The sequence below is a fragment of the Nicotiana tomentosiformis genome, chromosome 3 (genome assembly GCF_000390325.3).
Source record: "Nicotiana tomentosiformis chromosome 3, ASM39032v3, whole genome shotgun sequence".
In the NCBI taxonomy this organism is placed as follows: Eukaryota; Viridiplantae; Streptophyta; class Magnoliopsida; order Solanales; family Solanaceae; genus Nicotiana; species Nicotiana tomentosiformis.
The window spans coordinates 150,966,781-151,038,869 of NC_090814.1; the positions used below are offsets into that span (position 1 = coordinate 150,966,781).

General features: G+C 38.2%; 2 protein-coding genes and 1 non-coding gene across 4 annotated transcripts; 2 read left to right on the plus strand and 1 right to left on the minus strand.

Annotated features, from left to right (window-relative positions):
• Positions 1-6,541: 6,541 nt before the first annotated feature.
• On the plus strand, positions 6,542-9,679 carry LOC104109356 (uncharacterized). 2 transcript variants are annotated; one of them, XM_009618619.4, is made up of 6 exons: positions 6,542-7,178; positions 7,663-7,756; positions 7,890-7,963; positions 8,519-8,575; positions 8,907-9,146; positions 9,254-9,679. In XM_009618619.4, exons 1-6 carry the CDS (start codon positions 7,077-7,079, stop codon positions 9,371-9,373), a joined length of 687 nt encoding a protein of 228 aa, XP_009616914.1. In that variant the 5' UTR covers positions 6,542-7,076; the 3' UTR covers positions 9,374-9,679. The 2 variants fall into 2 exon arrangements, with proteins under 2 accessions (XP_009616914.1, XP_009616915.1); XM_009618620.4 differs by having other exon boundaries at positions 6,543-7,178; positions 9,250-9,679.
• Positions 9,680-17,159: 7,480 nt separating this feature from the next.
• On the plus strand, positions 17,160-17,232 carry TRNAA-UGC (transfer RNA alanine (anticodon UGC)). The gene has a single exon. It is a non-coding gene; the product is annotated as a tRNA-Ala (tRNA).
• A 1,426-nt stretch (positions 17,233-18,658) lies between these two features.
• Positions 18,659-22,595, minus strand: LOC104103653 (uncharacterized). Its single transcript, XM_009611572.4, has 5 exons — positions 21,991-22,595; positions 20,167-20,319; positions 19,922-20,063; positions 19,183-19,424; positions 18,659-18,990 (listed from the first exon to the last, which is right to left on the minus strand). Exons 1-5 carry the CDS (start codon positions 22,429-22,431, stop codon positions 18,784-18,786), a joined length of 1,185 nt encoding a protein of 394 aa, XP_009609867.1. The 5' UTR covers positions 22,432-22,595; the 3' UTR covers positions 18,659-18,783.
• Positions 22,596-72,089: the final 49,494 nt, after the last annotated feature.

The window sequence follows — 72,089 nt, forward strand, 5'->3', positions numbered from 1 at the left end:
TGCTGTGAGGAGAGAAAGAGAGTACCACTATCTGCGATCGGCACTATCTGCGATGGAACCACCTACATCCATTCAAAGATGTAGCGCCCCCGGCAAAAGAGACGTTAGTACAGTCGAATAGTACTAGTATGTAAGGCAAACACTAATCTTAGTAGAATGAACAGTGAAACAAAGAGAAGGCAATCATAATAATCAATAATTACTTCATAGAAATACAAAGAAAACACCAAGTAAGGATCACATAGTTTCCAATTTAATCTTTCCATCTTTTTAGATTAATAATCTTTAGTGCCAAGCCACAACTCACAATGCCACCGTGTTTTTACACGGAGTCAGGTCTCGGCCCGACCGGCAAAGCCATCTCAAGTAAGACATATCCATATCTCCAATGTAATTCAATAATTCCAATACAAATGCCACCATGTGTACAGCATGGCATCAGATCTCGGCCCGATCGGCTAAGCCATCTCACTTGCGACATAACCTCTTTCAATTGTCCACTCAATTCACATTTTTTTCCCATCTTCATTACATGGCACAAACAACCTCATTTATTCAAGTCTTTCCCTTTTTATTTGTTCAAGTAACGTCATCATTCATGTCGATAAGTACCATCACATAAGGCATTTCACACATAAGAGAAGGAGCTTGAAAAATCATAGTCACGTTCTCAAATAGCATGATGACATGGTAAAGATCTAAAACAATTAGGGAACATGAATCTTCCAACCCAACACACTAAGACAAACAATTCTAGTATGATCAAGTCGGAACTTACACCAAATATTCGGACACCAGGAGTTCGATTCTAGAAAGAAGAGAGTTAGCCATACATACCTCAATTGCACTTCTTTAGACTCTACAATTATCCGGAATCCTTAGCAACCTCAATCTATTTTAGCAATATACAAATTGAACCCAAAATTATAAAAACATTTATGGTTCTAGTTCCCTTTTCCACACTCCTTTTACCACACATGCATGCAAGATAAACAACCCTCATACCCATGGACCATCTTATTAATTACTCATTTTCAGTATAAGTTTCAAAAATTTAGGGCTAGGGTATAGATTCTTACCTCTAGGATGGAGGCCTAGATTGCTTTCCTTGATAATCTTCAAAGTTTCAAGCAAGAATTGAAGAATAATTGATGAGGATTACTTTCTCACTCTATAGTATCAGAAAATGAGCTCAAAATAGACTAAAGGGGGTGTTTTAACGGAATGGGGGTCGGGTTTTAAATTAAGAAAATGGGTGCCCCGACACAGGTCTGCGGTCGCATATGCGACCGCATAATGGTTATGCGGTCCGCAAAATGACCGCAGAAATGGCCCTCAGGGGCCTAAACTTTCGGCTCAGGTGTGCGACCAGTATGCGGTCTGCATACTTATTCTGCGGTCACATAATGCACCACAGAACTCCCTCCGCAGAAACCTAAGAGGAATTATGTGATCGATATGCGGTCTGCATATCGATTATGCGGTGGCATAATCGACCGCAAAACTGACCTCAAATTGGCCAAACTTACTGCTTCACTCTGCGACCATTATGCGGTCCGCAGAGTGATTATGCGGCCGTATAATGGGCCGCAAAAATGCGTTCTTCTGCGAAATATTTTCCTCTCAGTCCGTAGGGGTACTGTTCAATCCAAAAAGTCCGAACCGCTGCGAGCTTGCTCGCCGCGAAGAATTTCTACTATAATAACGCAGGAATCTAACTTGGCACCACAAAACCCCGAGTTTTTGGTTAAAATTTTTACGGGTCCTTACAAACATCGGATTGCGACTAACTGCAATAATAAATAAAAGCAAGTACAACCTCTCAAGGCAGCAGTAACTCAACTCATCTCAACAGCTCATACTCTCGGTTCTCAGCCCTCAATACACACTCTCAATAGGTACCTGTGCTTACTGGGGGTGTACAGACTCCGGAGGGGCTCCTTCAGCCCAAGCGCTATATTGCTGCGGCGCGCAACCCGATCCAATATTATTGCGGCATGCAACCCGATCCAATATTGTTGCGGCGTGAAACCCGTATATATATATATATATATATATATATATATATATATATATATATATATATATATATATATATCCCGAAGGCTTGTTTCGGCGTGCAACCTGATCCATATACCTCACAGCTCGCAGCTCGGCACTCAGGCCCTACCTCAGTCACTAACCTCTCCAACCCCTCGGGCTCACAGAATATCATAATAACCAGCCCAAGCAGAAAATACAACAAGTGTCAATAAGAAATGAGAGGAAACAGAGATATAACACACAAGTAAGACTGTGACTGAGTAAAAGACAACAAGTAGCAGTCAATTCAATAAGTATATGACCGCTGTGGGTCCCAACAGTAATATCATATGGCCTAAGCATGGTTTCTAACATGAAAGGTAGTCAATTGCTCAAAGACGAGGAAAACAAGTAACAACAATGGCTATTCGACTTTACAGTCTCACGGGACGGACCAAGTCACAATCCCTCACGGTGCACGCCCGTCACCTAGCATGTGCGTCACCTCCAATTATTCACATCATACAAATTCTCAGGGTTTTATACCCTCAAAACCAGATTTAAGACTGTTACTTACCTCAAACCGAGCAAATCTCTATTCCGAAATGCCTTTGCCTTTCAAACCGGTCTCCAAACATCCCGAATCTAGCCACAAGTAGAACAATACAATCACTATAGGCTAAAGGGATCAATTCCACAAGAAAAGTACTAAATTATAGTCAAAAATCCGAAATTGGCCTGAACTCGGCCCCCGAGCCCACGTCTCGAAATCCGGCAAAAGTCAGTTAACCCGAAAGCTCATTCACTCACGAGTCTAACCATACCAAATTTACTCAAATTCGATTATAAAATCCCATTCAAAACCTCAAAATCCCAACTCAAGAGTTCTTTTCTCTTTTTTCCTAATTTCACACCCCAAATCACAAATTAGAGGATAAAATTAAAGATGAAATCATGGAATTTCACCAAAATCAAGTAAGAATCACTTTCCCAATCAACTCCACGAAAATCCCTTCAAGAATCGCCCAATTTCGTGTTCTCTAGCTCAAAATATGCAAAATGGGTTCAAACCCTCGTTGTTGAAATTAATACTACCTGCCCAGATATCCTTCATCGCGATCGCGGAACATTCCTCGCGATCGCGAAGCACAACTATGCTGCCCCACATTTTTACCCTACGTGAACGCGGAATCACCCACGCGATCGCGGATCACTGCCTCTCATACCTACGCAATCGCATCCTGCCTCACACGATCGCATAGAGCATTGGCCACACCTCCCCTCCTGCTCAAATCCTTCTACGCGAACGCGACCTTAGCCACGCGTTCGCGAAGCACATCTTCGCACACATACGCGATCGCGTTTCTAACTCTGCGATTGCATAGAAAAAACTCACCTCTGCCCCAAATAAGCTTACGCAATCGCGAATGATTCCCTGTGATCGCGTACAAGGAAACCAGAACCTGCTGAAACCAGAACTTCAGCTGTCAAGCCAAGTCCAAAATGATCCGTTAAGCATCCGAAACTCACCCGAGGTCCCCGGGACCTCAATCAAATATACCAACCAATCCTAAAATACCATACGAACTTAGTCGAGCCTTCGAATCACTCAAAACAACATCAAAACACCAATTACACCCGGACTCAAGCCTAAAGAACTTCTAAACTTTTAAATTCCACAAACGACGCCGAAACCTACCAAACCACGTTCGATTGACCTCAAATTTTGCACACAAGTCATATTCAATATTACGGACCTATTTTAACTTCCGAAATCGGAATCCGACCCCGATATCAAAAAGTCAACCCCTCGATCAAACTTCTCAAAATTCAACTTTCGCCATTTCAAGCCTAAATTAACTACAGACCTCAAATTCATAGTCTGGACACGCTCCTAAGTCCAAAATCACCCAACGAAGCTAACGGAACTGACGGAGCTCCATTGCGGAGTCGTCTTCACACACTTCCGACTACAGTCAAAATCCTGAGACTTAAGCTTCCGTTTTAGGGACTAAGTGTTCCGAAACACTCCGAAACCAAAAACAAGACCTCCCAGCAAGTCACTTAAGCAAAAACAGATACGGGAGAACTAGTAAATAGGGGATCAGGGCTAATACACTTAAAACGACCGATTGGGTCGTTACAAATTCCCAATTGTTTGCAGCAACACTCAATTCAAACAAATAATATTTTTTGAAAACCCAAATTCAAATTCAAAACTTCAAAGCTTTTTAATGACTGTCAATGGTGAAATTGTTGCTCTCTTTTTCTTTGCTTTACATTACTGGAATTAGGGATTGTGAGAGAGAGAGAGAGAGAGAGAGAGAGAGAGAGAGAGAGAGAGAGAGAGAGAGAGAGAGAGCAGGAAGGAGAGAGAATAAGGATGAGAAATAATTGATTCCTAATATAAAGGGATACTCATTTAATTCCTAAAGTGTATATAATTGGTAAATTTGTATATAGGATGTAATTAAATTGAAATTTGAGTAGGGAGGGTAATAAAGTTTCAAATAGTATATAAGAATGTAAAAATTCCAATATTTTACGTAGTACATTATTTTGGTAGTAAGGAAGATAAGCCTTGTGATTGATTATGAGCTGTTATCAGAGGGTCCAAACAAGGCCCAAGAATATTTGAAATCCATATTCATTTCTTTCAATTACAAGACATGTTACCACGGGCTTAAAGAAGTCCAAGTCAACTCTCTGTACTGGTGTAAGCCCATATTCATTTTAAATAACAAAATGAACTAAAAATTCCATCTAAAGAGCACATTTTAGCTGCCACATAAGGATATATAGTTGTAAGCGCCAATAAAAAACAACAATAACTATGTCTAAGATCCAAACAAGTTAGAAAAAAAAAATCTTACAATGGAAACTTATATAGTTGTAAACGCTGCTCCAATTAGTTGGAAAATTAGAGAAAATATCGACATTATATTGTAGTTGTTAGTAATGAGATTTATGATTCATTTAGAGTGTTTTGCAGAGAGTTCCAGTGCATTGTGTCTGAAACTGAAAAGCACGTCAATCTTTTTCAGAGAAAGCATTTGGACCTCGCGTGGAAACAAAAATTAAAACGTCATAGTCTATGTCATAGCATGTATCATAATAATGTAAGGGTAGCTGACTCCTCAGAAACCAACAGTTCACTTTATTTGGCAAAGTTAGAAGCTATTTTTGTAATGATACATAATTCATGAAGCTAGGCCCACGTAACGCACAACAGAGATGAGGATTATGTGATTGACAACCATGTTATATCCTAAACTGAGCACGAAGAAGAAGAAGAAGCTAGAACATCACTCTGATTTCCAAAATATATATACCACTACTACTATATTTATAAATAAAAAAACATACTTATATATGGGGATAGGGAGCCTTTTGATATGTTAATTGGTAGGGGTTTCATAATTAATACTCCTCCTCCATTTCAATTAAAGAAAATATCGGATTTTTATATCTAATTATAAGTTTGTAATTTAAACATTTTCATTTTACTTATTGTTATATATACATGATATACTTAAAATTACAAATTGAAAGGATAGTGTTTTAATATTATACTCACCTCTAGTTAAGGTTGCATGATTTAATAAGCTTTGAGTAGGGAAATGTGGGTCATGCCAGGAGACTGGAGACTACAAATTGCGTTACACATGCAATTGGTGGGTTAGGAATAAATTTATTTTGGAGAATAGTGAATTAGGAGAGTGCTATGAATCCAAAACAGTAGCTTCTAGTCTTCTCCTCCTACAGCTTCTGCTGTCTTTCGGTTGTTTCCTCTATCTCTTATTCGGTAGCGGATTCAAAATTTAAATTTAATAGGTTTAGTTTTTAAGATTTTTAGTATTAAACTCGTCGTATTATAAAATTATATATTCAAATCTAATATTTCTTAAGATTTAGTAATTTTTACATATAAATCTATATTTCGTGTCAAAAATTATAGATTCGGTTGACCCCGTAACTATATCCTAAGCTTTATGTGGTCTCTCAGAATAAAACAATTTTACAAATCAACATTAAACTTCAAAAGTTCTCTAAAGAGGATTTCGAAGGCGAATTTACTCAATCATCAAGAGGTGTGGTTAATAGATGAGATTAATTTATTTTTAATCAGAAATTCTAAGTTCAAACTTTGAAAACATAAAAATTTTAATAGTAAACGTTTGCTACAAAATTTTAAAGAAGAAAAGGAAAGAATTTACCGATTCAAAGGCATACTGCTTACCACAACGAAATGCAACTGTTTTCCTACTTGCAATTTCTTTTACTTTGAATTATTTGGATTTTGTAATTCCTAGTTGCAACTTTATTGCCAAAAGATACATGCAACTAGCAAGGGCTAGATGGTAAATATTCCGAATACCGCTTCCCATTTGCAATGGTGGGCCCAGCCCGAACCTTTTGGTGTTAAACTCAAGGTAGGCCCCACCTTTACAGCCCACAATATAAATAAAGTAGAAGCGACTCTTTCTCATTCTCATCCTTAAAAACAGTTTATTATACAAAAAGCGAGGAACAGAAGATCACAGAAGCTTCTGGAGACAACACTGGGCAAAATATCTCGCTCCACCATTTCATCCAAGCCGTTCACCCCCTAATTAAATCTTATCTAAGCCGCTCATTTTCTAGAAGAGAAAATTGAGAATATTTATTATTATGTTTAATTCATAGGAAAGCCCAAGCGTATTTAATGGAAAGCCCGTTTCTGGAGACTTCTTTCTTCAACCTTAGCGTTAAGAGAGAGTTGCTCATCTCTTCTCGGACTCCTCCTTCTCTCTCTCCGCCCCAATAATGCTAAGGTTCCTTGTCCCGACGAAACAGTGCTCTTCTTTTCTTTTGAAGAAACATATCTTTTTCATATTTTCTTACTTTGAACATAAATCTAATACTACCCTTTTGTATTAAAGGGGTTTGGTTTTGGATTTTTGGTACAAGGCTGAGCTTTGTATTTAATTCGTCGACAAAGACAGAAAATTTTCTGGAGTTCGGTTTTTCTTGATCGGTTTTGCACATATAAGGTGCAAGTGTTGAATTTCAGAATGGCAGGTGAAGAGAAAAGCAATGATTTTTATGCAGTTTTGGGGTTGAAGAAGGAATGCACTGCAACAGAGCTTAAGAACGCTTACAAGAAACTTGCACTGGTCAGATTTTGAACCGAAAAAAAAAATCCACTTCTTTTGTGTTGCTCCTTTATCTTTTCAACAATCAGTAGGGTCTCTAGACTCTCTCTCCTCTTTTTTATTTCCCTTTTAATTAGTCCTGGAAAAAAAAATTGAATCTTGATCATGAAACAGAGTCAATCGACATTACAAAAATGTGATTTTTATTTTCTGCATGCTATAACTATTAGTCCTGCAATGTACCGTTACATGTCGTTTTACAAAATGTCCAAATTGTCGTGGCCTATTTGTTATCAATTAAAGGAGCTGGTTTGGCCGAGATTATTCATTATGATTTATGGGAGATTATATATGAGTAGAATGTATTTTACCAGCCAATTTTCCCAGTAGTCGAAGTCATTATTCTTTTATCAAGCCATTGATACTTATTTGACTAGTAATACGCAGTTAGTCTGTTTCGAAATTTTTCTTTCTAACAGGTAAAATTGTATTCTTGTTTTTATAGAAATGGCACCCAGATCGATACTCAGCATCAGGGAATTTGAAGTTCGTGGATGAGGCTAAGAAGAAATTTCAGGCCATTCAAGAAGCCTATTCTGGTAATTGCAATGCATTTTTTAGTTGCGCCGTACATTTTTGTACTTTGTTCATCAAAATGTTTTGTCCTGCTAGTGCTAGCTAATAGTAAATGACCTCTGAGAATTGGAGTTACTAAAATTCAATTATTTGCAGTGCTATCGGATGCCAACAAAAGGTTTCTGTACGATGTAGGAGTTTATGACTCTGGTGATGATGACGACCAAAATGTAATCACTCTTTCTTTTATTATTATCTCGTGTTTAAGGTTCAAGTCATGTTGCCTGTTACTTGATAAAATTGGGGGGCGGGGTTATTTATTTTTTTCCAATTTTTTCTCATGCTTGTAACAGGCATTTTCATGTCGACTCTGGTCATTTTCATGTTCCGTTTGTTTTTACATTTGAGAGGGTTACATGTGATGTTCATGTTGTATCTCAAGAAATGGGCTCACATTAGATTATTTAACATATTATTGGTGTTAATCAAGTCAGGGCTATTAGGACGAAGAAGAAAAAGGTGCTTTTTTAGTGTTCTTTTTGTGTTACCGTGCAAAAGTATCTTGAGTTTCATAAAAAAGGTCATAGACAGCCATTATTCCAGGGGAAAGGAGATAATTCTACTTTGAGGGCTGAACATGAAAAAATTAGTTTCTTCTAATCATGTGTCGTTGATTCAATTGATGATAGATTCTGATCTTTATCCCAAAATATTTAGTTTAACTTATATGATATTGGATCAAGCAGGTTCTGCATGCTCAATTTTAAGTGGATATTGTTGTGCAGGGAATGGGTGATTTTCTGAATGAAATGGCAGCTATGATGAACCAAAATAAGTCTAATGTGAGTTCCATTTTCCCTTTTCTTCTTCATTATATTTACATTGAGAAACTCCCTCAAAAGATAAAGAAAATGGGGAGTACGAATTTTTGTTGCTATAATCTAGTAAGAGACTGTGTGCACTCTTCTATTCATAAAATTTAAGATGTTTGTTGAACAAATCGCGACATCATTTTCACATTGCTGGCTGTTAAAACTGAAGTCTAGGTGGGGAACCTAATACTTGGGCTTGTTGGCTCAGATTTGTTTGTATAGTAGTACTATCTTCTTTTTAACATAAACAAGTGGCTAAGAGGTGGCAATGGTGTTCAAATGTAGTTGTGTGAATTGACAGGAAAATCAGGGAGAAACCTTCGAGGAATTGCAGGATCTGTTTGAGGAAATGTTCCAAAGCGATGTTGGGACATTTTCTTCTTCTTCTTGTCGGAGTGAAACTCCTTCTATGTGTTCAACTTCATCATCTACATCATTCAGTGAGCCTTTTTTAAGCTTCTCCAACAAAAGGAGTTCTTCTGAGATGAGCTCGGGTAGTGTAAAGGATGATTCTTGCCAGTTCCAAGGATTTTGTGTAGGGGTTGGTTCCTTTTCCTTTCTGCTGAAATATAGTCTATCTTTCTACCGTTTATTTTCTCGTCGGTTGTGTTTTCAATTTGTGTGTTTGTTTTTTATACTTGAAGACAGGTAGTACAGGCGGAAAATGCCAGGAAAGAGAAAGGAGCCGGAGGAAAAATACCGGGAATGGCCGGAGGTAATACGAGGGACGCCAAAAGGCAAAGGGTTGTATCAAGGGAGAGCTTTTGATTCAATGATTGTTTCTAATCCTAAGAAATAGATTACGTAGCACAACCTAATTAATTGGTTTGCATCTTAGCCCTGAATTAAAATCTAAGTATTTGGAAGCTTTTGTAGTTATTTAAGTGGGCGCTAGATAAATATTTGGTTGGTGAAGGTGGCTTTTACGGAATTTAGGGCCTTAGCTAAGTGGTTCCAGTGGCTATTGCCAGTAAGTTACATCCTTAAAATTTTGGATGCATCCTGTAACAAGCTTTTTTTTATGCTTTGGCTTTTGACCCTTTTGCTAATTTATGGGATGCTGTTGTTGGCAAATTAGTTTTACGGCAACAGAAAACATTGCAAAATTGTGTTGGAGGCGAACGATGTCATACTGTAACGAAATATGCAAAAATTGGTCATGTGAACAAGTGTGTCTGCAGAGTATTGAATTCGAGTATTGAACTTCTAGTAATGAAACTCAAAAAACGAAGACGCAACAAATAATAGTATGTGCTGTTATAAGAAAAATTAAATTATGGTGGATGTTTACTCTTTCTCCATGATCTTCTCAAATGATTAATTACATATGCAATGACATATTTTTTTGTTTAATGACATATTCAATGACATATTTTTTTTTATTTTTTATGTCTATATAAAGGTTTTGTAATAGATAGGAAAATACACACGAAAATCTCTTTCTTCTCTCTATCTCCATTTTTTGTTCGTGTTTTACTAAACACGAATTGCTCATTTCATGATCTTCTACGTCAAGACTATGTAAATTATAAGCAGACAATGAGATCAAGTACAATGAAAAATGTCTTGGATGATAATACAAAGATAAGTTTTACATCCATCTAAACTCATTTATACTTTCATATCTTTGCATTAACTTTATGTGCAGTGTTTAGTAAAAATATTTTTTTCAATTGTATCCAGTGAAATAAATAACTGAAAAGGTATGTCTTTATTTGCTACATCTCTTATAGGATAAAGATAATATTACGACGTATATATATGTTCTAACCTTTTACATACTATGATAGATAATTATTAAAGTAATTTAGTAATAATATTTTTACCATAACATGATGTATTTCATTGAAAGCAAAATTGGCATATATCCTAACTAGCATTTTTGTTGCAGAGGAACTGTTTCAAGATTGAAATAGTTATATATGTCTTCTTGAAAGTTAATTTACTTATGCCTATAATTATGAAGTAATAATATTTTAAAGGCTCGAGTGCGAGTCCTAGTAAATTTTGGCCTATTATGCCAAAGATTGAGGGTAAGACGATGGGTTCATGTCCCAACGCACTATGTTGATGAAAAGACATTGGATTCAAGTTCCAACGCATTATGGCCTAGCATGCCTTTATATGGGTAAGGCATTGGGTTTGAGTCTTAATGCACCATATTGATAATAATAATAATAACTAAAGAAAAATAATGTTATTTTCATGAAAAAGCATGAAGCTTGTCCCACTTGATTTGCTCCATTCTTGAAGTGAATGTGATAGCAGTGCATGATAAGTCTAAATAAGGACAAGTGGTTGACCAATGAATGTGGGCGTGCGAAAGGCCAAAATAATAATAGTTATCACTATGGTAATTATAAAAAGAGAGAAATTCTTTGAAGAGAATGTGACTTGTGATAAACATTGAGATTGCATACTCATTCCTGAAAGTGAATGTGAAAATATATATATGATAAAGATTATGCATAATAATGTACTTGTGCATGGTTGGATAAATACTACAACTCACCTCTAAGGGAGGTTTGAGACAAAGAAAGATAATGAATATTATTGTGTAGTTACATGAATATATCATTGGTCGCATGCATGTGATACGCCAAAAATATTTTGTCATGCCTTATGAAAGTTATTAAAAGCAAAATTAAAGCAAGAAATTATTTTGCTTGTGATGATTTTGAACATGACAATTATTATGATATGATTCTCTTTGTGAAGGAGACATTCATTATATGGATGGTGTGACAAAAGATCTTGTAGTACAAAAGCAGTTAAGAACTCTGAAAGAACTAATTTGTTACTACCTGGATAAATGAAATTGTTCATGACATTAATATTGTAGTAAGTCTCAAAAGAAATATTTTGATTTACAAATATATTAGCCAAAGTGGTTGGCATATTGAGACTACAAATGAAAAGAAGATTGAATATCTTTATATTACTATAATCATACCGGGTAAATATGAAAGGTTACCTACTTTTCTTCTATTTGTACTACACAAGTATAAGCATGATGATGCAATCACAAGCCACAAGTAAACTAGAGGTTTACTGAAATAAATATTAGTTGGCATGACCGGTTGACCATCTCGGTTCAATTATGATGCGAAAAAATTAATTGAGAATTAAATTGGCATATATTGAAGAAATATAAGATTCTTCAAGAATTCTCTTGTGCTGCTTATTCTCATGATATACCAGCTAAGGTTGGGATTGAATCCCTTAATTTCTGAACGAATAAAAGGTGATAAATATATGGGCCCAGTCACCTTCCATGTGGACCGTTACTATTATATGATTTTAATAGATGTATCTATTCTATGGTCACATGTGCATTTGTTATCAACTTGTAGTTTGGCTTTTGCAAGATTGATTGCTCAAATTATTAGAGCACAGTTCGAGAATATAAATTATGATGATTTATCTTGATAATACTGGTTTAAATCCAAGTTGGTTTAGCAGAAATTGTATGCCTCCAATTATATCTAAACCATTGGTTATGAGAACAAAATTGTCAAAATAAAATTTGGTATGTGATGTATTATTTAATATACAACAACACTTGTACGCATCTAACCAAGTTATGATAAGTTCTCCCTATCACAATCGGTTCAGGGTCAGGAACCAAATAATTTCCATCTACAAATATGAATGTGCTATATGATTTAATTGTTCTACCACAATGCACAAAGATGGATCCTCAAATAAGACTAGAGATATGTGTTGGTGATCCCAACAATATGGGGAGAAAATGGGCAGCTGAAAAAGTAATGTATGTAATTAATTATTATGAGTACATCGAGATCCTCGTACGAGAAAATGTGAACTTGAAGTTCAAGTGATAATTCATTTGCAAAATATTGCCAGGCGTATTTGCTGACCCAAAGCTAAATGTCATATTCAACTGCTAATACTCCAAATAAAATAAAGTTCATAATGAATAGAGTCTGTGGCATGCATAAAACATAATAGACTAATCGGTTCCAAAGATAAAACTCTTTGAAGAAAGAGATGAGCAAATATTCAATATGATCATAATAAGGAGGCAAGTGCTCTAGAAGAGCACCACGACATAACACTTCATAAGACCTCATGGGAGAGGCTCAGGTACCTGAAAATAATAAGATAAAGAGATCTCAATAAGTTATGTCTTTATTGGGTAATAGTAGAACCGATATAAAATGATCGTCGACGATATTGTTAATATAATGTAGCGCTCAATATTATTAATATTGACGAGGATCTTGAGCTCAAATCTATCATAAAATTTGGACAGATAAATGATTAGCCAAATAAAAAATATGCAATGAAAATTGATTTCACATGAAAAATATGAAGTTGGACGGATAGTCCCAACACCTGAAAGTATAAAGCCAGTGGAGGTATAAATTTGTTCTTGTGCGGAAAAAAAAAGGTCAAACCGATAGACATAAAGACGACTTGTGTCACAAGAAGATTTGTAAATATCCTGGCATTGATTATATAGAGACACGTTCTCCTGTGGTGGATGTCGTCATTTCAGGTTTTAATCTGGCAATACAAGAAAAATGTGATAATGAAAATCATTGAAGGATTTAAATTGTTCTGAAGCATATTAAGGTTTCCAAGAAATTTATTAAATAAAGCTTCAAAAATTCTTATACGGATTGAAACAATCATGACGCATGTGGTATAATCGCCTGAGTGAGTACCTGTTGAAAGAAGGGTAGAAGAATGATTCAATTTGTCCTTGTGTCTTTATAAAAAGATCTGGATCTAAATTTGTTATAATCACCGTGTATGTTAATGATTTAAATATCATTGGAACTCCTAGGGAGCTTCCTAAAGCAGTAGAGCTTCCTAAAGTAGTAGACTATTTAAAGAAAGAATTTGAAATGAAAGATCTTGGAAAGACAAAAATTTATCTTGGTTTACAAATTGAGTATATGAAAGATAAAATTTTTGTCCATCAATCAGCATACACTAAAATGATTTTAAAGCTAATTTATATGGATAAAGCACATCCATTCCGACCTCATGAAAATAATGAAGAACTTCTTGTTCCCGACGTACTATATCTTAGTGCAATTGGTGCATTAATGTATCTTTCTAACATTACAAGGTCTGACATAACTTTTTCAGTTAATGTCTTAACAAGATATAGCTCTGCTTCTACAAGGAAACATTAAAATGGAATCAAACATATATTGCGGTATCTAAAAGGGACTACCGATATGGTATTATTTTATGGCAATGATTGCAGTCCTGATCTTGTTGGTTATGCCGATGCTGGGTATTTATATGACTCACAAAAGGTTCGATCTCAAACAGGCTATGTGTTTACATATGGAGGCACTGCCATATCTTGGCAACCGACTAAGCAATCAATCGTGGCTACTTCATCTAATCATGTTGAGATAATTGCTATTCATGAAGCAAGTCGAGAATGTGTATGGTTGAGGTCTATAATACACCTTATTTGAGACAAATATGGTTTGAAGTGTGATAAACTACCCACAATTTTGTATGAAGACAATGCAGCATGCATAGCCCAGTTGAAGGGAGGATTCATAAAGGGGGATAGGACAAAGCACATTTCACCAAAGTTATTTTTCACACATGATCTTCAAAAGAATGGTGATATCAATGTGCAACAGATCCGTTCAAGTGATAATATGGTTGATTTGTTTACCAAATCTCTACCGACGTCAACCTTCAAGAAACTAGTATACAAGATTGAGATGCGAAGGCTCAAGGGTGTGAATTGATGCTCTCATCAGGGGGAGTTAATACGCGTTGTACTCTTTTTTCCTTACAAGGTTTTGTCCCATTGGGTTTTCCTTGCAAGGTTTTTAACAAGGCAACCAAAAGGCGTATTTCTAAACATGTGTACTTTTTTTCCTTCACTAGGATTTTTTTTCCCATAGAATTTTTTCCTAATAAGGTTTTAACGAGGCACATTATCTATGGACATCCAAGGGGGAGTGTTATAAGAAAAATTAAATTATGGTGGGTGTCTACTCTTCCTCCATGATCTTCTCAAATGCTTAATGACATATTCAATGACATATTTCTTTGCTTAATGACATATTCAATGACATATTTTTCTTCACTTTTCATGCCTATATAAAGGCCTTGTAATAGATAGGAAAATACACACAATTGAAGAAGAAAATCTCTTTCTTCTCTATCTCCATTTCTTGTTCATGTTTTACTAAATTGCTTTTATTTTATAACAACATGTCTTGTTCATGTTTTACTAAGTTGCTTTTATTTTATAACATGTGCAATAAAGTTGCCTCTTCTTGCTTAAACTTGAGAATGTATGTTCAACTCTCTTTCACCCTCTTTATATCATGTAATGTTGATGATGGAATATATATTATTCACTAACAAATATTAGAGAGTAGACCAATATGGTTATCATACGTTGGTTATCCGTACGTTTTTTGCATTGTTTCTAAACCCTACATATCTGTTTCGACCCGACTGTTTGCCACACTTACAAACTCTAAACGTGGATTTCAACATACACACACTGATGTATTGGTGTAAGTCTCCTTAAAAGTTTCTCCTCTTCTTTCCTTTTCTATATTTACATACTAAGGAAACGACAATATAAGAGGGCCAACAAGTGGCCACTCAAATCAACTTGGGTATTGATTAGTTAAAAGATGAGAGTTGAAAGTAAAAAAGGTGGTAGTTCCCTAAAAACCATCCAAATCAGCTTGTCAAAAAGTTGAATGAACTTTGATTCCGTCCCACGCCATGCCCTTAATCAGCAACTTGTTCAACTTATGCCAATAAAAGAACTGTGCTTCTACTCAACTTGCTCGTTTCCTAAATCAACTTTCTTCTTTGTGGACCCAATATTTATTCTATTGGCGAAGAAATAAATTCCCAGCTTTTTATGTATTTAGATGGATATTATTATGTAATTTAACATTCAACTAGCATATGATGGATCCCACTCGGACAGCACTCATTTATTATCTCATACTTATAATAATTCGACCAAGATGCGTTTGTTTACTGTAAAGAGTCATTGATTTTTCGTTTGACTGGTTTGCAACTTGTAAATATCATTTTCCATCAACGACGATCGAACATCACTATCAATAATTGAGGAACGAAGCAGCTTTACTCATGTAACATGTCATATAGATTTACGCACTCATAGATTAAATATATTTTGCACAAAGTTTAATTTTTATAGTAGGTTAATTACCTTATTATCAATACCAACAAGTTAAGCGTATTATAAATGCTTTTCTATTGTTCTAAGTCAACCTAATCTACTAGTGGAAAAAAATTTATACAATGTTAATGCACACAATTAAGTTAAACTCTTTAGTTATAGCTCTCACACTATTGTGTCACATAAATTCAATTTTTGATCATCTATTTCATCTCATCTAAATTGAGTACTTTAAAAAATATTATCCAATGAGCATATTTAACTTTTTTTTTTTTTACTGTAAAATGATCATTGTAACTGTTGAGATTACCACCGTAGAACTCAGTAGTTGTATTTTCTTATTTGAATGTAGTATCATATGTAACTATGTGGTTTGGTAAAAGCTGTTTAAGTAGCACAAAGTCCAGGAATAAAAACATTTAGGGGGAACATGAATGAGTAATGACTAAACCAAGTTGAGTACTAATTGAGAATGAGAATTTAGAGGTGGACAATTTGAGGCATTGAAGGCGTGTCTAGTACATACAGAAAAGAGTAACTAAGTTGAGATTTTCTAATTATTAATTAAAGTTGAACCTTCTCATTCTCCAATTTGATTTCTAGAACCTATTATCCTTTATGTAGATTGTAAGGGAACAAAATTTCACAAATTTTAAATACCCAATTTGCACGACTATTAGTTCCACATTGCATATTTTGGAGATTTAAAAAAAAAGTACTCTTGTTTTCGGAACATTAATTTATAACCCTAAATTGGAAATATGTAGAAAGAAACTCGAACAATTAAGAAAGTACAATAACACTTTAAATGATCATATTTCCGAAATAGTTAAAACAATCATATAACTAAAAAAAATTGTAATAACCTTATTCTTAAAGATATATTGAATGTGTTGAACACCTAATTTTAACTTAAACAAGCCGACCCAACTTACTAGGACTTGAGGCGTAGTTATTATTGCTATAATAATTTGTATTAATTTGGTAGAAGTAAATTGTGTTATTTTTGTTGGTTTCAGTTTGTAACATATAGTTTAGTGAGCTTGTAAAGCTAAATTAAGCATGCTACCCAGCTCAATACTCTAGTGTCTAGCATAAGATTTCACGTCTAAGGAAAATATATACTCCCTCCGTTTCCATTTATGTGAATCTATTTCCTTTTTAGTCTGTGCCAAAAAGAATAATCAATTTTCTTATTTGGAAATAATTTACCTTTATGCAATGATTTATAGCCACACAAAATATATATGTCTCATTTTACACCACAAATTCAAAAGTCTTCTATATTTTCTTAAACTTCAAACCCTGACAAATAGGTTCACATAAATTGAAACGGAAGGAGTACATAATTTGTCATGATGTTGTAGCTTAACAAATGGGGATGTAGCTCAAATGGTAGAGCGCTCGCTTTGCATGCGAGAGGCACGGGGTTCGATCCCCCGCATCTCCATTCAAACTTTTTTAAAATTTCTTTCTGTGGGGGATAAGTAAAATTTTAGTTCAGAAAGGGCACAAATCCATTAAGCTAAACATGAGGTAGCAAGGGATCACAAAAATAATATGGCCATATAAGAAAGATAGCAAACCATGGCACCACATTATGCCAGGCATTCATCACTCATCAGCATAATTCTCCTAAAATGGGACGCAGCAGTTATATCATATATGTGTACTTCCATATACTTTTTTGACATCTAAAAAAGATACTTTCTATAAGAGCCTGTTTGGACATGCGAATTTTTTCACTTTTTTTTTCGAAAAAATTTCATTTTTTTTCGAAATCAGTGTTTGACCATAAAATTTCCAATTTTTACTTGAAGATGAATTTTGGAATTTTTCGAAAATGTGAAAAACTCTAAAAAACTGTTTTTCAAAATTCACTCAGATCACTCACAAAAATAAAAAATAACCCAAAATTATATTCATGTCCAAACACAACTTTAATTTTCAAATACCATTTTTACTTTTTTTTGGAATTTTAAAATTCTTATGTTCAAACACCCATTTAATTTCAACATTGTGAAAAGCCATGAAGACTCATTTCCTCATACTTTACATTAGCACAACAATGTAACTCGATCTCATTTTTGTCCTAAATCTATTTCGGATTCTTGACATTCAGCAATATAACTTGATATTTCAATCTAAAGGATACTCGTAATGTCAGGTTTACAAAAAGCATTACCAATTCATTGTGGTGTCTTTCTTGACTTAATAGAGAGTGCAAGAACTAGGAAGGTTACCCAACTTTTGGTAATGGAACTGAAGTTCTATGGTTTCCCTCTGTTTGTTCCTAACATTAATTGACTTGAAATTACATTCCTCTCTACTATCTTCTCTCCTCTATATGTTTGTTGCGAAGGGGAATGATCAATGATCCATCAGACCATTTCACAGAACCTGCCTGCTTATTTTGTCATCAATTTGATTTACTCTAATCTGTATGCAAGTCAAGTTGCCCCAACTTTTGACCATCCAAATTCAGGGTCTCATATAGCTTGTAAGATAATAGTAGACATTCAATTAATCAACCTTGACCCTTACAAAAGATCATACCCACAGCAGTAACGCTTCATTGGTGACCAAAATACTCTTAACGCTCCATTCCTCTGCTATTAAGTCATAATTAGGGACCCGTGTACTGGCTCTGAAAGATCATGAGTAATACCAATGTCAAACGCCAGGCTAAAATTCTTGCTTCCGAGGACTCGCTATTCAAAAAATGATACATGCACAAATTTCCCACCCCAAGAAAGGATGCCTCAGTGTATCTTCTTCCATTAATATTAACATATAAATGTTGTTCATTGTATGCCAACAAGGCAAAGAAATATCCCCATAGGCCACATGGAGAAACCCAAGGAGTGCATACCATATAAAACATTAAAGAGATAATACTGCAAAATTTCACAACAATGTAAGGTTGTAGGTAAAATTGGGAGAAAGAAATCCATACATGTAATGCTTGGTACACCTAGCGAATAATTAGACTTCATTCGCACTATAAATACAACTGTATGAGCTCATCACTTACAACAGATGGAGTCAGAACACCTAAATCTGTAAATAGTAGTGTAAGATACTGAGGTGGTGTATAATCACGAGCAGAAGTTTCAACTTCCACCTTGGATGGAATTGGTACCCCAAAATCAATTGGACGTAAAGCTGGCACCATATCTTTTTGATCCAATGGATAGAGACGAGCAAACTGTACAAAGAAATTTGAAATTATCAGGCAAATCAATCATGTGGTGGACTGCACTCACTAAACATCCTCTTTGGAGCAGTTTATACAAAAAGCAACATCAAGAAGGTGGGAGCATTTTTTCAAATCATGTATACAGTAAGGGAGTTCAATCAATCACCATCAATGTGATGAAGAAATTTGGTATCTACCAACCTTATAGCTTTCAGCTGCCACATAGACTGGTTTATTCATGCTCTTGGCTACCAAAGCAATCTGGTAGGTCCCCATCATGTTGATAATACCGCCACTTTCAACCACACCATCTGCCCCGACAAAAATCATATCAACTTCATCCATGCTATATGCTACAGCAGAGTCTATTAAGAGCTTCACAGGAACGTCAAGCTTGGCTAGCTCATTGGAAAATCGTAATCCACTCCTATCAGGCCTTCCTTCTGCATTTAAAATAATAAATACCAATAATCACAAGATGGAATCGGGTCTCCTCTAATGGGCATGAATGTCAGCATATCTAAAGCTAATTCAATCCTCAGCCAATAAGTAAAACAACCAAAATGGTAAGGTTTAAAAAGAAAGCAATAATGTTTGACCAGACTATACTAGTGTGGAACTTGGAGAAAGAGAAATTAAATTTGTGACACAAGATAACAGAAAAGCTTGACCTCTACCACCCATGTGAAACCTCTAAAATAGCCAGAAAGATATAAATGAGCAAAACATAGTTACTTTCCCATTTTCTTAATTTAATTCAATCAATCAACCTAACTGACTTTTTATCTGGCAAAGAGAGTCAACTTCTTTCTAGTTTCTTTCCATTCTTAGAAGCCATACACGATACAACAAACCTCAAAAGAAGATGTGAAGGGGAGAGAGAGAGAGAGAGAAACAATCAATTTGCCATCAACGGCAATGGAACTTTTTCTGTACACACCAGTGCAGAGAACCCGAAAGACCTTTCTGTTCTGAGCTGCTGTTTTCAGCAGCTCCAGAACCACTCGTGAGAAACCATGTACCAAGATGGTGCAACCATCAAAAATAAAATCCTGACCGAGCATAGCAATAATTTTCCTTGCCTGCAATGCAAAGTTCAGAGAACATCTATATTAGTGTGATGAGCAATGCATTAATACTTTCTAGTCTTTCATGGACAAGTGAAACTGTCATTTTTAGGTATACCTTATAGGATATCTCTCCAAACTTCTCTGCACGTTCGAGAAGGCGAGACTTAGCTGAATTGAAGTCCTCATATTCCAATGCTGAAGTTCTTGTTACGTATCGCATGAACAAATCACAACCAGCTGTCAAAGATATGGAAGTCGTGTCCCAAGACTGCCATAGCGCATAAGCAATGAAAGAGTGTAAATGGTTGCATAACTGGTTGGTATCTAGTTTCCAAACAACCTTTCTTTCTGAATTGAAATTAGAAGACAAATTCACTCTTATATATAATCAAAGTATCAAACGGACAATACCACACCTTTCACCCATCAATTTCAAATTATGGCCCTCTCTTCTAAAACCTGATCCTCTCTGGTTTTCATCTTCTGGTTTGGTTTTCCAGCACAAACGTGGCACCACCAACCACATGATTAAACCAATGAAAGAGTTCCATTAAAAACAATAATGTGTTGTCCTTGGGAAAGAAGAAAATGAATCAAAAAAGTATGCAGATTTCTAAGTTTGATTTACTGCCACCCCTATTTTACTATCGCTTTAATGACAAGTATTCTCGCAAGATACAATAAAGCCTTGTGAATTCTGTAACTAGCAACACTGAAGAATTCCATAAAACTCTTATTCTATGTTTGAATTCACTTTGTATATCTGGAAATAATTTACTGCAAACTTTTCATTATAACATTGAAAATTCAGTTGTCCTCTTATTTATAGACCAACAAAGACTCATGCATCACCAGTCTTATCTTTATGAACGGTTACTTTTCGACAGACGCGTTCTTTCATGAAAAGTCACATCATTCTGATATCTTTCGTGAAAGAACCTAACTACTTCGAAAAGGCATGAGACTAATATTAAATGTGTAGTTTCAACAAAAACAATAACAACAACAACAACATAGTGGAATCCCACAAGTGGGGTCTGGGGAGGGTAATGTGTACGCAAACCTTACCCCTACCCTGGAGGGCAAAGAGGTTGTTTTCGAAAGACCCTCGACTCGAGAGTAAGAATAGGAACAAGTAAATAACAACAACAAGGCCAGGAAAATGATACCAGCGATGTAAGAACCGGAGAAAAACAAATGGAAGAAAGCAGTAGTAATAGCAACAAGCAGTAACACGACAGGGTACTAGAAAACCGAAGCGGAAGATAGTACAATTTCAAATTTTAGAAATACAAAAGGGAACGACATGGTTGTACGCATAAAGAAAGATATCGTTAGGTTTAAACCTTGAACCTTTTATCAGCATAAGCTTGTCAAAGTTCCAACAAAGTGATAGTCAGTTGGTTTTTTAAACCTTCATTCCAGGCTCGAACCAGAAAAACCACACATAACCGTCTCTAGCTTATCATCTGGGATAGGTTAAATCAAAAGACAGGAGCAGTCATGGCTTGTTCAAACAAGTGCCATTTTCAGAAAAGACACAAATAACTGTCAGAACATGAGCAAAGCAAACAGTATTAACTTCCTCTCTATTTAGAATTATAAATCAATTTTGAAGGTTATCTAATATTTTTCTCCCATTCATTCAGAATTTTACTCGCGAACCTATACGTTCTTAAAAGAAGTTCCGAAAGAAAATCTTCAGGAATTGCTGCCGGGAGGTTTTGGAGGCATTGTTGTATCCTGTAAGGTTTATTGCTGATCCCCCAACAACAACCGTTCAGGGAAATTAATATCTTAAAGAAAGTGTTCTACGCGCCTCGATGCCTAAATATTGTCCAGTGTTCTAATACAAAGTATAACATTCAATTCACTGCAAGACCAAAGGAAATTACAAAAATCAATCGAAGTGTAGATGAAAACAAAACAAAAAATGAACCTTGAGAGAATCAGAAGCCTTTTTGAGCTCAATCTCAAGCTCCATCATCGTAGTAGCTTCACTTGACCGAATAACAGAGGCTAAAGCCCTAATAGCAGCCACAGCTTCCGCCAAATCAGGCTGTTTACGCCAATTATTGAACTCATCAATGACACTGAACGTCTTCCCAGAATCCACAGTTTTTGACAATGAGTTTTTGGGGACAGCGTCGTCAGGGCTGTGGCCGACGGCGGCTTGAGCCTGAGCAAGCCAGTCACTGGTGACAACTCCATGGTGAGCGGCTCTAGTCTGATAGTATGCGGAAATTTTGGGATTATTAGGGTTAGGTTGTTGAAGGGTTTCGGCGGCCATTAACAATGAAGACATGCGGCGGCTCTCTGAACTGAGAACGTCGTCGTTTTCTCGTTCGTCAAGAATGAACGAAGCTGATCTATGCCACATTTATTTGGTGGTGATTGGATAATAAAGCTATGCGAATTAGATTCGATGAGAAGGAATCGGAGGAATGGACTATGGAGAAAAGAGAAACTCCGGTACGATTAATATACGATTCCGTTCTCTTTAGTTTTTTCCGTTCCTTTTCTTCAACACTGTAGCGCCTATTTTATTTATTTTTTGCTTCTATTTTTAAAATTTTAAATTTGGTTTATGCTCTCTTTTTCAACAAATAAATTTGATACTACTGCAGAATAAGTTGAGATTCAGTTGATCCTACTGCACCTAAATATTAGTAAAAGACAGAGTGGAAAAAATGGATAATATTTGGATTATTTTGATGCTAAACAAAAAAAATGAAAACTACCTAACCAATAAGATGTACTACTATAATTTTAGATATAATTTTCTTTTTGTAATGAAATAATAAAGAAGAATATTGCAAAGGAAGGGAGAGAGAATTCTTATTGATTTGGGATGAATTATAATGGAATAGAACCCATTTATTTATAGGGAAAAGGTGACTTAGCTACAAAGCAACAAACCCTTGAATTTCTCTAAAATATAGATATAAACCTTAAATAAAATTCTATTTATAACACTCCCCCTTGAATGTCTATTCAATAGATAATGTGCTTCGTTAAAACCTTAACTAAAATAAAACCCAGTGGGAAAAAATTCTAGAGAAGTAAAAAGAGTACACATATTTAGAAATACACCTTTTGGTTGCCTCGTTAAAAACCTTGCAAGGAAAACTCAATGAGACAAAACCATGTAAGGAGAAAAGAGTACAACGTGTATTCACTCTCCCTGATGGGAGCATCAATTGATATCTTTGAGCCTTCACATCTCAATCTTGTACGCTAGCTTCTTGAAGGTTGACGTCGGTAGAGATTTGGTAAACAAATCAGCCATATTATCACTTGAACGAATCTGTTATATATTGATATCACCATTCTTTTAAAGATCATGTGTGAAAAATAACTTTGGTGAAATGTGTTTTGTCCTATCTCCTTTTTATGAATCCTCCTTTCAATTGGGCTATGCATACTGCATTGTTTTCATACAAAATCGTAGGTAGTTTGTCACACTTCAAACCACATTTGTCTCGAATAAGATGTATTATAGACCTCAACCATACACATTCTTGACTTCCTTCATGAATAGCAATTATCGCATGATCAGATGAAGTAGCCACGATTGATTGCTTAGTCGATCGCCAAGATATGGCAGTGTCTCCACATGTAAACACATAGCCTGTTTGAGATCGAGCCATGTGTGGGTCAGATAAATACCCAACATCAGCATAACCAACAAGATTGGGACTGCAATTATTTCCATAAAATAAGCCCGTATAGGTAGTCCCTTTTAGATACCGCAATATGTGTTTGATTCCATTCCAATGTCTCCTTGTAGGAGCAGAGCTATATCTTGCTAAGACATTAACTGAAAAAGTTATGTCAGACCTTGTAGTGTTAGCAAGATATATTAGTGAACCAATTGCACTAAGATATGATACTTCAGGACCAAGAAGCTCTTCATTCTTTTCTTGAGGTCGGAACGGGTCCTTATTCACATCAAGTGATTGAACAACCATCGGAGTACTTAATGGATGTGCTCCATCCATGTAAAACTGTTTCAATACCTTTTCTCTACAAGCAGATTGATGAACAAAAATCTCATTTGCCAAATGTTGAATTTGCAAACCGAGACATTATTTTGTCTTTCCGAGATCGTTCATCTCGAATTCCTCCTTTAAATAATTAATTGCCTTTTGGAGTTCTATAGGAGTTCCAATAAGATTTATGTCATCAACATATATGGCAAGTACAACAAATTTCGACGTTGTTTTCTTTATAATCACACATGGACAAATGGCATCATTTATATAACCTTCCTTTAATAAATACTCACTAAGGCGGTTATACCACATTCGTCCTGATTGCTTTAGACCATACAAAGATCTTTGCAATTTTATTAAAAATATTTCCCGGGACTTTGAATTATGTGTGTCAGGCATTTTAAATCCCTCAGAAATTTTTATGTATATCTCATTATCAAGTGAGCCATAAAGGTAGGCGGTAACCACATCCATTAAATGCATATCAAGCTTTTCGTGGACAGCAAAACTAATGAGATAATGAAATGTTATTGTATTCATAACAAGTGAATATGTCTCTTCATAATCGACACCAGGCCTTTGTGAAAATCCTTGTGCAACAAAGCGTGCCTTATATTTTTGTACCTCATTTTTCTCATTTCTCTTACGTAAAAAGACCCATTTATAGCCACTAGGCTTAACACCATGAGGTGTATGGACTACAGGCCCAAAAACTTCACGTTTCGCAAATGAATCCAATGCAGATTGGATTGCTTCTTACCATTTTGGACAATCACGTCTTTGTCGATATTCTCCAAGAGATTGAGGTTCAAGATCCTTATTATGTTACATAATGCTAGATGTAACACTATATGCAAAGACATAATCCTCCATTATATCCGATCGATTCAAATTTATCTAAATATCGATTGGGTTTATTGATAGTTCCTTATTTTTTTGAGTCTCAGGCTCGGTGATTTCCTCATGAATCTCAAGATTGTTTAAATCATAGGTTTCTTTATGAGATTCTTTCGTAGTGTCGTCTTCATCATTTATTTATTTTTCTAGAATTTCGATCCTTAGAACCCAATGGTCTGCCACACTTTAGGCGTGCTTTTGACTCGTTAGCTATGACACTAGAAGATTGTCCAACGGGAACATCAATACGGATTGGAACATTCTCTGCAAGGATATGTGATTTTATTATCTTTATCAGATCCGTAAATAGGTCTAGTATTTGATTTGTAATTTTCTACAAATGAATAATTTTTTACACTTCTTTTTCACAAATAGAGGCATGTGGATCAAGATGAGATAATGATGGATTTTTCCACAAAATTTGTCACGACCCAAAACCCGCTATAGGTCGTGATGGCACCCAACGTCGCCGTTAGGTAAGCCAACAGTGAACTATCGCATTAATTATTCATTTTATTACTTTCGAAATCATAAATTTTAATAAGGAAGAAAATTTACACTTTTAAATCCACGGAAACGTACAAAATTAGTAGTTTATAAAAAAAAATGAAAGGTGATGATAATATACAGAACCGTAAGCAACAACTAGTATATCCAAAAATCCGGTGTCACAAGTACATGAGAATTTACTAAGGAGTACAATAATAATAATAAAACATCTGTCTGAAATGTAAATAAGACATGGCAAGGTGAATAGTACGATGGGGACTCTGTGGACTTCGGTGCGTAGCCTGGAATGCAACTCACATAAAGTTTCCTCAACAGTTGCGCCTACGCGCCAGGATGATCACCAAATGAACCTGTCAGATCCTGCACATTTAGTGCAGAAGTGCAGCATGAGTAAGTAAATCAATGCGTACCCAGTAAGTATCTAGCCTAACTCCGGAGAAGTAGTGACGAGGGGTCGACACCGACATTTACTAGACGTCCAATAAAGCAGTATGCTAATGTCACGATCCAAAATTTACCTAGTCGTGATGTCACCTAACTCAACCCATCAGGTAAGCCAATTAACAACTAACCAATCCAAATGAGATTTATTATGAAAAGAAATGAAATTACATCCTCTGTTCGAAATGTACATAAATATATTTTTATAAATCTAAGGCTACCATGAACAAGAGGCAGCTACAACCGGAACTCAGGTACATCTTCAAATCCAGCTCCCATCGATCACAGCATCATCAGCACCCAACATCTGCACGTAAGGTGCAGAAGTGTAGTATGAGTACAACCGACCCCATGTACTCAATAAGTAACAAACCTAACCTTAGGTTGAAAGTAGTGACGAGCTGGAACACAGGTCAAAGTCGAACACCAATAGCCAACAGCAGCTCATAACAATATAATAAAAGTGGTACAGGAAATAACTCAGAAATAAATGTCCAGCTCGTTCACAGTTCCAGAAAATAGGCATGCCTTTCAAGTGTAACAGTGAAAACCCAAATCTTTTACCAAAAACACCAAAACAAATATGAGTAAGTTTGTAAAAATCATGATTTTTCCTTTCAAAACTTTTCAACAGGTAAATGTTTCATTATCAAATGGCATGAGGAAAATTATATCTCTATGCCTACATGTCAATGTGTATGAGAAGTCATGAATGTTGTGATACCGTACAACATGAGGAAAAATGTGTCTCTATGATTGTATGTCAAGTGTGCATGTCAATGCAGTACAACATAGTGAACAACCATATGCATACTCTCAGAGTATCAATCCACTCAGTCCTCCCAATCACTCGGCACTCGCACTCAATAGGTACCTGCGCTCATTGGGGTGTGAACAGACTCCGGAGGGGCTCCTTCAGCCCAAGCGCTATAATATGCACAGACAACTCACGTGCTGCACGGACAACTCACGTGCTATAATATAAATATCTGGATCCGCATAGACAACTCACATGCTATAGTATCAATATCTGAATCTGCACGGATAACTCACGTGCTATAGTATCAATAACCTCACTATTAGGCCCTCGGCCTTATTCAGTCATCAATCTCTCTAGTCTCTCGGGCTCACTATGTCATGAAACTAGCCCAAAATGATGATATGATGTATCAATAAATAACAACAGAGGCTGAGATTTGATATGAAATGAATGAACATGACTGAGTATGAAATTGCAATGTAAGCAAATGACTCAACAACAGTAATGACCTCAGTGGGTCCCAACAGAATAAGCATGTAGCCTAGATATGGTTTCTAACATGGATCACAGCTCAATAACTCTAGTACGTAGAGTTTTCATGAATACAGATAAGTTCAGGTAAATACACAGCACCACAGAAATAGCGGAGTTACAATTCACACGATGCACGCCCACACGCCAGTCACCTAGCATGTGCGTCACCTCAACAGCAAACACATAACACAAAATGCAAGAAACATCTAAATGCAAATTCGGGCATACGCCCAAGTCCAAAATCACCATCCGGACCTAACAAAACCAGCAAAACTCCGATCCGAGGTCAAATACACAAAAGTCAAACTTGGTCAACTCTTCCAATTTAAAGCTTCAATCATAAAATTTATTCTTCCAAATCGATTCTGAACAACCTGAAAACCAAAACTGATGATTCACACAAATCATAATACATCATGCGGAGATAATCGTACCCTAAAACTACCAAATGAAGTGCAAATGCTCAAAATGACCGGTCGGATCGTTACAACTAAATCCTATACAGATATGAAGCACAACAGTAATAGTAGGATGAAGCGGTAACTAGCATAATCTTTAAAAATTCCTTTTAACGATATAAACTTCTCAATCTCGTATCATATCTCAACAACTCGGAAAATATCGAGTGCCAATATCGAATAAATAAGAAATACCATATAAAATGCAAGGCATTAGTCGAAGGAAAAATCTCGTGAATATTCGAACTGCTAGCGATATAACGTATGATTATGCCAAGGTCGTACGACCTGATCCCATAAGGAATATGATATTGCCGAGGCGAATGGCCTGATCCCATAATAATATGTACACTGCCTCGGGTCGAGCGGCACAAACCATAGATGCATCTATTATACTGCCGAGGCGAACGACCCGCTCCCATAAGAGTGTGGTACAAAATTCCGCCAAGGCAATCGGCCTGATCCCATTAGAGTAAGAATTTTTAACGGGTCCTTGACCCCACTCGCGAATAAGCGTGTGAGTTATGAACTTTAAGGAAAGCTTTGCGATGAAAACGCACAACGCGGGAGGAATTCATAAGGGAAGCACAAATTATTCTGCGGATTATCAAGTAGCTTGTCACATCTCTACAATAGCGAGTCTATCACCCTATGCAAGTCTAGTACCGAGTCGTAACTCGAAATAAAGGAATTAAACGAGCAAAGATGACTCAAATAGTACAATTATAGCATGGCGTGAACCTAAGTCTACACGGACATAATCAGGAATTCTAACATACGCACGTACAGTTATCACCTCATATGTGCATAGCTCCCACAACATGTAGCACATAAAAATATAACACCTACGGGGTAAATTTCCTCTCACAGGGTTAGACATGAGACTTACCTCACTCCGAAGTTCCATAACCGGCTCCAACACCACTCTAACAATTCAAACCGATGCCCGCCGCTCTAAAACTAGTCAAACAATGTGCAAACCAATAAAAATATACTCTAATACTCATAATAAATTAATTTATAACAATTTCCAACTCCGCTCGAAAAGTCAATAAAGTCAAGTCCCGGGCCCACGTGCCCCGGAACCCGATAAAACTCACAAAATCTGATAATCAATTTCGATACGAGTTCAACCATACCAATTTTATCGAATTCCGTTAACGAATCAACCTCCAAATCTTCATTTTTTCATTTTTGAAAGATTTTGCCAAAAATCTCATTTTCTTCCAATTGATTCGCTAATAGTTGATGAATATAACCATGGAATCCTGAAATATAATTATTTTCGGATATAGAACACTTACCCAAGTCAAAGTCGTGAAGAACTCCTCAAAATCATCCAAAAATCGAGCTCCAAAATCCAAAACGAAAATGGAAAAATGACCAAGTTTCGATCCTTAAGTCTATTGCCCAGGTTCGCATTTGCGGACAAAAACTTCGCATTTGCGAATGAACAGTAAATTTCAATGAACAATGTTCGCAATTGTGAATGAACAGTGCCTCGCCAGAAACCAGCAAACCTAAACTTCTCCGAAATGATCCGAAACCACCCCGAAACTCATCCGGAACCCCCCGGACGCAAATCATATATGAACTTCAATCATAAAATACGCTACAAACCTGCTCGCACACTCAAAACACTAAAAAGAGGTCGTCGTTATCCGATATTCACCATGGTCAAACTCCAAATTTCTTAACTTTACTAGTCTCTCAACCAATATTCTAAAATACACCCAAGCCCCTCGGGACCCCGTCAAATCATACCAAAAAGTACCAAAACATGATACAAACTTAGTCTAGGCGTCAAATCACATCAAACAACGCCGAAACTATGAATCACGCCTCGAATCGAATTATGAGTTATGAAATTTTCAAATTCTATAATTTGCGCCAAAGCGTATCAAATCAATCCGGAATGACTTCGAATTTTGCACACAAGTCATAAATGACATAATGGATATGTTCCAATTTACGAAATCGAAATCCTAGCTTGATATCAACCAAGTCAACTTCCAGTCAAATTTATGAATATTTCAAAACTTTAACTTTCCAACTTTTCGCCAAAATGCGCCGAATTGTCCTACAGACTTTCAAATCCAAATCCGTACATATGCCTAAATCCAAAATCACCATACGAAACTATTGAAATCATAAAAAAAATTCTATTCCTGAGTCGTTTGCTCAAAAGTAAAACCTCGGTCAACTCTCCCAACTTAAAGCTTGCGAATTGAGAATTTTCCTTCCGAAACAACTCCGAACTTCCCGAAATTAAATTCTGACCACACTTACAAGTCATAAAACATGAAGTGAAGCTACTCGAGGCCTCAAATCGCCAAACAACACACTAGATCTCAAAATGACCGGTAGGGTCGTTACAAAATTGTAACGACCCGACTTATCGTTTTGAGTAATTACGCTCCTTTCTACAATTTGAAGTTTTGAGCAGTTTCGTAATATGTATTATGAAATGTGTGAATTGTCGGCTTTGGTTTTCGGATGATTCAGAATTAAATTGAAAGAACAATCCTTGTTTAGAAGCTTAAATGAAAAGAGTTGACTGATTTGACTTTTTATGCAAACTACTCTGGAATAGAGTTTTGATGGTTCCAATAGCTCTGTATGGTATTTTGGACTTAGGAGTGTGTCTGGATATTTATTTTGAAGTCAGTAGTTAAATTTGGCTTAAAATGGCGAAAATAGGAAATTTAAAGTTTGAAAATTTGACCGGGGAGTTGACTTTCTGATATTGGGGTCAGAATCATATTCTGGAAATTGGAATAACTTAGTTATGTAATTTATGACTTGTACGCAAAATTTGAGTTCATTCCGGATTGATTTGATATGTTTCGGCGCGAGATTTGAAAGTTGAAAGATTTAAAGTTCATTAAGCTTGAATTGGGGTATGATTCGTGGTTTTAGTATTGTTTGATATGATTTGAGGCATCGACTAAGTTCGTATGATATTTTAGTACTTGTTGGTATATTTGGTTGAAGTCCCGAGGGCCTCGGGTGAATTTCAGATGGTTAACAAAATTTAATTTGGATATTTCCAGAATGTTTCGACGTCGTTTCTTCAAGTATAAGTGGTATAACATTAAGAAAATGAACTTTAAATTCAATTTTTATTGAAGCATTAGATCCGTATTGAAATTATGGAGCCATAACAAAAAGAATCGTTGAATTCGGACATCATATGAGAGAGTTATGCCTATTTTCGTGTCAGAAACGTTTTTCCGTCGCCGCCAGCGCCTAGGGTAGCGTGGGGCGCTAGCCCTGGCGCTTGAAATTTTTGGGATGCTGTAAACTATGCCACAGGCAGTGCCCCACGCCACCTGTGGCGCTCAAACATCAAAAATCCCTATAAACTGGAAGTTTTTGCCATTTTTGACGAAAACAGAGTTGGGGAGCTCGGTTTGAGCGATTTTCAGAGGCAAATTTTACCACACAACTTGGGGTAAGTGTTCTTGACTCCCTTGTGATTATATTATATGAATTAATCTTTATTTTCGGCATTAGATTATTGATTTTTCAAGAGAAATCGGAGGAATTTTCTACAATTCCATAAAATAAATTTTTGAGATTTGAACATTGTTTCGAAGTCGGATTTGAGTAAAATTAGTATGTTTGGACTCGTAATTGAATAGGTTGTCAAATTTTGTGAGTTTCGTCGGATTTCGAGATATGGGCCCCACTGTCAATTTTTCTAGCGGAGTTAGGAATTTTTGTAAATTGTTAAATTGTAAGCATTAGAGTAAATTGTGATTAATTTGCACGTTATTTGAATAGATACGAATCGTTTGGCTTGAATTGAGGATATAGGAAGGCGTATGGAGGTTGATATGCGCGGAATAGAATTTACGGAGTATTGTACAACTTGCTCGGTATTGGATTTGGCTTGCTCGAGGTAAGTAACATCTCTAATCTTGGAGTTGAGGGTATGAGCCATGATTATACGTATTTTGTGAATTATTTGGAGGTGACACACATGCTAGGTGACGCGCGTATGGGCGTGCACCGTAGAAATTGAGACTCGGCTGAATCCGTAGAGCTGTATAGTCAATTAACTTGTATTTTTCCATGTATTTTTATGTGTTAGAGAAACTGAGCTGTGACTCATGTTAGAAATCATGCTTTGGCAAATGTTGGTATTATTGGGACCCATTGAGGTCATTTCTACTATCGAATTATATGTTTAAACTGTAATTTCATACTCAGTCATATTCATTCATTGCATATCATATCTCACTCTCTGTTGTTATTTATTGATACATCATATTATTATTTTGGGCTAGTTTCATGACATTGTGAGCCCGAGAGACTGGAGAGATTGATGACTGAGTGAGGTCAAGGGCCTGATTGTGAGGATAATTATGGGATCGGGTTGCATGCCGCAGCAGACCAGATTGGCTTATTATAGCACGTGAGTTGTCCGTGCAGCACGTGAGTTGTCTGTGCGGATCCAGATATTGATACTATAGCACGTGAATTGTCCGCGCAGCACATGAGTTGTCCGTGTAAATTATAGCGCTTGGGCTGAAAGAGCCCCTCCGGAGTCTGTACACACCCCCAGTGAGCACATGTACCTACTGAGTACGAGTGCCAAGTGCGAGTGCCGAGCGATTGGGAGGATTGAGTGACTGAGAGGACTGAATGAAATGATACTCTAAGAGTATGCATATGGTTTTATCACTGAGTTGCATCGCATTGACATGCACACTTGACATACATGCATAGAGATGCATTTTTCCTCATGCCATTTAAAAATAAAATATTTACCCGTTGAAAGTTTTTGGGAAAAATCATAGTTTTTAGACTTACTCGTATTTTTGGTGATTTTCGGCAAAGGATTTGAGTTTTACTGTTATACTTGAAAAGAAAATATTTATTTTACGGAATTGTATACGAGCTGAGCATTCTATTATTGAGTTATTACTTGTGTTGCTTTAAATTGTATTGTTATGAGTTGTTATTGGTTATTGGAGTGGACTCTGACCTTGATGCAAGCTCGTCACTACTTTCAACATAAGGTTAGTTTTGTTACTTATTGAGTAAATGGGGTCGGTTGTATTCATACTATACTTCTGCACCTTGCGTACATATATTGAATGTTGATGTTGTTGTGATCGACGGGAGCCGGATTTGAAGACGTACCTGTGTTCCGGTCGTAGCTGCCTCTTGTTCATGTTAGCCTTAGATTTATAAGAATCTGTTTATGAACATTTCGAACAGATGATGTATTTATTTCATACCAGTTTTATAAATTCTAATCTTATAAGCTCATGATTTGTACTATTAGTCCTTGGGGAGTGTATTAGAGTCAGCTAAATATTAATTGAATTGGATAGTTATTAATTGGCTTACCTAACGGGTTGGGTTAGGTGCCATCACGACTAGGTGGATTTTGGGTCGTGACAAAAATTTCTCGTTTGGTTTCACCATTTTCTCCCCCTAATTTGGGGGAAAATATCTCATCGAATCGACAATTTACAAATCGAGCAGTGAATAAATCTCCCGTTAATGTTTCGAGGTAGCGAATAATTGAGGGCGATTCAAACTCAACATATATTCCTAACCTTCTTTGGGGACCCATCTTGGTGCCATACGGCTATACTACAGGCACATAAACTGTGCACCCAAAAATTCTTAAATGAGATATATTAGGTTCATGACCCAAAACTAATTGCAACGGGGAATATTTATGATAATTGTTCGGTCTGAGACGAACTAGCATTGTTGCATGCAAAATGGCATGACCCTAAACAGAAGTTAGTAATCTCGTTTTCATGAGTAACAGTCTTGCTATCAATTGCAGACGTTTAATCAAAGACTCTGCAAGGCCATTTTAAGTGAACATGAGTTACAGGATGTTCCACTTTTATCCCAATTGATAAATAATAATCATTAAATATTTGGGATGAAAACTTAGCAGCATTATCAAGTATGATAGACTTAATTGGATTATCGGAAAATTGTGCCCGTAATTAAATTATTTGTGCCATTAATTTTACAAACGCCAGGTTGCGATATGACAATAGGCACACATGATACCATCTAGAAGATGCATATATTAAGACCATAAAGTATCTAAACGACCCATACGGTGGGTGAATAGATCCACAAATATCCTCTTGTATACGTACAAAAACGCAGGGGACTCAATCCTAACCTTTGTTGGTGATGGTCTAATAATTAACTTACCTTGATAACAAGAAGTGCAAGAAAATTTATTATTTAAAAGAATCTTTAAATTCTTTAATGGATGCCCATTTGAGTTTTCTATAATCCGTCTCATCATAATTGATCCAGGATGTCCCAATCGATCATGCCAAAGTACAAAAGTATTGAAATCAGTAACATTTTGGTTTACGATAGAATGTGCCTCAATTGCACTCATTCTTGTCCAATATAGTCCACAAGACAAAGATGGGAACTTCTCAATAACCCTTTTATGGCCGGAGACATTCTTGGTAATGATGAGATATTCAAAGTTATTCTCATCTATTGTCTCAATATGATATCAAATTCGGTGGATATCTTTAAAACTCAACAAGTTCCTCTTGGACTTGGAGGAGAACATTGCATTATCTATGACAAGTATTATTCCCCTAGGTAGAGTTATAGTAGCTCTTCTAGAGCCTTCAATTAGATTACTACTACCAGAAATTATAGTAACATCTGTCTTACACATACTTAAATGAGAGAAATATTTTTTCTCTTTGAATATTATATGTGTCGTACATGAATCAATTAAACAAATATTTTTACAATTGAACTTTGATCCAAATTTGCTTTGTGGGATATCCATATTTGCTTCCCATGGTTTGACATATAAAAAGAAATATATGAATAAACATTAGTATTTTCAGAGAAAGAGAATAGAAAATAAAATTAAACCAATAATTCAATAATGAACTTTTAATGCAATATACTCAATTGCTTATTCAATTAATGTCAAGATTTCCTTACTAATTGCTTTTGTCCTATGTATTTCCAGTAGTGCCAGACTTCTGAAAAGTAACGTAGTTACATGATAATAACAAACAAGGCAGTTTAACTTAAATAAATACAAAATATTTTCTGTCTAAGCAAACTGAAATATTATTTAAAACGAATACTAGAATTATATTTAATTAAAAAGAACTAACACTATTACATAAAAATAAGAAAATACTAATTAATATTAATGACTACTATGCATGTAAAGAACTATGATTACATGATATTTATTCATTAAATACTACGAATAGACAAAACTAAAAATTAAACTACTTAATTATCTTTAACTACTGATCCATCACCGATTAAGTGGTCTATTTTTCCATCAGGGTGCTCAAAGAAGTCTGCCACATCTAAGTAGATGATGTCAAATTCATTGTAAGAGACAAAATTAGCTTCAGGGCCTTTATTCTTTAGAGAAACTTGATAAAGCTCAACCAAATGTCTTGGTGTACAATAAATATTTGTCCAATACCCTTTTCCACCGCAACGATAACATTCAGTTTCCGAACCCTTTGCCTTTGGTTTCTCATATTTGACTTTCCACTTTTGGTGATTATTTTTCTTTGGAGGATGATTAACACCATAAAAATTTCTTCCTTGGACACGGTCACGATCACAAATAGGGCCACGACCTTTCCACGCTTGGCATAACGGGAATACACCTCATTCACTTAAGGCAATGGTGTATACTTAGTGGGCCGATTATCGTGATTTCTCATGAGCAAGTCGTTGTTTCGTTCAGCTGCAAGGAGAAGAGAAATCAACTCAGAGTACTTCGTGAAACCTTTCTCTCGGTACTATTGTTGCAAGATCATATTGGAGGCATGAAACGTTGTGAACGTTTTTTCAAGCATATCATAATCAGTGATACTATCTCCATAGAGTTTCAATTTAGAAGTAATTATGAACATCGCAGAATTGTATTCAGAATCAGACTTAAAGTCTTGGAGCCTCATATGAGCCCAATCATATCGTGCTTGTGGAAGTGTCGCCAACTTTAAGTTGTCATATCTTTCCTTTAAGTCATTCCACAAAACAAGTGGATCTTTGACTATGAGATATTCTATTTTTAACCTTTCATCAAGGTGATGGCGCAAGAAAATTAATGTCTTAGCACAGTCTTGGGTGAATGCTTTATTTTTATCTTTAATGGTGTCTCCAAGACCCACTGCATCTAAATGGATTTCAGCATCCAACACCCATGACATATAGTTCTTGCCCGAAATTTCGAGGGTATCGAACTTTCTTTTCATAATATCAGTCATAATTAAAAGAGGAGAAAAATTATAACTTAATATTTTCAAAGAGTTTCTTGATATGGCAGAGTCTCGTGCAAATAACGTGTAATGAAACAATAAAAAAGAATATTACAAAGAAAGGAAGAGAGAATTCTTATTGATTTGGAATGAAATACAATGGAATAGAACCGCTCTATTTATAGGAAAAAAATGACTTAGCTACAAAGTAACAAACCCTAGGATCTCTCTAAAATATAGACATTCACCTTAAATAAAATTCTATTTATAACACTTTTAGACTTTACTTTGCAATTTTAGACCATTGGCATATTTTTATTGCCTTGGCTAGCGGTATAGATATCAAGGAAAATAATTCAAATCATATGAAATTATGGATCTTCGTTTAATAGCTAGAGCCCGTTTGGCCAATCTGTCAAAATTTACTCTTTTTTTAAAAATGCTTTTGTTTAAAAGTACTTTTTAAAAAAGTATTTTACAAAGTAACAGTTTGTGTTTGGCCAATTTATTTAAATAGTATTTTTTGCAAGCAAATTATATATCTGGCTAACCTTTTAAAAAAGTATTTTTAAGTATCAAATTACGAAAAAGAACAGTTTAGGTTCATCTTGCAATTAGTATTATTTAAAAGAGATAAATAAATTTAAATATTTATTATAAAGGATTTCAATTCAAATATAAACATAAAATAAAAATATAAACTAAGAATTTTAATCAATGAAAAATATACTTGTTTTAAAGCAATTGGGGGTATTTGGTATTACTTATTATGTACATAATAATTTAAATATATTAAAATATATTATTCAATATAAATTAAAAATACACTCTTATAAATTACAATAAAAGAAGAAATCTATTTATAGTAGATAGAATATTCCAAAGCGGGATAAGAGAAAGAAAATAAAAATATGACGGAAATGAGAAGAACAGTACGATTGGAAAAAAAGGAAAAAAAGAGTTAAATTAATGAGAGATAATTTGAAAAATATAAATTTATTGTAAGAATATTTTTGTCCTCAATAAAATAATTTTTTGCTTCCGCTTCTTGGAAGAGGCTAGAATTTTTAGCTTTTCTCCAAAAGCAGAAAAAGTGCTCATGCTGCTGTTCAAAAGCACTTTTTTATTTTGTCCAATCATCTCAAAATTTTCTTTTTTTTTTTTTTACAGAAAAAAGTACTTTTGGCTTTCTAGAAGCTTGGATAAAAAGGTTCTTATAGCTTGTTTGGCCAAGCTGAAAAAATCAGCTTATTTTAAAAAATATTTTTTCCAAAATGCTTTTCGATAAAATATTTTTGGAGAGAAGCAATATGTGTTTGGCTAATCAATCTGAAAAGCACTTTTGAACAATAATTTGTGTTTGGCAAAGCTTTTCAAGAAGTGCTTTTAAATATTAAATTATGAATACGGACATGAATAGATTTACTTAATAGTTAATATTATAAGTAAATAAATAATCTCAAAATTTTATTATTTAAGACAATAATGAAATCTTTTCATTTTATTGAAGTAAAATATTAAAATAAAATTTAAAATTTCTTTAATTCTTTTTAGATGATTTAAATATATTATAAAATCATTCAACAAATATAAAAACATTCACCCCTGAAGTCATTATATATTAGAAAGCTAACCTAAAAATAAGAAGAAATACTCATATATTAATATCGTAAGTATTAGGTTTAAAATAAGTAAGGTTATTTTGGTATATACTATATATTGTTAAGGATATTTTTAATAAGAATAAAAGTCAATACTACTTATGATTCTGTACTTTTTTCTGCTTCTCTGAAACTGCTTCTTCTTCTTCTTCCCAAAAATATTTTTTCTTTTCTCCCAAAAAACTTGGACAAATACCGTAAGTTGAAAAAAAAGTATTTTTGGAGAAAAAAACACTTTTGACCTTTAAAAAAGCTTGGCCTAACAGTGTTAAACAAATTGACAGATTTTTTGCCACTACCTGTCATTGAGAACAAAAGAAAACCTATAACTTTAAACGGTCACAAGCACTGTATAAATTCAAATTAGCTCCCGTTTGGCCATAAGCTTTCTTTATTTTTTTCAAAAAAAAATTGATAATATTATATGGTAATAAAAAGTGACTAATTTTTTGGCAGTTTTTGTAGATAAATTTTTTATGTTTCAAAAAGTGGTTTACACTAGTTTTTCAAGTTTTCTTCTCACTTCAACTTTTTTTCAAGTGAAATAAATGTTCAAAAATAATTTCAACTTCTAAAAACTATTTTTTATCTTATTTTTTTTTAAAAAAAAATTCTTCAAATTTCAATTAAATCTATGTACAAATGCTAGCTTACTCTTTAGAATAAGATCCTTTCACCCCATTAGCAAATATCCTCCGCTCAAACCATACGCTAAGTTGCTAATGAATCAAGTGCAACATGAATAAGTCATATAAAAAGATCTCGATCTCGAAAGAAATGCAACATTATGAATTATGTATCGAAGTAATAAGCTATTAACTTTTATACAAGACGTAATTCCACATAATGACTAAACCTATGAGAGAGAGAGCAAAAAAGGTAATTGTGAAAGAACTTACTAGTATATATTTATATATTATGTTAAAATCACGAAACTCCTTTGCGAAATGTCGTTCGTCTTGTATACCCTTTAAAACTTAATTTCATACTAGATGATGTTTTGCTATAATTATATATTTTTAGTGCATTACTTACCTTATATTTTGGGGTTTTAATACTAAATTGTACTATAATTGTGCTTAATTGAGTTTATTTTATATGTAGATACTTTGGAGATAAAATTTTGGAGCAAAATGCACAAAACAATTGGAGAAGATGTAATTATTGAAGCATTAACAAAAATAATCAAGGGAGAACTTACCTGGAAAAACAACACCTTTGGTTTTGATATTATAAGAAGCTTGGAAAGAAAAGTTACGTAGCATAACAGTCTAACACTACAAGGAATAAAGAGGCAGGCAACGAATTTGATTTGAAGAAGTAGCTAGGCGACGCGAGTCTCTCATCTCGCGTTTAAGCTCGCGAGGCGCGGCCTGACGCGAGGTGTGTCGCGCGGCGACGCACGGGTCCAGTTTCGAGCTTATTTTGTCTCTTTTTTTTATTTTGGATTGGGTTATTTTACCTAGACTTGTATCATACACTTATAAATAGTCATTAAACACCATTTTTATGGGGAGACCGACTTTGGACAGACTTTAGACGAAGGGAGAGCACGGAGCCGCCGTGGAGGCCAAAATTCATCAGATTCCATCTTTCTTCCATCAAACTTAGTAATCTTTACTTTTTCTTGATGATTTGTTATTTTGCTATCATGTCTATGTGGAACTAAACTTCACGTTCTAGGGTTGTGGTTATCATGAATATTGAAGTTTATTAATTATATTACTGTTAATTCGAGTTATCATCTTTGGTTGTTTCTCTAATTCTGTGCATAATTGCTTAATTATTTGGCCAACAGTTGAGTTCTATTTACTATCCATGCTATGCTTGGGAAAGCCGTGTTTAGATTAGAGTAGAATTGGAGAAAGCTTGTTTCTGAACCCGTGGCTCGGGGAAAGATTTCGCGGTTAGGATAGGAATATACCTAACAGTCTTGCTTAGTTGAATACCGTATTTTATTCGTTCATGATAGATTCAAGACCATAGGAATAGATGGTTGATATATTATGGATAGACGAATAGTATTATGGGAACATGCTATTTATATAAACGATCCGGTCAACTAGCAATCATAGATAATTTGGATTAACAGGTGTAATTATGAACTCAATAGGATTGGTAAACCAACCACAACCCTGAAATCTATATCTCCCTTAGTTACGTGTTTAAATTTCGCAATAGTAGTTGTAATAAAAAAGTTAAACTTTTGATCATCTTGGACAGTAAATTAATTTTAGTTTGCTTAGTTAATGGTTAGTTTAAGTCTCTGTGGGTTCGACATCCGACTTTCGAGTCACTTTATGTCACGACCCGAAATCCCACCACATGCGTCGTGATGGAATTTAGTCTCTAAGACTAGATAAGCCGATTACAATTACAATTCAAGTCATTTTTTTTCGAAATCAACAACGGAAATAATTATAATACCTTCCTAAGACTGGTAATACTGAGTCACGAACTCTAACTGAATATATGCAATGATCTCAAAGATCAAATATACAATACTGTTCGAATAAGAGTTGACAGTACAATAAAATGAAAAGACTCCAAGGGACTGCGACGACCAAACAACTCTACCTAGAATTGTAATGACCCGCCCGGTCGTTTTGAGAGTTAGAGCCCCGAACCCCTATTAACTGCTTTTCCCATATCTATTTCTGCTATTGTGACTTGCCGGGATGATTGGTTTTGAGTTTCGGAGTGTTTTGGGACACTTAGTCCCTAAATGAGAGTTTAAGCCTTAGGATTTGGACCGTAGTCAGAACTGTGTGAAAACAACTCCGAAATAGAATTACGTCGGTTCTATTAGCTCCGTTAGGTAATTTTGGGTTTAGGGGCATGTCCGGATTGTGTTTTGGAGGTCCGTAGCTCATTTAGGCTTGAAATGACGAAAGTCGAATTTTTGGAGTTTGGGCCGGTAGTGGAATTTTTGATATCATAGTCGTTTTCTGATTCCGGAAGTTGAAGTAGGTCCGTAATGTTTATTATGACTTGTGCGCAAAATTTGAGGTCAATCAGACGTGATTTGATAGGTTTCAGCATCGGTTGTAAAATTTTAAAGTTTCAAGTTCTTTAAGTTTGAATTGGAGGGTGATACTTGATTTTAGCATTATTTGATGTGATTTGAGAGCTCGACTAAGTTCGTATCGTGTTTTAGGATTGGTTGGTATGTTTGGTCGAGGTCCCGGGGACCTCGGGTGAGTTTCGGACGCCCAACGGATCGATTTTTGGACTTAGGAGGTTGCTGAAGTTTTCTGGTGTCTGAGTTCTAGTTTCCTTATACGCGATCGCGTGGGGTGATCCGCGATCGCGTAGTGATGTGAGGTGGTGGTTCGCGAACGCAGAGACAAGGTCATGATCGCGTAGGGTTAAGAGTACCAAAGCTAGACCACGCACTTTGCTCATCGCGAATGCGTGCGGATGTTCGCGATCACGTGAGTAGGGGAGCCAGAGCATCGCGTTCGCGTGGTGTTTTACGCGATCGCGTAGAATAATTTCTGGGGCAGTAAAGACGTGGGCCCCACGGGCAAATTTTGTGTTAATTTCCAAATTTTTGTTAAAGTGTTGATTTCATTAATTAGATGAGTCTATTATGGTTGTATTTATGATATGTAATTTCTTTTGGCTAGATTTGGGCCATTCGGAGCCGGATATTCGTGGAAAAGGCATTGTGACCGATTGATTGAGCTTGGTTCGAGGTAAGTGGCTTGCCTAACCTTGTGTTGGGGACTTTTCCCTTAGGATGTTTGATATTAATTGATATGTAGGCGCCGTGTACGTGAGGTGACGAGTACGTACACGGGCTATTATTGTAAAAATCCCATCTTTCCTTTCTAAATCATAAACCGTTTTCCCTTATTAAATTGTACTAATACGTTTAATTGTTTAGCTTAGATTAGAAAAAACATGCTTACGTGTTTTAACTGCCTATTTGACATTCTGTGCGCCATGCTTAGTTAAGTCCCTATTTTCCTTATCTGTGTTCTGCATAAACTGTATAACCCGATGTCTTACCTATCATTTCATCTTGTGGTTCATATTTAAATTGGGACTACAGACGTATTCCGGGAGATCTCCCTGTCTTGCATATTTATTTTGGGACTACAGACGTATTTCGGGAGATTCTCCAGCACTGCATATTTACTTTAGGACTACGGACGTATTTTGGGAGATCCCCCAGCACTGCATATTTACTTTGGGACTACAGACGTATTCCGGGAGATCCCCCCTGTACTGCATATTCATTCGGAACTACGGGACGGTATCTCGAGAGATTCCCCATTGTGTTTACCTTGTTCGGAGCCGAGGGCTCCCTTAACTGTGAAATTTTTGAGAATTTCTTTAACTGTGTTACTATAAATTTTATTTATATCTTTTACTGTTTAATTTATTATATTTACTCCGGTAGGCCCTTGACCTGACCTCGTCACTACTCGACCGAGATTAGGCTTGGCACTTACTGGGTACCATTGTGGTGTACTCATGCTACTCTCTACACATATTTTTTTGTGTGCAGATCCAGGTGCACCTTATCAGCCGCACTATCAGTGAGCCGGGACAGTTTTGGATACTTCAAGGTGTATCTGCCGCGTCCGCGGACCTCAAAGTCCCCTTCTACTCTTTTCCATGTCTATTATCTTCTGTATTTTTTCCTTGTTAGACTCTGACGTATAGAGACACTAGATCTTCCCTTCTATAGTTTGTGATTCACGATGTTCCGGTTTTTGGGATTTATTGTGTATTTTTGAATAGTTGGTTAAATTTATATTTTTATTTCATTATTCCGCAAAATGTTAGGCTTACCTAGTTGTAGAGACTAGGTGCCGTCATGACGTCACACGGAGGGGAAATTGGGTCGTGACAAGTTGGTATCATAGCTCTAGGTTCATAGGTGTCATGATTCACAAATCGGTTTATTAGAGTCTCGCGGATCGGTGCAGAGACGTCCGTACTTATCTTCGGGAGGCTATGTAACTGTTAAGAAGAATCATATTTCTTTGATCTCCTTGTCGTGCGAGTTATTGACATCAAAAATTCTAAAATTCTATTCTATTCTTTCTCATAGATGGTGAGGACCCGTACCGGGAGGACCGATGATCAGGCACCCAAGCCCCCTGTCAGAGCCGTTAGAGGCCGGGGTCGGGGTAGAGAACGATCACGCGGTGCAACCCGAAGACCTGCGAGAGCTGCGTCCGAGGAGCCCCCAGTAGCTCCAGCTGGAAGGCCAGCACCGGAGATCCCTATTGCTACTCCAGTCCTCCAGGAGACTTTAGCTCAGTTCATGAGCATGTTCATCACTCTGGCTGGAATATTTTCGATAGCTCCCGCTACATCTCAGGCTGGAGGAGGGGCACAGACTCCTGCAGCCCGCACTCTAGCTCAGGCTGGAATATTTTCGATAGCTCCCTCTACATCTCAAGCTGGAGGAGGGGCACAGACTCCTGCAGCCCACACTCCTGAGCAGAAGGTCCAGGTTGATTAGGTCCCAGAGTATATTCCTATGCTCCCAGTGGCTCCGGTTCAGCATGAGACCAGGGTAGCTGCTTCTGAGGCAGAGTAGCTCAGACTTGAGAGGTACAAGAAGTACCACCCACCTACTTTCAGCGGACTAGCTTCAGATAATGCTATGGGTTTTCTTGAGGAGTGTCATCGTGTTCTTCGCACTATGGGCATTGTGGAGATGAGTGGGGTTTCTTTCACCGCTTTCCATCTGAGGGGAGCGGCATATCAGTGGTGGCATGCCTATGAGCTGAGTAGTCCGGACGAGGCAGCCTTACTCACTTGGACTCAGTTTTCAGAGATGTTCTTGCGTGAGTATGTTCCTCAGAGCCTCAGGGATGCTTGGCGCGCAGAGTTTGAGCAACTGCGTCAGGGTGCTATGATTGTGTCGGAGTATGCAGTCCATTTTAGTGAGTTAGCTCGCCATGCACCAGCTCTGGTTGCTACAGTCAGAGAGAGGGTTCGTCGCTTCATTGAGGGACTCCACCCCTGTATTCGGACCAGTATGGCCAGGGAGTTGGAGATGGACATCACTTATCAGCAGGCAGTGAGCATTGCCTGGAAAGTAGAGGGCATGTTCTCCCGGGACAGAGAGGATAGAGAGGCCAAGAGGTCTTGAGAGACTGGTCATTATTCAGGAGCTCGTGCACCAGCAGCACACTATGGTAGGGATTTTGTGAGTCGCCCTGTTCATTCAGCTCTTCCAGCAGCCAGCGGTGTTCCAGCTCCTCCTAGACCTCAGGAGCCCTATTATGCACCGCCAGTATCCAGTATGCCTCCTACTCGAGGTGCTATTACCGGCCAGTCCAGCAGGCCAGGTCTGAGTCAGTCTCAGCCGTTGCGTCCTCCGAGAGGTTGTTTTGAGTGTGGTGACACTCATCACATGGTTAGAGATTTCCCCAGAGCTAGGAGGGGTGCACCTCCACAGACTTATCAGCCTCTACGTGCTCTACCGGGTCCTCTGACCATTCTTCCAACCCCAGCTGCCACCCCACCTCCTCAGTCAACTCGAGGTGGATGTCGGGGAGGTTGAGGTCACCCTAGAGAGGGAGGCCAGGCCAGGTACTATGCCCTTCTAGCCCGTTCAGAGGCCGTTGCTTCAGATTCAGTCATCACATGTTTCGTCCCTGTCTGTCATAGGGATGCATCAGTATTATTTGACCTAGGCTCTATGTATTCATATGTGTCTTCTTATTTTGCTCCACATTTGGGGATATCTCAGGATTCTTTAAGTTTCCATGTTTATGTATCTACTCCCGTGGGAGATTCTCTCATTGTGGACCGCGTATATCGGTCGTATTTGATTGATCTTAGTGGTTTTGAGACCAGAGCCGATTTATTATTGCTCAGCATGGTGGACTTTGATATTATTTTGGGCATGGACTAGTTGTCGCCCCATTATGCTATTCTTGATTGTCACGCTAAAACCTTGAAGCTGGCTATGCCAGGTTTACCACGATTAGAGTGGAGAGGTACCTTAGAGTATACTCCCAGCAGAGTTATTTCTTTTCTTAAAGCTCAACGAATGGTTGAGAAGGGTTGTGATGCGTATCTAGCTTATGTGAGAGATGCCAGTATTGATACCCCTACAATTGAGTCAGTTCCAGTAGTGAGGGACTTTCCAGATGTGTTTCCAGCTGATCTTCCGGGCATGCCGCCCGACAGAGATATTGATTTTGGCATTGATTTGTTGTCGGGCACTCAGCCCATCTCTATTCGTCCATATCGTATGGCTCCTCCTGAATTTAAGGAGTTGAAAGAGCAGTTACAAGAATTACTTGATAAAGGCTTCATTCGGCCCAGTGTGTCACCTTGGGGTGCTCCTGTCTTATTTATGAAGAAGAAGGATGGTTCTATGCGGATGTGTGTTGATTACCGCCAGTTGAACAAAGTCACAGTGAAGAACATGTATCCATTGCCTCGTATTGATGACTTATTTGATCAGTTACAGGGTGCCAGAGTGTTTTCCAAGATTGACTTATGTTCAGGTTATCATCAGTTGAAGATTCGGGAGCCGGATATCCCGAAGACTACTTTCAGGACCAGATATGGTCACTATGAGTTTCTTGTCATGTCATTTGGGCTGACCAATGCCCCAGCAGCCTTTATGCATTTGATGCACAGTGTGTTCCAGCCTTATCTTGATTCCTTCGTCATTGTATTTATTGATGACATCCTGGTATATTCCCGGTCTCGAGAAGATCATGAGCAGCACCTGAGGACCGTGCTTCAGACTTTGAAGGAGAGGTTGTATGCAAAATTTTCTAAGTGTGAATTCTGGCTTGATTCAATGGCATTCTTGGGCCATATAGTGTCTTGTAATGGGATCAAGGTAGATTCGAAGAAGGTGGAGGCAGTGCAGAGTTATCCTAGACCGTCATCAGCTACGGAGATCCGCAGTTTCCTTGGTTTGGCGGGGTATTACCGTCGCTTTGTGGAGGGATTTTCATCCATTGCAGCACCTATGACCAGGCTGACCCAGAAGGGTGCTCCGTTCAGGTGGACCGAGGAGTGTGAGGAGAGCTTTCAGAAGCTCAAGACAACTTTGACTACAACCCCAGTATTAGTATTCCCTACAGGTTCGGGGTCCTACACTGTCTATTATGATGCATCGCGGATTGGTCTTGGCACGGTGTTGATGCAGGACGGTAGGGTGATTTCCTACACGTCTAGACAGCTGAAGGTGCACGAAAAGAACTATCATGTCCACGACCTTGAGTTAGCAGCTATTGTTCATGCCTTGAAGATATGGCGACATTATTTGTACGGTGTTCCTTGTGAGATTTACACCGATCATTGGAGTTTGCAGCATCTGTTTAAGCAGAAAGATCTTAGCTTACATCGGCGGAGGTGGTTGGAGCTGCTTAAGGATTATGATATCACTATTTTGTACCACCCTGGGAAGGCCAATGTGGTGGCCGGTGCTTTGAGTCATCGGGCAGAGAGTTTAGCATATCTACCAGTAGCAGAGAGGCCATTGGCGTTGGATGTTCAGGCCTTGGCCAGCCAGTTTGTGAGATTGGATATTTCTGAGCCGAGTCGAGTATTGGCTTGTGTGGTCTCTCGGTCTTCTCTTTATGATCGTATCAAGGAGCGTCAGTATGATGACCCATATTTGCTTGTCCTTAAGGACACGGTCCAGCACGGTGATGCTAAGGAGGTCACTATTTGAGATGATGGTGCATTGAGGATACATGGCAGGCTATGTGTTCCCAATGTAGATGGTTTGCGTGAGTTGATTCTTCAGAAGACTCATAGCTCGTGGTACTCCATTCTTCTGGTTGCCACAAAGATGTATTAGGACTTGAGGTAGCATTATTGGTGGAGTGGGATGAAGAAAGACATAGTAGAGTATGTGGCTAAATGTCTAAATTGCCAGCAGGTGAAGTATGAGCATCAGCGACCGGGTGGGTTGCTTCAGAAGATAGAGATTCCGGAGTGGAAATGGGAGCGGATCACTATGGATTTCGTTGTTGGTCTCCCACGGACTCAGCGGAAGTTTGATGCAGTTTGGGTGATTGTGGATAGGCTGACCAGGTTGGCTCATTTTATTCCTGTGATGACTACCTATTCTTCCGAGCAGCTAGCTCGAATCTACATTTGTGAGATCGTCAGGCTTCATGGCATACCAGTATCTATTATCTATGACCGGGGTACGCAGTTTACATCACGGTTCTGGAGAGCTGTACAACATGAGTTGGGTACTAAGGTTGAGCTGAGCACATCATTTCACCCTCAGATGGACGGGCAGTCCGAGCGCACTATTTAGATATTAGAGGATATGCTCCGTGCGTGTGTGATAGAGGGGTGCTTGGGACCAGTTCTTGCCACTTGCGGTGTTTGCTAACACAACAGTTATCAGTCCAGCATTCAGATGGCACCGTATGAGGCTCTGTATGGTAGGCAGTGTCGGTCCCCAGTGGGTTGGTTCGAGCCCGACGAGGCCAAATTATTGGGTACAGACTTGGTTCAGGATGCCTTGGAAAAGGTGAAGGTGATTCAGGATAGACTTCGCACAGCCCAGTCCAGACAGAAGAGTTGTGCGGATCGGAAGGTTCGTGATGTGGCATTCATGATTGGAAAGCGAGTCTTGCTCCGGGTTTCGCCTATGAAGGGCGTTATGAGGTTTGAAAAGAAGGGCAAGCTGAGCCCAAAGTTCATTGGTCCATTTGAGGTGTTGCGTCGAGTTGGGGAGGTTGCTTATGAGCTCGCCCTGCCTCCCAGTCTAGCAGGAGTTCATCCGGTATTCCATGTTTCTATGCTACGGAAGTATCACGGCGATCCGTCCCACGTGTTGGATTTCAGCTCAGTTCAATTGGACAAGTATCTATCTTATGTTGAGGCGCCAGTGGCTATTTTAGACAGGCAGGTCATAAAGCTAAGATCAAAGAACATTGCTTCCGTGAAGGTTCATTGGAGGGGACAGCCGGTCGAGGAGGCGACTTGTGAGACCGAGCAGGATATGTGCAGCCGTTATCCTCATCTTTTCACCACTTCAGGTATGCCTCTATGCTCGTTCGAGGACGAACGATTGTTTTTAGAGGAGGAGGATGTAACGACCCGGGCGGTCATTTTGAGAGTTAGATCCCCAAACCCCTATTAATTGCTTTCCCCATATCTAGTTTTGCTATTGTGACTTGCCGGGATGATTGGTTTTGAGTTTCGGAGTGTTTTGGGACACTTAGTCCCTAAATGAGAGCTTAAGCCTTAGGGTTTTGACCATAGTCAAAACTATGTGAAGACGACTACAGAATGGAATTTCGTCGGTTCCGTTAGCTCCGTTAGGTGATTTTGGGTTTAGGGGCGTGTCCGGATTGTATTTTGGAGATCCGTAGCTCATTTAGGCTTGAAATGGCGAAAGTTGATTTTTTGGAGTTTTGGGCCGATAGTGGAATTTTTGATATCGGGGTCATTTTCCGATTACGGTAGTTGGAGTAGGTCTGTAATGTTGATTATGACTTGTGCGTAAAATTTGAGGTCAATCAGACGTGGTTTGATAGGTTTCGGCATCGGTTGTAGAATTTTGAATTTTCAAGTTATTTAAGTTTGGATTGGAGGTTAATTCATGATTTTAGCATTGTTTGATGTGATTTGAGAGCTTGACTAAGTTCGTATGATATTCTAGGATTGGTTGGTATGTTTGGTCGAGATCCCGGGGGCCTCGGGTGAGTTTTGAACGCCCAACGGATCGATTTTTGGACTTAGGAGGTTGTCGAAGTTTTCGGGTGTCTGAGTTCTGGTTTCCTTATATGCGATCACGTGGGGTGATTCGAGATCGCGTAGTGATGTGAGGTGGTTGTTCACGAACACAGAGACAAGGTCGTGATCACGTAGGGTTAAGTGTACCAAAGCTGGACCACGCGCTTTGCTCATCGCGAACGCGTGCGGATGTTCGCGATCGCGTGAGTAGGGGAGCCAGAGCATCATACTCAAGTAAATGAGGATCATCATAATGTCTCTCTCTGATGCGCTCATATAAAGAAGACCGTGCGACTGTGCAAGCTAGAACTCGACTGGGTTCTGAAATATCTAACCTCACGAACTGATTAGCCAAAGTCTGAACATCTGCAACTAATGGCCTCTCACCAACCGAAATATACACAAGACTGCCCATACTCACAGCCTTTCTACTCAAAGCATCGGCCACCACATTGGCCTTTCTAGGGTGATACAAAATGGTGATATCATAGTCTTTCAACAACTCTAACCATCTTCTCTGCCTCAAATTAAGATCTTTTTGTTTGAACAGATACTGAAGGCTACGATGATCAGTAAATACCTCACACGAGACACCGTAGAGGTAATGCCTCCAAATCTTCAGCGCATGAACAATGGCTGCCAGTTCTAAGTCATGAACAGTATAATTCTTCTCGTGAACTTTCAACTGCCGCGACGCATATGCAACCAACCTGGCATCTTGCATTAATACTACACCAAGCCCAATGTGAGATGCATCACAATATACCGTATACGATCCTTAACCTGTGGGTAATACCAACACTGGCACCGTAGTCAAAGAAGTCTTGAGCTTCTGAAAGCTCAACTCACACTCGTATGACCATCTGAATGGGATACCTTTCTGGGTTAGTCTGGTCAATGGGCTTGTTGTATATGAAAACCCTTCCACGAACCGACGATAATAACCTCCTATACCCAGGAAACTCCGGATCTCTATAACTGAAGTAGGTCTAGGCCAATTCTGAATAGCCTCAATCTTCTTAGGATCCACCTTTATGCCTTCTGCCGATACAACATGCCCCAAAAAGGTAACTGAGTCTAACCAAAATTCACATTTTGAAAATTTGGCATATAACTGATTATTCTTCAAAGTTTGAAGCACACTCCGAAGATGTTGCTCATGCTCCTCTCGACTGCTGGAGTAAATCAAGATATCATCAATAAATAAAACTACAAAAGAATCCAAATAGGGCTTAAACACCCGATTCATCAAATCCAAAAATGCTGCCGGGGCATTTGTCAACCCAAATGACATCACTAGGAATTCGTAATGCCCATACCGAGTCCGAAAAGCTGTCTTAGGGACATCAGATGCCCTAATCTTCAACTGATGGTAACCAGACCTCAGATCGATCTTCGAAAATACCTTGGCACCCTGAAGCTGATCAAAGAAGTCATCAATTCTTGGCAGCGGATATTTGTTCTTAATAGTAGCTTTGTTCAGGTGCCGATAATCTATACATATTCGCATAGAACCATCTTTCTTCTTTACAAATAATACTGGTGCACCCCAGGGCGAGACACTAGGTCTAATGAATCACTGATCAAGTAAGTCTTGTAACTGCTCCTTCAATTCTTTCAACTCCGGTGGGGCCATATGGTATGGTGGAATAGAAATGGGTTGAGTGCCCGGAGCCAAATCAATACATAAGTCAATATCTCTGTCGGGTGGCATCCCCGGCAAATCTGTAGGAAATACTTCTGAAAATTCACGAACAACTGGTACTGAGTCCATAGAAGGAACTTCCGTACTGGGATCGCGAATATAAGACAAATAGGCTAGACACCCTTTCTCTACTATACGACGAGCTTTCATATAAGAAATAACCCTGCTGGCAGAATGACCAGGAGTTCCTTTCCACTCTAACCGAGGTAACCCCGGCATGGCTAGAGTCACTGTCTTGGCATGACAATCCAATATAGCATGATAAGGTGACAACTAATCCATACCCAAGATGACATCAAAATCTACCATATCAAAAAGTAGAAGATCCACACTAGTCTCAAGACTACCAATAGTAACCACACACGAAAGATAGACATGATCTACTATAACAGAGTCTCCCACCGGTGTAGATACATACATAGAAGAACTCAGAGAATCACAAGGCACAACCAAATATGAAGGAAAATAGGAGGACACGTAGGAATAAGTAGATCATAGATCAAATAGAACTGAAGCATCTCTATGGCAAACTGGAATAATACCTGTGATCACAGCATCAGATGACTCGGCCTCAGGCCTAGCTAAAAAAGCATAAAATCGGGGCTGATCCCCACCACTCTGAACTCTGTCTCTAGGACGGCCTCTAACTGGCAGGCCTCCACCTCTAACGGTCTGAACTCCACCTCTAATGGCCTGACCTCCACCTCTAGCTGCCCGACCCCTATCTTTAGCTGGCTGAGCAGTCGGTGAAGCAACCGGTGCCGGTATGATGGCACAAGAATTCTGCCGAGATCTATTACTCGACAACCTAGGGCAATACCTCCTAATGTGACCAATGTTCCTATACTCATAACACCCATCCTGATGCCGTAGCTGCTGAAGCTGAAGATGACCCAAATGGGCCGGATAACTGCTGTAGTAACTCTGGAGTGGCGGTGCACTGATAGGAGCTGAATGTGCACTAAATGTTGGCTGCCCATAGTAAGGCATAATAGGACCGTGACTCCCTGAAGCACCGTGAGATGCATGAAGTGCTGAATGAAATGGTCTGGGAGGATGACCCCTACCAAAATTACCCCTGCCTCCAGACGAGGCACTACTGAAACCACCGAACTGACGAGGCCTCTTATCAGCCTCTGCCCTCTCTCATGTGCAAGAACCATCTCGATCCTCCTCGCGATATTAGCAGCCGCTTGAAAAGAAATCTCACTTCCGGTCTCCTTGTCCATCTGAAGCATGATAGGGTGAGTGAGTCCCTCAATAAACCTCCTCACTCTCTCTCCCTGCGTAGGTAGTAAAAGGAGAGCATGACAGGCCAAATCCACAAAACGAGACTCATACTGAGTAACAGTCATATTGCCCTGCTGTAGACACTCAAATTGCTTTCGGTAATCCCCCCTCAGTGTGATAGGAAGGAACTTCTTCATAAATAGCTGAGAGAACTGCTCCCAAGTAAGTGCAGGCGATCCAACTGGTCTAGTCAATGTATAATCCCTCCACCATCTCCTGGCGGAACCCGTTATCTGAAATACAGCAAAATCAACCCCATTGGTCTTAACTATACCCATGTTCCGCAACACCTCATGGCAACGTTCTAAATACTCCTATGGATCCTAAGAAGGTGTACCACTGAAGTGAACTGGAAAGAGCTTGGTAAACTTATCCAGTCTCAATAAGGCCTCAAAAGACATGGCGGGTATATCACCGGTCTGTGCTGCAATAACTGGCTGAACTACCCCAACTGGCGGGGCTACTGGAGCCTGATTCTGGGGAGCTATCTGCTGCGGAGCGGAAGTAGTGGGAGTTTGTGCTCCTCCCCCAATCTGTGAGACGACTGGCACCACTGGAAATGTACCATTCTGGGCCACGCCCTGCATAAGACTCACCAACTGGACTAGAACGTCCTGAAGCACTGGAGTGGCTATGAATCCCTCCGGGATCGGAACTGGTCCAACTGGTACATTCTGAACTGGAACCTCCTCCTGAAGGTCCACCTGAGGTTCTACAATAGGAGTTGCTGCTCGAGTTCTAGACTGAGCTCTACCCCTGCCTCTGCCTCGACCTCTAGCACGACCTCGGCCTCGACCTCTACCCCTGGCCATAGTTGCCACCGGGGGCTCTGGTCCTTGTTCATCGGTAGAGGTATTACGTGTTCTCACCATCTGCGAGAGAATAATAGTAGAATGGTTCAATCATCGATGATAGAATAAAATCGCACGACAGAATAAGAAAGAAGTGATATTGTTCCTAAACTTCATAGCCTCTGAGAGATAAGTACAGACGTCTCTGTACCGATCCTTTAGACTCTACTAAGCTTGCTTGTGACTCATGAGATCTATGTAACCTAGTGCTCTGATACCAACTGCCACGACCCAAAATTCCCACCTTCGGACCATGATGACGCCTAACATTTCACTTGCTAGGCAAGCCAACGTTAGTATAATATTAACCATTTTAAAACAATTTTTAAATTTATTAATAACAAAGGAATAAATGCGGAAGTAAGGTTTGAAATATAGTGAATAATCCATAAAAAACAACGGTGTCTAAATACCATCCCAGAATTGGTGTCACAAGTGTACGCGCTTCTAGAATAATACAAATAAGGTTTGAATAAAATATAGTTGTCTAAAAACAAACACACAACTAAAGTAAATTAGACGGGGACTTCAGAACTGCGGACGCCGTGCAGTTATTCCTCAAGTCTCCTCTGAGTAGCTGAAATCCGAGCAAGTCTATGATACGCCGCTGGGACCAACTCTGAAATCTGCACAAGAAGTGCAGAGTGTAGTATCAGTACAACCGACCCCATGTACTGGTAAGTGCTGAGCCTAACCTCGACGAAGTAGTGATGAGGCTAAGGAGGGTCACTTACATTAACCTGTACACAATATTAGTAACAACAACAAATAATAGAAATAAATCAGGTAACGCATTTATAATAATTGAAGCCAACTCAACAGTCATAACCAATTATCATTTTCATTAATTTCCGTTGCAGCGTGCAACCCACTCTCACAATATATTCATATTCAATTCTATTGCGGCGTGCAACCCGCTCCTCCAATATATTCATTTCAATCAAGTCTGTTGCGGCGTGCAACCCGATACCCCAATATTATATATATATATATATATATATATATATATATATATATATATATATATATATATATATATATATATATATATATATATATAAGTCCATTGCGGCGTGCAACTCGATCCTCCAATATATTCATTTTAATCAATCATATTGCGGCGTGCAACCCAATCCTCCAATATATTCATTAACCAATTCTTATAGAATAAATTACCCCAATGAATGCAACTATTAATATAAAGTTTTTAAGACAACAAGCATACAATAATTATGATTTAATTATGAAATAAACAATGACAAATAGCAATTTATTAAGGAAATCAGGGAGAAAATAGGCAGTTTAATGTTAAATATGTTAAATGTCAAGTAGCAATTAATACACATAAATATAATAGCATGTAACAATTATTGCAGGAATTTAAGAATTAATATTTGTCAAAGAATAGGAAAGAAACAATTATTATAACAATTAATTCACGATTAAAACAATTTATGATTTTTCAAGTAAATATGCAAACAATTAATTTGACGACGTATAGACACTCGTCACCTCGCCTATGCGTCGTTCACATGCATTTCACGTAACAAATAGTTTAAGGGTTCTATTCCCTCAAGTCAAGGTTAACCACGACACTTATCTCGTTTTACAAATTCAAATCAATTACTCGACCACAGCTTTTTCTTTTAAATTTGTCTCCAAAAGTTTCAAATCTATTCACAAACAATTTGATATACTCAATACGAATCATAGAAATTAATTCCATATGAATTTACTAATTTTTCGGATAAAAATCTAAAATTCATTTAAATATTCGACAGTGGGACCCATGTCTAAAATCTCAAAAAAAACTTACAAAATCCGAACACCCGTTCCGATACGAGTTCAACCATGCAAAATTTATCCAATTCCGATGTCAAATGGACCTTCAAATCTTAAATTTTCGTTTTTGGAAGATTTTATAAAAATCTGAATTTTCTTCCCTAAATTCACGGATTCATGATGTATAAGAGTATGGAATCATGAAATATAATCAATATAGGATAAGGAACACTTACCTCAATATTTTCTCGTGAAAATCGCCCAAGAATCACCTTACCCGAGCTCAAAAATTGGAAATGGTTGAAATGGGTCGAAACCCCATTTCCAGAACTTAAGTTCTATTTTTCAGATGTTTATTCATCGCGATCGCGGAAATTCGTTCGCGATCGCGTAGAACAATCTTTTTCCAGGTTTGTTTAATACTACGCGATCGCGTATAAGGCCATGCGATCGCAGAGAACAATTTCTCAGCCTTACGCGATCGCGTACAGGTTTATGCGATCGCAAAGAACAATTTCGGCGCTTCACCTTCTGCCTCATTCCTTCTTCGCGATCGCAGCTTTGTGCTCGCGTTCGCAGTGCACTGAAAGCTAGCCTTTCGCGTTCGCAGTGCACTAGAAGCTAGCCTTTCGCGTTCGCGTGCCTATCTTCGCGAACGCGAAGAGTAAAACTCATGGCTTAAAATTTTCTCTTCGCGATTGCAGGAATGGCTTCGCGATCGCGAAGCACCATATACCAGATGACAGCAGAAGCTCAAAAACCAGATTTTCTAAGTTCAAAATCATCCCGTAGCCTATCTGAAACTCACCCGAGCCCTCGGGGCTCCAAACCAAACATGCACATAAGTCCTAAAACATCATACGAACTTGCTCGCGCGATCAAATCGCCAAAATAACACCTAGAACTACGAATTGAACCCCAAATCGAATGAAATTTTCAATAAAACTTTAAAACTTATATTTTTCACAACTGGACGTCTGAATTACGTCAAATCAACTCCGATTCTCACCAAATTCGGCAGACAAGTCATAAATATTATAGTGGACCTATACCGGGCTCCAGAATCAAAATACGGACCCGGTGTCAATAAATCCAACATTAGTAATTTCTTAAAAATTATTAAGCTTTCAAGCTTTTAATTCTTCATCAAAAATCCATCTCGAGCTAGGGATCTCGGAATTCGATTCCGGGCATACGCCCAAGTCCCAAATCACGATACGGCCCTATCGAAATTGTCAAAATACTGATCCGAGTTCGTTTGCTCAAAATATTGACCAAAGTCAATTCAGTTGAGTTTTAAAGTTCTATTTCACCTTTTAATCCATTTTTCACACAAAAACTTTTTGGAAAATTATACGGACTACGCACGTAAGTCGAGGAGTGAAAAATTATACTTTTCGAGGTCTTAGAATGCATAATTACTTATTAAATTTAAAGATGATATTTTGGGTCATCACACAAAACATATTATAAATTGCACATCAAGTGCTTAAATATCAAAACATATCACAAGTTGCACCTTAAGTGCTCAAATATCAAAACATATTACAAGTTGCACCTCAAGTGCTCATATATCAAAACATATCACAAGTTGTAGCTCAAGTGCTCAAATATTACAACATATCACAAATTACACATCAATTGCTCAAATATTACAACATATCAAAAATTGCACATCCAGTGCTCAAATATTATAACTTGTCATAGAAATCAGTAATACATTATTTTCGACAATAAGGAGCCCATGGCTCGACCATAATGTGCACACAAAATCTTAACAAAATATTCGGGAGTGAACAACTCAACTAAATAACATTTCACAATTTAACACTTTGCCTCAGTATGATTTACGGCCTTTATAACTCAATACCATTTTCAACAACATGAACTGGAAAGTAATTCATCAAGGAACAACACCTTCTTTAATCCAAAAATTTTGGCAAATAGATTAATGCCTCATTTTAAAATTATTTAATAAATTATTTGAAATGAATAATCCATAATGAAATTATCTACAGAAAATATCAACTCAATTAAAAAAAACGGGATTCACATAAACATCAAGGTGACAATCACACAAAATCATCATATAAAAATAAATTCAACAAACAAGGATAAGGCGTGACAAATCAAGGATTTACTAAGTTCCAACAAATTTTCAATTTAATACATAAGGGCGTCTACGAATTTCAACCGATATAATTTACACATATAACCCAAGTACGTACTCGTCACCTCGCGTAAATGGTTTTCAATTATGAAATTTTCACATAAGACTCAATGCCTAGGGGGTAATTCCCACACTCAAAGTTAGGCAAGATACTTACCTCGACGAAACTAAGTCAATGCTTTAAATAATCTTCGCGAGTGAAGCCACCTTCGGACAGCTCAAATCTGAAATTTGCCCCTTAATAATACTACGATGGTCCACCACACTAAACAAATTTCAATCTACAACAATGAAACACAATTGCACCAATATTAGTAAACAAATTTCCAGATTTTTGGTCATTTAGGCATTTATCAAACACCTAGAGTACATAGCATTTTACTACCTCTAGTAATGGTGTTTCTTCATCCAACAAATCCCTCATTCCAACCAACAAGATATAATACAACATACTTTGTCCAATAACTAACTTCTTAGCATCGTTATAATCATCAATGAACTCACATCTACCAATTTTACTAATTAACTCATTATAAAAATCTCTACAACACCCAATAATCTAGTTTAATAATTATGGCTTCCAATTACCATCTTATAAGTGCTAGTACTTATTTCTTGCCCATATATTCACTAACAATCCAAGCATGTAGGTTTAAGGGTGAGAGATTACCTCTTGTAGACCAAATCTTGAAAGTTAACTTTTGGGGTGTTCTTGAGATTTTGAAGAAATCTTATGGAATCCAATACAAAACCTTGTTGTAACTAGTGATTGAGAAGTGGAATCATCATAAAAACACACTTAGAAACTCACCTTAAGTGTGTATTGGAAGCCTTGGCCGGATGTGTGATGGAGAGACAAGCCCTAGTCTTGAAATCCTTTTATTCTTCTCTCTCCCCGCTCATGTATTAATAGGTCCAGGTACAATATTTTTTCACTGGTGCTATCCCTGTGCTATAAGGCTTTAGCTCACTGTTTTGCTAAAATCGGATACAGTATTTTTTCACTGGTGCTATCCCTGTGCTATAAGGCTTTAGCTCACTGCTTTGCTAATATTTTCAGCTTCCCTCCTGTGCTATAGCTGCGCTATGGGGAGATTGCTCACTGTATTTTATTTAGTCTTATTGCTTTGAAATTAACATCCAAGATTATTACAACACTCAAAGATTACTAAAATAATTATCCCCAAGTATCCGAATAACCTTATCCACTCATGTGGTTCGGGTCTAAATTAAATTGTATTCCTAAGCTCGAAATTGCTCAAATTAGAATCAGAAATTCACGGGGCCTTACACATTAGCCTACCTCGGCACCACAAATCGAACTCATAAAATTTCAAATCTTCCAACTTCCAAACTCGATCGCACACGCAAGTCATAATACATGTTACGAAGTTGCTCGGGACCTTAAGTCGCTGATCGGGCCTTTAATTCTTAAAACGACAAGTCAGGTCGTTACACTTTATTACTTGATGACCACGTATACTTGCGTGTACTTGGGAAACCAACAAGTTTTTGGCACCGTTGCCGGGGACTTAGTTATTGATTGTTTATCTAAGTTAAGCTTTTAATTGATTTTTGTTCAAGTTTTTAATTTTCTTATTTAGTTAGTATTTTGTTTTCTTTTACTTACTTTCACATGGCATCTTGGAATGTAAATTGTTCGAATGATAGTTATTCTTATTTTGATGATCCTTGTCCATATTGTGGAGGACCCCACTGGTGGAAAAATTATCAGAATATCCCTCGGAGCGAGTTGTACGCACAATCTCAATCATTTGAGTGGAATATTTGTAATATGTGTGGTGGTCAAGGTGGCCATTCGGATGACTGTCCTAAATCTTTTTATCCTTCTTCAAGTCTTAATTATTATGTTTCTGATAATTTTTGTGAGTTTGATAGGAACAAAGTGGAGAATGTGGAAAATGATGCTCATATAATGGATATGATAAGGCAAATAATGGAGCAAACTCAATTTTTAAGGGAGCAAACTCATGAACGTCGAAAAGAGATGGAAAATCTCAAGGCAATAAATAAGAGAATGAAGGCCAAAATAGAAAAATGGGTTGAAACATTCGATGATCAACAAGCTGCAGCCTTAGTTGATAGTCATGAAGAGCTTCAAATTCGAGAAGAGAGTGAGTTCCAACAAGAGAAAATTTCAAAAAAGAGGAGATTTTGAGCCAAACTTGGCTAAATGGAACAAGCTGAGCGATTAGAAATATATGAATCTCAACGTGAGAAAATTACAGATGGGATATGAGACTTAATATTAGGAGAACTGAACTGGGACAAGAGATCGAAAAATTTGGTACTGCTATTCATGACGTGGGAGCCCAATTGATTGCAAAGGTTGATGCGTCTAACGCCCAACAAAATAGTTCTGAGTTGTGTGAAACTGAAAAGAAGCTTATACGCCAAATTGAGGAGCTAAAAGCGGAGAGTCAATCATTCGACCGTACTTTTATTAATGATGTCCATGTTGAGGGAACCACTCTAGAGTCATGTGAGGAAATAGATAATATTATATGTGAAGACTCTAGTCTGTGTAAATATGAGGATGTAAAGAGTGATACAATTCTAGATTTGGGGCGTACTGGTCCTCATTCCATACATTTTTCAACATTGTGTTTGGATGATGACATGAAAATCGAGTCATCTGAGCCTTTGGATGAGCCAATGGATGAGGAACAGGGTGCTTACATTCTTGAATTCATTGTGCCAAAAAGTAAAAATTACATTCCTCATCTAAAGGCCAAAAAGTGTAGAGTGAAAAATTTATTGCTTGACCTAGTTTTCTTTGTAGCCCCACCGAAGGAGCATAGCCACAGACTGGATGTCACGACACAAAATCCGTTAAAGATCATGATGGCGCCGGACACCACTTCCAGGCAAGCCAACACTAAATAGTTAATTAAATTCTCATTTTAATTTTTTGAAATCGTAAATTTACTTCAATTTATCTAGTAAAAGATGAATTTACAGAATAAATAACAATGTTTTCCAATTTCAATACTGAACATCCCATAATCATCCCAGAACCCGGTGTCACAAGTGCTTGAGCCTTTTCTAGAAATTTAAAATAAAATAGAATAACTGTCCGGAATACAAATTTGGACAGGAAAGAAAACACAATACTCTGAAGGAGACTCTGCTGGTTGCGGTGCGTCGTATAGAATGCAGCTCACCTAAGTCCCCGCCATAATCACGCCTCTGCGCCCACAAGGCCGCTAAACATATGTGTACCTGCACAAAAATGTGCAGCAAGTGTAGTATGAGTACGTAAATCAACACGTACCCAGTAAGTATCCCGCCTAACCCCGAATAAGTAGTGACGAGGGGTCGACTTCGACACTTACTATGGGCTATAAAGAGGATATCAATGATATAATTAAGTATGGATTATATGAACGTTTGCAAGCTCAATATGTTGAAGTAAGTAAGCAGTTCTTTTATAATTAATAAATCTCCAAATTTATCTCCCATTATTTAACAATTTAACTCAGGCCGAGGAGACAATATCATTATTTATAAATTTCAAGGCAAGCAATACAAGCATGCGCAAATCATGCCGAGGTCGTACGGACCGATCTAACAAGTATTTAAACTGTGCACTGCCAGAGGGTCGAATGGCGCGAACCATAGATCCATCTATTTAATCTGCCGAGGCGTTCGGGCCGTTCCACAAAGATAAACACATTCAAACAGTCAATCAAGACTTCATCAAGGGGGAATTATCCAAGAAAATGGTAATTTCTCTTTTAACTGTCAAGAAATGATGTCTAGCTTTTTAGAAAGTTTATTTACCGAGTTCGATATAATTTAGGCATTTTAAATTGACAACAAGGTTGCGAATATTATAAGTAGAGCATGCTTTTGGGTCCTAGACTACCCGGACTTAAGCATAATAGTAGCTACGCACGGACTTTCGTCATCTCGTGCGTACGTAGCCCCCACAAATAGGAGCACATATTGATTTATTTCACCTATGGGGTAAATTCCCTCTTACGAGTTTAGAAAGGAGACTTACCTCGCTCCGAAGTTCCATAACTGGCTTCCGAGCCCTTCAAACAACTTGAATCGATGCACCTCGCTCCAAAACTAGCCAATGATTATGCAAATCCATTAATATATACTCAAATACTCAATATAATCCAATTTATAACAATTTCTAACCCCGATCGAAAAGTCGATAAAAATCACCCGCGGGGCCACATGCCCGGATTCCAAAATTTTTCAAGGATAAAGTTTACCCATAACCTCACGAACTCAAATATATAGTTTATTCTCAATTCCATGCCCAATTTCGTGGTCAAAATCCAAAAATACCAAATTCTATGTCTTCTACCAAAACCCCCACAATTTATACTAATTTCCATGCATAAATCCTTATACAAATCATGTATTTAACTTATAATAAGTGGGAATCACTTACCTTGGCATTGATGACGAATAATGAGCTCCAAACGCGCTCCAAGTCCGGCTCTCATGGAGAAAATGAAGTGAAAATGGCCAAAAATCCCGTTTTAAAACATCTCACTTCCCAGTCCGACTCCTTCTTCGCGAACGCGGCAACCCCTTCGCGTTCGCGAAGCTCAGCCAACCCAGGCCCAGAAAACCTCCTTCGCATTCCCGTTCCTCACGACGCGTTCGCGAAGCTTTCCGCTCTCACTGCTTCGCGTTCGCATACCCAGCCTCGTGTTCGCGTAGGCCAAACATCCTCAGGCCCAGTCCTCATTTCCTTCTACGCGTTCGCGACTCCCCACTCGCGTTCGCGTAGGTTCCTCAAGTTCATCACCGCGTTCGTGTCTCAACCTTTGCATTCGCGAAGGCCAATCTCAACAGCCCCATAATTTTCCTCTTCGCGAATGCGGGACTTCCTTCGCGTTCGGGAAGAAGGATACCAGACACCAGCAACAACAGTTCCCAAGAAGCTCCAAATGATCCGAAACCACCCCGAAATACACCCAAGAACCCCTGGACCCCGTCCAATTATACCAACCAGTCCCATAATATAACACAAACTTGCTCGAGACCTTAAATCACATCAAACAACATGAAATTATGAATCGCACCCCACTTCAATTTCTACAATCGATGCCGAAACCTATCAAATCACGTCCGATTGTCCTCAAATTTTGCTCACAAGTCACATTTGACATTACGGACCTACTCCAACTTCCGGAATCGGATTCCGACCCCGATATCAAAAAGTTCACTTCCGGTCAAACTTCTCAAAACCCTTCAAATTTCTAGCTTTAGCCAAATGACTCCAAAATGACCTACGGGCCTCCGAATCCACTTCCGGACGCGCTCTCAATACCAGAATCACCATAGGGAGCTATTCTTAGACTCGGAATCCCAAACGGACATTGATAACATTGAAATTCACTTCAACCCAAATTTATGAAATTCTTCCAAAATGTCAACTTCCACAATAGGCGTTTAAACACTCCTAGGTCATCCAAAACCTGATTCGGACATACGCCCAAGTCCGAATTCATCATACGAACCTGTTGGAACCTTCAAATCCCGATTCCGATATCGTTTACTCAAAAATCCAACCTTAGTCAATTCTTCCAACTTAAAGCTTCCGAAATGAGAATTTTCTTTTCAAATCAACTCTGAACTTCCAAAATTTCAATTCCGACAACGCATACCAGTCATAATACCTTAAGCGAAGTTGTTCATGGCCTCAAACTGCTGAACGACGCGCTAGAGCTCAAAATGACCAATTGGGTCATTACATTCTCTCCCACTTAAATATATTTTCGTCCTCGAACGTGCTAATAACTGCTCTGGGGTTGTCCAAAATAACTATTTAATATCTCGTGCACTTACCTGTGTTGCCACAACTCAGTTGAGCACACTAGCTCGAGCCAGTCTAAAGATTCTCTCTTTTTACTTAGCCAAATAAGCCTTAGAGTCCAATTCCAACATCCGGAATTCTCTGCCAGGCCTGTTCCCATCATACGAACACCGTATCAATCACTACACGATGCATCGATACATGATTGCATACCTTTGCTGAATTCATACTATGCACTGCATAACTTACATGACCATAATAACATGCTCTGATAACAATAGCCAAAATTCCACGAATCTGATGCTCACAATGCACCTCAGGACATATATAAGTCTTGTTACAACTCTTGCAATACCGCCACGACGAAAAAGATGTGTAGAAATTCATAACCAACTGCAGAGTCACAAATCATTGAATCTCTCCCTTTTACTAGAATCATCACCCCATTATGAACCAAATAATGGTATTTTCTCTTTAATATACTTCATATAATCTGATTGCACTGATCCCAGATCCAAAAATCTCGTCTCACCCAGTATAAGCTGCTCAGGCAACAAGCCACCCCAGATATGACCAAAAGTCTCATATGATGCCGCAATGTGCCAATAAGCTACAAACTCGAATGTGATACATAAGGAAAACAAATCTCTGGAAGGGACTACTCAACCCACACAACTAATTAGACAACCGAAAAGGTGTTATGAACCTTCCCCAGAAAATGGAAAATAAAACACTGTAATCAACATTCCACTGTTGCGGCGTGCAACCCGATCCAAACAACATGCCCGTGGCGGCGTGCCACCCGATCAACACATAAAATATACATAAAGAGATTCTTACCGAGCTAGAATGCTCATTACTTCAAAATACCCGAATATCAGCCACATGCACGCTAAGTGCATAATACCATCCCTGGGGAGACAGATAGCGCCATACTCTACAAAACCTAAAGACAACTAAGGTTCGATACATGATTTGAATCTCGAGAGCCATCCTACTCACATAACACCATCGCTATGCGGAACCTCAACACATAAGAAATTTACCAAGCAGTTTCACAACTCGCATGGAACAATATAGTATTACATGAAATAGCCGACGACGAAATGACATCCAACGCCCGAATACTCCTCCATAAGGAGCGCTATGCTAGAAATGAACACATCCGGCCCGATATAGATCCCACATTCATATCAAGATCCATCCACGGACCTCAAGCCGATTTTGATCGTACCGTACTAGGATAATAACCTTTCAAGGATCCATAATAACCCTTTTCCCCATAACACACAAGAACAACCATCATAACCGGAACAAACTTCCACAGTCCACAACCAAGTGAACCGAGCGCCCTCCAGGCATAAATTCTCAAATCAACGATATTACCACAATCTTCATACTTGGTTTCAATCTTTACTCAATCAAGTGACTACATGCCACCCTTACACAATCTTTCCGTGGGACACACTCCCATGACCTTCCGTACCAGGTAACAAGTCTGCACATCCATACCACCGGTCACACTAATGCTGTAAAGCATATCAAGAATTTGTAATCAGTACACAAAGCCTCTTACACAAGACACTGATCTCAGGTGACGCTTGAGACAATACCAGCTTATTCTAAACATCTAAATTCCTTTTCTAGCTCGTCCAAGCTCATGACATCCTTGTCAATACCGAACTGCAACCTCAATCCCTAATCTTTCAAATTTTATGCCGCTCACCGCACCTATCTTACCAATACGCGAGGGCCCAAGAATTACATCATAGCTCCTAAACCACTAATAGGATACACAATTCACTTTGTAGAAACCTTTCACTTTACTCGTTTCAGGAGAATCATTGCAACACATGACTGAATTCTCATAACCGTAGAACACACAAATCCTCAAGTAGTGGTTTAAACCATCATAACCCCTCCGGGATCCATCTGTACATAACAGGCCATAATACTCGAAAGCCTCCAAATAAGTTTGGTTACGGCGACCGTCAAACCTCGCACGTACCGTCACAAATCACATAAATAACCCAACACACTGAAGGAGCTGATCATTGCCATCATTATGCCGATTCAACCATTGCTAACCGACCCGACTCTTTCTAATTTACCCTGGACTTGCCTTAGGAATAATAATAGCTCCATACAAAACATGGAGAACTCAATCCTCACTCGTCCCGAGTGATCCTATTTCACAAGAACACATAGTCTCAAAACCCACGAACTATTTCATACCTTTCTTGTGCGCATAATCGTGTCTTCAACTGATACACCCATTCTGATGATTCTTCTATAAATCCAAAGTTACATGCCCCCTTCCTCTCACGATACCCCATAGACCAAAGATACATGGAACACTCCAAGCTCCTTTATCATAATCCGCTGCAAAAGCTCGATATTCAACCATACTATGGACTCGAAATTCTTAGGCACCATAATTTAGCCTTTGAGTCCACTAGGACCATTGTTGAGAGTCACCCCCTCTGTCTTGGTCCAGGATTCAATCGACTTAAAGGCTCCGCTAGCACATGACCACCCTCTCAAAGAAGCACCCTGCTGAATCACCTTCCTTGTACTCACTTCCACATGAAGCATAATCTTTGAGTCCTCCCAAAGCCTGAACATGAATCGATAATGCCAATTATAGAACACATTCCTCAAGTCCTTTGCTCGGATTACCACTGATATTCTCTTCCCTTAGTTGTAATAACCCACCAGTATGCCGATAACCAGAAATCTCACAAATGGATGACCATGCAATCCAACCGTAGGCGGTGGGACTCTCCCACTTAGCTTAAAGTCACCTATTACATAACACTGGAACCCACCAAGATTCTTTCTCCATCGTTGACCTGATCTTGCACAACCAACCCGCCAAATTCCTCGAAACCTTTATGTTAAACACTTCATGAACACTCTGAATCACTAGCCACATGCACATATTCAACATATTCCTGGATAGTCAGTAGAAATTTTCCGTAGGAGCTTCGTCAACACCACGCAACTGCTAACCTGCTCACAGGAGATGACTGACCTGTGGAAACTTTATGCCGATATCATCCAACGACGCTGCACTAGGTACAATTATTATAAAATCAGCAACCCATCCTATGCCCGTGCTCATTCACCGGTTGTGAAATCCGTTCACTCCTCATGGACAAGATGCGACTATACGTTCCAATCCATGGTCATGTTGTATCCTTCTTCATATCAAGCAACTCCTTTCTGTCGTTCCCAATCTCCCTCGTATAATAGCCAGTATTCCAATAAATTCCGTAGACTAGCCATTGCCCACCGTGAATCCTAAATCATTTTGAACTTTTCTCAAACATGTAGTCATTCTGCCACCGAACCCATATGCTACTCTCCCACTCTCCCACTTTGGTCAAACCCTATCCTTTAAGCAACTACTCGACTTCTGCTCCTTATACCTGGCCTTCTAGAAATTTAACTACGGCAAGACACCTCCCACATGTCCTTCCGCATACTTCGCCGTCTAATTGTTACCTTAAATTATTATCTATCTCTGTAGCATTTGAACCATTAGATCGCTAACAACTTTAAACTCCTTCAAAGATCATCTTTCTCGAGCCATCAACACCCGGAACACGGATTCAAATCCTGAACCCACCGCACACTGCGGTCTCTGATAGCCGCTTCTCTGGTATTATTTCATGCTACTCTGCCTCACAGGCAAATTGAAGAAAACCATAACACCAACGAACTTAACGTATTCAACTAGGACAATGACACCATATCACAGATGAAAATTCCACCACGCTCGAAAATACTCAGTCTCGTTACTCCATCAACCCAAACTTGAACATTTATAGTCTGATTGCCTTTCCTTCGCCGGAAATAAAATACTGGATCTCTGAATCATGCATTGAGTAAACCTCTTTCCAAGTCATTCATTGCTTCGACGTATAGACAAGCATCCTTTTATTACACAAATACGGTGCGATAGAACGCACAAATCATCATACCAATTGGCGCATAGCCCAAAAACCATCAGAAATACAGCTACTGAGCTGAGATGAGAGAACATCCTTCCACAAGGTGATGACGTTAGCCCCAATCGAATACGCAGGGAGAAACATCCTTCTCTACATCATTAGTGCCATTAAAATTCCTCGATTCCAATTTATAATAAGCGCTTCGCGTCGCGTAAGATTGAATAGGAAGGAAATGAAGGCATAAGCCTCAAAGGAATCGAATCGCACGATGAGGAATCAAGAAGGGAAGTACTCCTAACAGCCCTGTAGCCTCTTTAAGATAAGTACAGATGTCTCCGTACCGATCCGCAAGACTCTACTAGACTCCTCATGACCCATGAGACCTAAGTGAACCTAGTGCTCTGATATCATGTTGTCACGACCCAAAATCCGTTAAAGGTGGTAATGGTGCCGGACACCACTGTCAGGTAAGCCAACACTAAATAGTTAATTAAATTCTCATTTTAATATTTTTGAAATCGTAAATTTACTTCAATTTATCTAGTAAAAGATGAATTTACAGAATAAATAACAATGTTTTCCAATTTCAATATTGAACATCCCATAATCATCCCAGAACCCGGTGTCACAAGTGCTTGAGCCTTTTCTGGAAATTTAAAATAAAACACAATAACTGTCCGGAATACAAATTTGGACAAGAAAGAAAACACAATACTCTGAAGGAGACTCTGCTGGCTGCGGTGCGTCGTATAGAATGCAGCTTACCTAAGTCCCCGCCATAATCGCGCCTCTGCGCCCACAAGGCCGCTAAACATATGTGTACCTGCACAAAAATATGCAGCAAGTGTAGTATGAGTACGTAAATCAACGCGTACCCAGTAAGTGTAGTATGAGTACATTCGCGTTCCTCATGACGCGTTCGTGAAGCTTTCCTCCCTCACTGCTTCACGTTCGCATACCCAGCCTCGCGTTCGCGTAGGCCAAACATCCTCAGGCCCAGTCCTCATTTCCTTCTACGCGTTCGCGACTCCCCACTCGCGTTCGCGTAGGTTCCTCAAGTTCTTCACCGTGTTCGTGTCTCAACATTCACGTTCGCGAAGGCCAATATCAACAGCCCCACAATTTTCCTCTTCGCAAACGCGGGACTTCCTTCGCGTTCGCGAAAATGGATACCAAACACCAGCAACAGTAATTCCCAAGCAACTCCAAATGATCTGAAACCACCCCGAAACACACCCGAGGACCCCGTCCAATCATACCAACCAGTCCCATAACATAACACAAACTTGCCCGAGACCTCAAATCACATCAAACAACATGAACTTATGAATCACACCCCAATTCAATGTTAATGAACTTTGAAACTTCAACTTCTACAATTGATGCCGAAACCTATCAAATCACATCCGATTATCCTCAAATTTTGCATACAAGTCACATTTGACATTACGGACCTACTCCAACTTCCGGAATCAAATTCCGACCCCGATATCAAAAAGTTCATTTCCAGTCAAACTTCTCAAAAACCTTCAAATTTCTAGCTTTAGCCAAATGATTCCAAAATGACCTACGAACCTCCGAATCCACTTCCGGGAGCGCTCCCAATACCAGAATCACCATACGGAGCTATTCCCAGACTCAGAATCCCAAACGGATATTGATAACATTAAAATTCACTTCAACCCAAATTTATGAAATTCTTCCAAAATGCCAACTTCCACAATAGGCGCCGGAACGCTCCCGGGTCATCCAAAATCCGATCCGGACATACGCCCAAGTCCAAATTTATCATACAAACTAGTTGGAACCTTCAAATCCCAATTCTGTGATCGTTTACTCAAAAATCCAACCTTAGTCAATTCTTACAACTTAAAGCTTCCAAAATGAGAATTTTCTTTTCAAATCAACACTCAACTTCCGAAATTTCAATTCTGACCACACGTACCAGTCATAATACCTAAAGCGAAGTTGCTCATGGCCTCAAACTGCTGAACGACGCACTAGAGCTCAAAACGACGAGTCGGGTCGTTACACTGGATGCCCTATTGGGGGCTCAATTCATAAGTTTGAGGTGGAGGCAAAAAGTGGTTCAAGTCATGCCGCGACGTTAAATCAGGCGCTTGTTGGGAGGCAACCCAGCTTTACTGGATTTTTATTTTATGTTATTTTATTTTATATTATTATTGTAGTGTTATTTTTGTTTTGTAGGATTATGAGCACAGGAAGCTAAGCCACTGGAAGAGTGTAAAAGCGAGCTAGATGGTGAGAACTAAGTGTGGGGTGCCCATACAAAGGACCATGCCTGGGGGAAGTCTGAGTACCCGTGAGCCGCTATTGCTTCGGCCTTTGGCCTTTCAGGGAGTTTCTTGTCTACCCTCGTTATTGTTTTGATTTATTTGTGCATTGGGGATACTGCACTCCTTTAATTATGAGGTGGGAGAATTCCTCTAGATAATTAGTAATAGGATAATAGAAAAATGTTAACTTCTTATTTTTGTTTTCGTAGTTGTGTAGTATTTTAGTAGCTTAATTTATTTTTTTAAAATGTGGAAAATAAGAAAGAAAAAAAATTCGAAAAAGGTAGAAAAATTGGACTTTTCCCGACGATGGATCTCCTAGACAGTTTTCTTGAGGGATTAAAGTCTAAACAAAAATCAAAAAATATGTCTTTTAGCTTTCTTTAGGTAGTAATAATCCTCTGTGGTTTTTCTTTATACCTATGTTCTTTTCTATGGGAAGTAGTTTGAATCGGGTAGTAATTTTTCCTTTTATTTATTTTTATTTTTAGAGTAGATTAGAAATTAGGAAATAAATGGAGGAAGAAATATGAGATTCCTAGGCGCCCTTGACTTGTTTGATAGTAGCATATTTAGGTTTTGGCATGCGTAGTATCTTCCCTATGTGCTAAAAGTGCTTATGATGCATAACTTATTTGGATAGCATGTTTTGTGATGCCTATGTCTCATTTTCTTGACTTATGTTCACTTTGTGCTTAATGCTTAACATCTCGTGGCTCCGTGAATACTTGCATTAGTTTGAGAGTAGGAATGAAACCGTCCTTAGTGAGTCATGTGCCATGTGTGGTGAGATTTTTGTATAGTCCATGTTATTGTACTTGTGTCTAGAACTTGCCCGGTATGTGAGTTAAAGCGAAATTTGAGGTGATGCTCGGTTTGAAAAATTATTTTAGGCTTCTTTGATCTTTTCAAGCGTTATTGTTATCACTAATAAAATATATCCCTAGTTAACCATTTTGAGCTTATAGACTTCTATTTGGCACCCACATTACAAGCCTATACCCTTTTTATTTTAAATTGATATTGTTTTGATCCTTTTACCTCTTAAAGCACTTTAATTGTGAGATGAGCGCTAAAAGGAGTAAGAAGGGACTAAGTGTGGGGTGGCTTTTGAGTGGAACCAGTGAAAGGAAGAAAGGTACACTTGTTTTGTAAAAGAATACACCACTAGTGGAAATTACAAAAGAGAAAAAAAAAATAGATGAATAAATTGATATTTTGTTCTTGCTAGTGGGAATGAATTAAAATAGTGCTTAAAGAAAGAGGGAACATTGTTAGGGATGATTTTAGTTGTGAAATTAAAATTGCGATTGAAGAATTTGCGCTTATAGTTGATTATGTGATGTGTTAAAGTACTTAGGAGGGTTTGCCACTATTCCTAAATATATCCTTCCCGTCCCTTAGCCCACATTACAACCATAAAAAATTCCTAATTATTTTTAGACTGAGTGAGCCTACATTAGTAGAGATTTACATTAAGGGCAAACCTATGGTGCCAATTTGTCACGACCCAAAATACAACTAGTCGTGATGGCACCTAACCCAACCCGCTAGGTAAGCCAATTACCAACTATCCAATTCCAATGAAATTAATAAGGCAATTAATTAAAAGAAAATAGATAAAACCAATACATTTCTTCAAGAACCAGTGGTACAAATCATGAGCTTTTAAGAATAGAATTTACAAAAATGGTATGAAATAATACATCATCTGTTCGAAATGTACATGAACAGATTGTTATAAATCTAAGGCTACCATGAACAAGAGACAGCTACAACCGGAACGCAGGTACATCTTCAGATCCAGCTCCCAACGAACACAGCAACATCAACAGCCAACATCTGCACGCAAGGTGCAGAAGTGTAGTATGAGTACAACCGACCCCATGTACTCAATAAGTAACAAACCTAGCCTTAGGTTGAAAGTAGTGACGAGCTTGTACCAAGGTCGGGTCCAAAACCAATAGTCCACAATAGTCCATAACCACGTAAAGCAAATAATACAAGAAGTAACTCAGAGATAAAATGCTCAGCTAAATCATGATTTCAAAAAAAAACTAGTTCTTCCTTTCAAGTACATCAATGAAAATAATAATTTTCCCAAAATCCTTTCAATAATAAATAAGATGTTTCATTTTTCTTTCCAGATAACCAGTGTAAAATAAATGCATCATTATGCACATCTGCCAACATGTGTGAGAAATCATGAATGATATATTATCGTACAACATGAGGAAAAATACATCTCTATGCTTGTATGTCATGTGTGCATGTTAATGCAATGTATCTCAGAGATGAACTCATATGCATACTCTCAGAGTATCAATTCACTCAGTCCTCCCCATCACTCAGTCCTCACAGTAACTTAGTCCTCACAGTCACTCAATCCTCACAGTCACTCAATCCTCCCAATCGCTCGGCACTCAGCACTCACGCTTAGTAGGTACCTGCGCTCACTGGGGGTGTGCACGGACTCTGGAGGGGCTCCTTCAGCCCAAGCTCTATAATCTGCACGGACAACTCATGTGCTGCACGGACAACTCACGTGCTATAGTATCAATATCTGTATCCGCACGGACAACTCACGTGCTATAATAAAGCCAATATGGCCTGCTGCGGCATGCAGCCCGATCCCATAATTATCCTTACAATCAAGCCCTCAGTCTCACTCAGTCATCAATCTCTCCAGTCTCTCGGGCTCACAATGTCATGAAAATAGCCCAAAAATAATGATATGATGTATCAATAAATAACAACAGAGACTGAGATATGATATGCAATGAAATAAATATGACTGAGTATGAATTTTTAATTTAAAACAAATAATTCACAACAATATGACCTATGTGGGTCCCAATAATACTGGCACATAGTCTCAACATAATTTTTAATATGATTCTCAGCTCAATTTCTTTAACACATAAAACTGCATGGAAAATGCCAAGATTATTTGACTACAAAATTCCACGAAACAGTTACGTCACAATTTCTATGGTGTACACCCACACGCCTGTCACCTAGCATGTGCGTCACCTCCAAACAATTCACATAATACGTATATTCAGGGTTCATACCCTCAGCTCCAAGATTAAAAGAGTTACTTACCTCGAACAAGCCGAATCCAATGTCGAGCAAGCTAAACAATGCTCCAGAAATTCCATTCTGCACGTAACAACTTTCGAACGACTCGAATCTAGTCACAATTAATTTGATTCACTCAACCCAAATTATAGGAATTTATTCCATATCAAAATACTAATTTTTCCAAAAAATCCGAAATTACACTCAAACATCTCCTGTGGGGCCCACATCTCGGAACCCGATAATAAATACAAAATATGAACGCCCATTCAACTACGAGTCCAACCATATAAATTTTACTCAAATCCGACATCAACTCGACCCTCAAATATCCAAATTAAACCAAGAGGGTTTTCACAATTTTTCAACTTAATTCACCAATTAAATGTTAAAAACAACCATGGATTCAGGTAATTTAACCAATATTGAGTTAAGAACACTTACCCTGTTGTTTTCCTTGAAAAACTCCCGAAAATTGCCTCTTCCCGAGCTCTAATCTGTCAAAAATGGAAAATGGGACGAAGTCCCATTTTCAAAACTTAAACTCACTGCCCAGACTTTTCTTCTTCCTGAACGCGGTCAGTGCCTCGCGTTCGCGAAGCACAAAATAGTTCCCGTCCAAATTCTTCCTTCGCGAATGCGACATCACCCTCGCGTTCGCGAGGCACAAAGTGCCTTTGCCTCAATGCCTTCTACGCGAACGCATTCAACCAATCGCAAACGCGATGCTTCGTTCCCCCTCACTACGCGAACACGACACCCCCTACGCGAACGCGTAGACCAATTGCCTGGGGTCCTCAGCTGCTTCCTCTCTTCTTCGCGAACGCGTAACACCTCCCTCTTTCACGATGCACACCTGGTCCACCCTTCGCGAATGCGTTCTTCTCTTCA

Coding starts and splice junctions, on each gene's coding strand:
- LOC104109356 (XM_009618619.4), top strand. CDS start 7,077: ATGGCAGGTGAAGAGAAAAGCAATGATTTTTATGCAGTTTTGGGGTTG. Junction 7,179..7,662: donor CTTACAAGAAACTTGCACTG/GTCAGATTTTGA, acceptor TTGTTTTTATAG/AAATGGCACCCAGATCGATA. Junction 7,964..8,518: donor GTGATGATGACGACCAAAAT/GTAATCACTCTT, acceptor ATTGTTGTGCAG/GGAATGGGTGATTTTCTGAA.
- LOC104103653 (XM_009611572.4), bottom strand. CDS start 22,431: ATGTGGCATAGATCAGCTTCGTTCATTCTTGACGAACGAGAAAACGAC. Junction 20,064..20,166: donor TTGGAGAGATATCCTATAAG/GTATACCTAAAA, acceptor TTTGCATTGCAG/GCAAGGAAAATTATTGCTAT. Junction 18,991..19,182: donor TGGCAGCTGAAAGCTATAAG/GTTGGTAGATAC, acceptor TTCTTTGTACAG/TTTGCTCGTCTCTATCCATT.